General features: G+C 43.3%; 1 pseudogene; it reads right to left on the reverse strand.

Annotated features, from left to right (window-relative positions):
• Window positions 1-278: 278 nt before the first annotated feature.
• On the reverse strand, window positions 279-15007 carry LOC131810933 (bifunctional phosphoribosylaminoimidazole carboxylase/phosphoribosylaminoimidazole succinocarboxamide synthetase-like; annotated as a pseudogene).
• Window positions 15008-52295: the final 37288 nt, after the last annotated feature.

Below are 52295 nucleotides of genomic sequence, written 5' to 3' on the forward strand. Positions count from 1 at the left end.
ATATACCCAGAATTGTGCTTCATTTGGCTTTGGCTGAAGTAAGGAGAGAAAAAGGCCAAAGGCAGAGGAAGGGCTCTGTCAGAACAAGACGCTCGTTAGAACCCTGAAAATCTCCCTGGATCCGTTCTCAGACCTGCCTGGCTCACCCTGGACGGTTCCAGTAAGGAGGGAGGCCCTGGGTGGAATTACCTTAGGCTTCCCAGGATCCTTGCTGTGGATGCTGAGCTGAGAGCAGGGACATTCCCCTGGGCCACACACAGTGGTAGGGTGACAGGACATCAGCGCTGAGGACTGGGGAGGTCTGTGAGAGCAGAGGACCACTGCGACCGCAAGCTGGCTGCAGGAAAGGCAGGAGGTCTAGTGCAGCGAGGGTTGAGTGAATCTGGGTGTTGGTGAGCCTGAAAGCACCCCCAGAGCAGAAAAGTCCAGATCATCATCTCCACGAGCGGCCCAATGCTGGCAGAGCTGTCACATTTCCCTTCAATATCAAGGCGTCTGTAGGGGATCAGCCAGAGGAAAGGGAAGATATCTGAGAACTGAGCACCTTTATCTAAGAGATACCGGACCCTTCCTGAGGGTTCATGTACATTATCAGACTGGATTTCGCTTTAAACCAGTTTGGACATGTAGCTAAAATTTTTTAAATCCTAAAAATTGTGAGAAGCCAGATTACTTGTGACCGGAAGGAAGATGCACATTTCCCTACGTGCGGGTTCAAGTTTGCAGTCCCCATAAAATATATACACCCAGGCAAGAACATAAAGGACTGTGCCCGTATCGATTCTTCTGTTTTCACTCTGAGTTGTGTCTTTATCATCTCAGTTATTTGCTTGGCTCATATCCCCCGCTTCCTGAAGGCAGTGCGGTCTAGCCTCCAGTGGCTAAGGTAATAAGGGGCGCCTGGACTGACAGACAGGCTGAGCAAAGACAGTGCCCTTTGGCACAAAGATTATTTTGTGCTAAGGACAACTGAGACCCACCAAAAAAAGTTCTTTACTGCCCACTCCTAACCGCCTAAAATTAACTATAAATTTCCTCTTTTGAAAAGGTGCTTCTAGACCTGCTCTCAAGAGACAATTCTTAGCACCCTAGAGACTGTGTGTGCCTAATGAGACAAGCCTCATTTACCATATATTTCCTCCCCGTCTCATAACTTGTTCTCCCCCAACCGTTCCAGAGGCCCAAACCCCTTTTCCTTCGTTTAGCCTAAGCTGCTACCTAAACCTCAATCATCTGGCTTTTGCCTTGCGTCTCATTTCTAGGTGAAATTCTTGTGCGTATATACATTATTAATTTTTTTCTGGTTAATCCGTCTTGTATCAGTATGATTTTTGGACCCAGCCAATGAAAAAGGCTTTTCGTCCACGACAGCCCCATCTCTCAGCCTCTGGCAACCACTATTCTACTTTCTGTCTCTACAGATTACTTATTCTGGTCTTTTTGGCTACATGGAACCATATGATATGTGACCTTTTGTCTTTTGTTGTTGTTTTAAAGATTTTATTTGTCAGAGAGACAGACAGAGAGAGAAAGCACAAGCCGAGGGAGAAGCTGGCTCCCCGCTGAGCACGGAGCCCAATGTGGGACTCGATCCCAGCACCCTGGGATCATGACCTGAGCCAAAGGCAGACACTTTTTTTTGACTGGCCTTTTTCACTTAGCATATCTCCAAGGCTCAGCAGGTTGTAGCATGGTTCAGGGCTTCTTTCCTTTGTTTGGCTGAAGAACAGACTGTTGTATGGATGGACCATATTTTGTTCATCTAGCCCTTGATCAGCGGACATTTGTGTGGCTTTTACTTTTTGGCTGTCATGAATAGTGCCACTGTGCGCACTCACATACGAGTTTCTGTGTGGACATATTTAATCCTGGGTATGAATCTGGAAGTGGAGATGCTAGGTCATTTGACTACTTCTCATTTCACTTTTTCAGACCTGCCAAACGGTTTTCCCAGTGGCTGTTCCGTCGCACGGTCTCACTGGTGGTGCGTGAGATTTTCTAATTTCTCCACATCCTTGTCAATATTTGTGGCTGTCCTTCCTTCTCATGACAGCCATCTTCACAGATGTGAGCAATATTTCATTGTATCGCCTATCTTTCTGAAGGCTCCTTATAACCTTCTGGGGAGTGTGCAGACATTTCTCGAAGGTTCTTATATTCTTGGCCTTGCTTCATGATCCTTTTGTTTCTTTTGGGTTAGTAGTTTACTGCTGTGTCCTTCATGACTCCGAAATAGACACCTCTATTTAGACATTTTTGGGAAAGTGACCAATCACATGACGCCGTACAGGAAATAATTTTAAGTGCTTGATGGAGAGCGCTGTTTATCTTGCAAGCCCCAAAGTAAAGTTACCATGGGTCTCTAGGGATTCTCTCACTAGTGGCATGGGGTAACTTTTGTGTCCTGTCACACTCTGTATGACAGATGTGTGACCAAACCCTACTCTGTTAATAACTTTACTTTTTAATTGAACCTTTACCCGTCACGGGTGGAGGGGCAGGGTACATGGCAGTTCTGAGTTAATTACAACTGCCATTATTTTTTATTTGCGGCGCCTGAGCAAAGCAGTAAAACACAAGTTAAGTCACATTTGCAATGGGACCATGACTCAATTAGTGTTTTTGAATAATAGGCCATAGTAATTAAGGTCACGGCCAATGCAGCAATAGCATTATGTGGTAGCATGGCTCTGGCAAAGACTAGTTTGCAACCTGTCTCCAGGGAGGGGGTTGAAGGGAGTCAGAAGGAACCAGGCGGAGATTCTCTCCTCCAGGATTCTTGCCAACTGGGAATGGAGATTCTCGAGGAGATCTTCAGTCATTTTTTTCACACCCGCTTTATCAACTTCCATTACAGGAGCTCAAAATGCAACATGAAACTTGTAGGTCCTACAAGGTAATATTTTCAGTCCAGTTGACAGTGGCTCTGAAAAGCCAGGCTTCAGAGACTGAAGACCGTGGGCAAGCATTAACATGTGCCTGGAGACCAGGGTGTTCCGGGGGAAATTAATAGTGCTCTCAGACTGGCTTTGCGAACCCAAGCCTATAAAATTCTTTCTAGGCCAAGAGTAAATCTGCCCTTCTTCGGGATAAGAAGATTGAGGCACAGCATGGTCCTGTGTCTTGGGTAGGAGTCCTCCAAGAGGGGTCCTGGGTGAGGCATTAGGTTCTTATTTTAGATTTTAGTTGCTTTTACTACCATCTCTAGAGAGGCAGCTACTTATATGATGCCTCTAGCCTGATTTTTTATACTAGTGGTAGAACATCCCTTTATGGCATCTAATCCAAAGGATGAGACATTATAAATGTTCGGATCAAGAAGGGCTACAAGAAATTGGCCCAGACTAATGGTCTGAGAGCTTTTAAAATGGACATCAAGCCATCCTTGAAAGTGAAATCCCTAGACGAGAGACACTAAGTTTGAGAGATGGACCAGCTCATCCTCTTTCTCCCACACACCTGCCTCCTCAACAGTTCTGGTCATCCAGAAGCCCAGTCCTTGTTCACACAGAGAGCAACACAGCTGTTCCCTCAGTATGCTTCTCTGGGCCATTTGGAGATACGTCCTCCCCAATTGGCAGTGACTCTATTTGGAATCACTAGGCCAATGGAAAGGTTTTGTGCCTCCTCAAAATTCATATATTGAAATCCAAACCCCAAAGACGATGGTACTGGAAGGCAGGGCCTTTGGTGGTGCTTAGGTTGTGAGGGTGGAACCTCAGGAATGGGACGAGTGCCCTTGCACAAGAGGCTCCTGAGAGATCGTTCACCCTTTTCACTGTGCGAGGACACAGCAAGATGCTGCCTATGACCAGGAAGGGGGCTCTCACGAGAACCCAACTATACTGGCACCCTGACTTGAGACTTTCCGGCCTCTGGAACTGTGAGAAGTGAATTTCTGTTGCTTATAAGCTGCCTGGACTGTGGTGTTTGGTTATAGAAGCCCGAAGGGACTAGGACAGCCTGATGCTTAATACAAGTGTGTGTGATAGGAATTGAGAGGAAGGTCAGGGAAAGGCGTGATGGAGTGGGATTTGAGTACGGAGAGGGAGCCGAGGAAGTTGGAGATGGTGGCAAGTCCCATTGAAAGATGTTGAGGCATTAAAAAATTCTGAGCAAAAAAGGAACACGCAGGGGCACCTGGGTGGCTCAGTGGGTTTAGCCTCTGCTTCCGGCTCCAGTCATGATCTCAGAGTCCTGGGATCTAGCCACGCATTGGGCTCTCTGCTCAGCAGGGGGCCTGCCCCCACCCCCGCCCCGCCTGCCCCTCTGCCTACCTGTGATCTCTGTCAAATAAATAAATAAATAATCTTAAAAAAAAAAAAGAAAGAAAGAAAAGAGGAACACATGGAGAGTTTGGGAATTAGGGAAGCCCTGGAGGCTACAGAGAAATTTGGAATTGCTCCAGAGAAGGTATGGGTAGACTCGAAATGCCAGAAAGAAGTTGAAAGATGGTCTAGGTTCAGTCAGCTTAGATAAATTTTTTTTTAAAGATTTTTATCTTTAAGTAATCTCCACATCCAATGTGGGCCTTGAACTCACAACCCTGAGTCGGAGAGCAGCACGTTCCACCAGCAGAGCCAGCCAGGCACCTCTTGGCTTAGTTATTTTTAAAGACACGTGCACTTACTTGCACGGTCCCTTCCTTTGTATCTTTCTAGTGTTTAAAAGATGATTGCTCTTTTGACTTTCAGGACTCCTACTTTCTAATTTGATGTTAGAAACCTGTAATTACTGAAAGAAAGGTCACAAGTGTTTTTGCACTGTGGGCTGGAGGGTGGGAGGTTGGAATGAATTTTCATATATTTTTTAGAGACGGAAAGACTCTCCTGCAGAGAGGAGCGGAACATGTCACCACAAAATATGCCGCTTAGACAGGAGGGCTGTTTTGAGCTGAAGGCAACTGAGAAGTAGCTCTAAGGAAAATGTTGGTTTGGGTTTTTTTGTGATAATAAAGCAAAGTTTATTGAGTGATAGTGCAAAGCTCCTGAAGAGGGAGGGGACCCAATAGGGTTACCCTATAATAGTTATTTTTGATCAATGGAGGTTAAGTGGACAAGTGTATTAGTCTGCTCAGGCTGCCATAGTAAGATACTACAATGGGGGGGGGATGGCTTAAACAATAGTAACGAATTGTCTCACAGTTCTAGAGGCTTGAAGTCTAAGACCAAGGTACTTTCAGGGTTGATGTCTGAAGCTCTTCTCGGCTTGCAGATGGCTACCTTTTTACTGTGTCCTCATAGGTTTTTTTTTTTTTCTCTGTGCTTGTATGCTGTGGGGTGAAGGGGAAGAGGGGTATCTGGGATATCTCTTCCTGTAGGGACAGCAGTTCTATAGGATTAGGGCCCCACCCTTAACACCTCATTTAACCTTAATTATTTCCCTGAAGTCCTTATCTCCAAACACAAGCACAATGGAGATTAGGATGTTAATATATGGACTTTAGGGGAAACAATTCAGTCCAAAACAACTCAATTTTAAGGGTTTATCAGCTCTGAGCATCTCAGAACCTGCCTTTGCTTATTCCAGTTTTCGTAATTATTTCTAGTTGGTCCTAACCATTATTTTATAGCCTTTAAATCACCGAAGGACAGAGATGGTTCTTCCCTTGGCGGTTTTTTTTTTTTCTTTCTCTCCTTTTTTCTTTTTTATTTACCTTGGTGGTTCTTTATGTTTTCTGGGAACACAAAATGGTGCGAGAATTCCTCTCCCATCCCTGCTACGAGGGAATGCAGAGCTTAGTTCATGTTCAAGAGTATCACTAAAGAAAAGGCCTCTAAATAGTCTTGACTGGTCATCCTTGTGATGAAGTTCTAGAACCTTGGTGAGGTTCGGTGGGCTGAGGTCTGGAGCCAATGACCAAGAAAGAGTTCTTGAGATATCTTTGGTGCAAAATGGTGGTTTATTACAGCACGGGGACAGGACCTGTGGGCAGGAAGAGCTGCCGCCCTGCGTTGTGAGGGATGGTGGGTTATGTACCTTGCAGCTGGGGGAAGGTGAGGGGAAGGGAGGGTTCAACGGAGTTTTCATATGTTAAGGAGGGCCTAAGAAGTGCCGGGAGGAGCCCTTGCCCTTGTGGCTTGATCAATGTCCTCTTTAGGTCAGCCATTAACATCAAGATAGTTGGGAGATTCTTGGTGGGGTGTTATGATCCTGCTGTCATTTATATTCCCTTCTACCTCAGCCTCCTCCAGTTCCGTTTATGGTCGGGAGGGAGACATTAGGGCTTGAGGAACTGAGAGTTATTTGCCTCTGGAAATTTGTGCTATTGATAAGGTAACCTCCCTGTTTGTAGATCTCTAGGACATCTGTAGAGCAAGGGAGATTCCTGTTCTGCAGGATTGTGATCTCTGCAAGTGAACTCTTTATCGTTTTATGGCAGTCAGGGCTGCCTGAGGGATGCTGCACATATGACCGAGGGGGAGCGGATGGAGAGGGGGGTGCAAGGCTCCAGCTTTTGCTTTGTCTTCCGCCAGCCGCGTGCTCCCTCATCACTTGTGTCTTTTTTGAGCATACACCCCTGACATATCTATTTATTCACTCATTTAAAAATTACATACATATACTATAATCCTGCTATATTATATTGCAAGATACACACAAAACATTTGAAAACAACCATAATAAACATCATTTTGAAGTTGAAAATAAAGAAAAGTTAGTTTGAATAATTGCTTCCTACATTTCCCTCTGGAGATCACTGTCCTCGGTTTAGGGTGTAGTAGGAAAACCGAGGATGAATTTGGAACCACTAATTTTTAGATCCTGGTTCTTCTCTTATCCACTGTGTCTTCTCTTCTGAGTGGCTGAGTTTCAGCAAAAGACTCAGGAGCCCCCAGGTACCTCCAGCAGGCTGAGATTCTTGACAAGCTTTGGTCTGTTTAGGTACTGTAAAGTTTTTTCCGGCGAGATAAACACAACACCAGGCAAAGTGGGTGCAAGGCAAGATTTATTAAAAACACTCTCTGGCGAGGTTTCAGGGTTCAGGAGAAGGCGAGCCAGGAAAGTTGCGCCGGGAGGGGGTGGGCACCCTCGGGCGAGGTTCTGCCACTCTGGAAAGCAGAGTGGCGGAAGTCGTGCCCAAGGCAGGGAGGAGGGGGCTTTTAAGGGGTCTTGGGGAAAGCTCAGGGGTCTTTTGGCAAGTTTCCCTTATTTGGATATCCCGCCTGCTCATCGGGATCCCATTGGTCCACGGGAGCCCGGGGCGGGGGTCTCAGATTCCTGCTTGGGCCTTTGTTCTCCTGTCCGGAGCTCAGGTCTTGTGGCGGGAACTTTCGCCATCTTTAGTAGCCCTTCCTGCCAGCCCAACAGGTACAAATACGTTTATTTTAGTGACGGATATAAAGGATACTGTGCCTTCCAGTAGAAGGAGCCCAGGCAGGGGGAAGAGGGCTGGGAAGTTCTATATTATAGGAAGTTCTATATTTCTATATTACAGGAAGGGGGCCAGCATTTTTAGTTTAGTTTAGCATTTTAGTTTTAGTTTATTTTTAAAGAACTTACTTAGCATTTAAAGCCAAAGCATACCCTTTCATTCTGAAAATTTTGCCAGAGCTCCTTGTCCTCACTGACAGCAAGGACGGCTCAGAAAGGAAAGTTTAATTTTATTTACTTGCAAATGAATCCAGGCCCAAGTGGATTGAAGATGCAAACTCAGTTTGAGGTCTAGTCACTTAGATGTGAATTAAAACACTCTCCCCAGGATAATAGATTTTCACCTCTAAGGAACCCAGGGGGCAGAAGGGAAAAAAGCCTGAGCATCCAGGGCGACGTGTCTATTGTTATGCTAATGTGCCCTGAGCAGGTGTGAGCTGTAGCTCTCAGCTGTGCCTTCCCTTCTATCAAGTTTTGGATGCTTGTGGCTGGATCACAGGGAAGGACCCAGGTAGGTTCTTCCTCTGGATGCTTAAAGACTATTTTTTAAAAAGGATAAAAATCACAACTCTCATACAGATATGAAAATGAACACATGGCTGAAGATGTTCTTTAACTCAAACTGGTGAGGTGTTACAATGGAAAAGTTCAGTGGAAGTTCAATGGAAAAGTTTTTTTTAAAGTACTAATCTATGGAGTACAAGAATGTTAAAATGAATGTGTAGAAGCACCCCAACCCAGCGTTTACATTAGAAGGGAAGTCCATGGAACCTCTAGGGACGAGACTGAATTTGTTTGTTTATAGCCAAGTGTTATTTTGCATTGCTATCAGTCATATGCAGTTCACAGTTGTAAAATAGCCCCGTTGGAGTCATATAACCCAAAAGAATCCTCTAGAATCTAGGCAATGCATAGTGTCCCCTGAAAGCACAAAATACACCCCCCTCCCATCACTCCGCACCCCCAGCTTAACTCCGGGAGCCATCGTGCATGGTGCCCACTGGGGCTGTGTAGCACAGGGGCTGCTGGGCCCACTTTGGGCTCCCAGTGCCCGGTCTCACCTCCTGTGCTGTTCTTTGGTGTCAACTGCTTGCCCCAAGCAGAGCACTCACACAAGGAGACATCCCCCCCATGCCTGACAGGCATAACATTTTTACTTCTCTTAGTTCCCGCTACCTCTGGGATACTTGAAAGAAGAGAGATAGGAGAAGGAGATGATGTCTGTCATTCCTTTTCTGTTTCTCTTGATGACCTGTTCCTCCTCCAGAGCTCCAAGAGGGGCGTGGAGCAAGGAAGACAAGAATCTGGTGCGACGTTGGTGATATTAGCAGTGCTGTTCTCGTTGTAAACAGGTCGAGGCATATATGTTAGGAAAGTGGTTTCATTTTAGTTAATTGATTTTTACTGCAGTTTCTACTGCATACTGGAGACATGAGTGAGGGCAATTTAATCTCTCTGAGCTTTGCTATTTGAAGCTGATAAAATGAAATGGTTGCAATAAAAATTTCAAGGTCACTTCCAGTTCTGAATATTTATGAATGTATTCCTATTGATCAGGTATCCTGGATCATACGTTCAGATATAGCAACTGACATTATTACTTTCATGGCTCTTTTCTTTATTGTTCTCATTGTTGAAAAATATTTTAAACAATTTATTTTATGAAATATTGCATAGGGTTGAACAGCACATTGGGAGAAGCTGAGCAGAAAGCTGAAAAGGGTTCATGTGTACTGTTTTTACATTGAAAAAGAGTGTCCAAATCAAATAGCCTAATACAAAATTGGGAGGATGCTAGCTGTTAGTAGAAGTTTTATCATTTCAACATCGCTGTCTTCTCTGCCCTTTGTCTTCTCCACCCAGTCCCATAAATGTCTACTGCATTAATACTAATGTATTATTTTGGATGTGTTTCCGCCATTTTGTGACCCTCCAGAATGACATCTTAATAGGGTACCTGAGGAGGAGTGTGGAACTGGAGCAGTGTCCTTGCACACAGGCCTTGTGTGACATGCCTTATGAGCCACTGTTTCTGTTACTTTTACTTCCCGAATAAAAGTTATTAAGTAATTAATTTAAAAAAATTTTTAAGATTTTGTTTGTGTAGTTGACAGTGAGAGAGGGAACACAGGAAGGGGGAGTGGGAGGGGGAAAAGCAGCCTTCCTGCCATGCAGGGAGCCTGCGGGGCTCAACCCCAAGACCCTGGGATCATGACCTGAACTGAAGGCAGGCACTTAATGAGTGAGCCACCAGGTGCCCCTAAATTTTTTTTTTTTTAATTCTGAAAACACAGTAGCAGTTACCCTTTTTAAAGGGAAATTTATATTTGTAAAGGAAGTCTCCATTTTTAGGGGTATCTCCCTCTCTGTATCACTGTATCAGGAACAGAAGAATGGCTCTAAATTATAAGAGAATCTTCTTTTTTGGTCAGTGGAGAAAGCATTGATTTAGGTTTGAATAACAAACCTTACCTTTGTTTGCTGTGCTTTACCTAATGACCTCCCCGTAGCTGACGGTCCTCTCCACCATACTTCTCTTCTTTTGTCTTTAGCTGACCATGGTATTTAAGCTTGAGTTGTAAGCCACTGCTTAGAGATACTCATTTTTCTCTGGGTATCTCCTATGTATATATGAATTATACATTATAAAATTTTTCTCTTGCTAATCTGTCTTTTGTTATAGGGGCCAAGCTAAGAACTATGAAAGGTAGAAGTTAAATTGTTTTCCTCCCCTACACATCAACAAGTCCACTAGGTTGTATGTAGCCTTTAAGCAAGTCCAGACTCAAACTAGAGCATTTTCTCATGACAGTGCACTAAGCTGACCTGTTGGCTGAGCGAGGCAAAGGACTCCAGGGTATCAAAGAAAAGACTGTTGTTTGTTCCAACCCCAGCTCTCCTAACACAGGCCACATTTTCTTTATTTCGCTCTTCTGATTCAAATTTAAACACCAAATCTCCTTAGAGCTCCTTAGAATTGGCTGTCTCTGGCCATTAACTCTTCAGCATTTTGTCTGTGTTCAAAATTTCATCTTAAGGGGAACTCTCCAAGACATGATGAGGTTCATTCCTTCAGCAGCTTTTTCTCACCAGTTTTCTGTTTTCCTTAGGAGGAAGGTAGATTCCCTTGTTCTCACGTAATAAAGCATAAGATTTTACCTATTGGTCTTAGAGCGAACCAGAAGCAAATTATAATGAGAAAAATATTTGAGAACTCACCTAAGAATTTTTTTGGGGGAAAAAACTTCTCTGAGAAAAGAGAGTCTATACAACACAAACTGACTTCCTGGAAAGAAAATTGTTAATACTTTCTTCCTCCTCTATTTTTTTTTTTAAGATTTTATTTATTTATTTGACAGATAGAGATCACAAGTAGGCAGAGAGGCAGAGAGAGGGGGAAGCAGGCTCCCTGCTCAGCAGAGAGCCCGATTCGGGGCTCAATCCCAGGACCCTGAGATCATGACCTGAGCCAAAGGCAGAGGCTTTAACCCACTGAGCCACACAGGTGGCCCTTCCTCCTCTATTTTAAGATTAGTGTTTTGACTATAGATTCAGCTCATGCCACAAAGGGCAAGACATGCTTTGGTTTTGTCTAATTCAAGTGTTGTCGGGAACAGAAAATAAAATTAGATACTGAAAAGGCGTCAATATCTTAATGGATGAGAAATGAATAAGTTCTTCTTGTGCAGGTACCATGTCTTATTCATCTTTATGCCCACTAAAACGACAAGCCTAGTCATTTGTACATGGTAAATGATTGATAAAGGTTTACTGAGCTGAATTATTGAAAACAGGAGAGTCTTGGGATTAGATGTGTGCTCTTGATCTTTTGAAACAATTTTCAAGGACAACCTTGAAGCATTTTGGGGAAAGTGTACTCATTCTTATTTTTAACTGTATTCCTGAAGGTTTGTACATGGTTATTTACTCAATGTGGCATAAAATACAAGGACATAGTTCATTTATCTTCTAATTTATTTAAATTAGTCTTAAGGAAAGCTTACTCAGCTTACACCATTATTAATAGATAAGTAATGCATTTGGAAAAGAGACTTAGATATTGGGGCTGGGAGAGCTAGTTCAAACAGGTAGACATCTAACATTTTAGTGAGTATGGAGTACTGCAAATACTTGGCATTAGCAAGTTATAGAGTAAGTTTTAAAGATAACCCTGTCTTGAAGTAGTGGAATGGCCAGATCAGTGATTGGTTGTTTCTATGTCTCCTATCCAGAATAATTTTTCCTTCATTAAAGTTATGGCCAGTGAATCGCTGTGCTTCCTACAAAACTGGAAATAGCAGTGTGGGAGTCACGCTTGAGTGAAGTACATAGCAACATAAGGCAGGTGATGTAGATTGATATACAGTATTTCTCCATTTAGAATTTATTTTAATTGTCTTTAGGAGAGAAAAGAGATGGTTTCTGGAAAAACAAGTAATTGCTCCCGCCACATGTGCTTTGGAAGTGCAGTGATACTCGCTGAGATAGCTCGTGAGCCCATGTTACACTTCAAGGCTGGAGTCCTGGCCCCTAACACAGCCTCAGATGGAAAAGAGGCTGAGATTAAATAAGGCTACAAAAGAGCTGACCATTGAGAATATCACCTTTGTATATAAAATTTAGGTTCTTTAATAACACAGAATGTATGTTAGATCATTCTTGTGATCTATTGTATCTCTATTCCCGGCCTTGATTTTAAACTTAGTATGTATGTAGTTTTCAAAAATGAATCCCAACTTTGTAGCACTATTTCCTTTTCCTTTTTCCAAGACCCTTTTCATTCAGAAGAAAATGGATAAGGCACAGAGAAGCCTACTGTGGACTTGGAGGTGGGAAATACAGGGAAGGGGAAAGGAGTGTGTAGAGAGAGGGAAGATCCTAAAGTAATGTGGGCAAGGAGGAAGTGGGGGTGTACTGCCCAGAGATGGGAAAGCATCATCAGGCGAGAGGTCAAATTCAAAGTGTGGGCCCAGACCACTTGGGTTTTCACATATCCCAGTAAGTCTTGATCCTGGATGCAACCAAGAGTAGAACTGTTCCTTGAGCTTTCCTTCTAGAATTTTTGGGTAAATCCAGATTTCCATCTTATTTGTTGGAATAAGTCTTATGGATCTGTCTTTGGGCAAGACAGATCACTTGGAAGAGTCTGGAGTTATCTATAGCTGAGGTCAATTTAAGTATTTCTGACAGGACAACAGATTTATTTGTTCTCACCTAGATGAGAGAAGGAAAGAAAAATCCCATTTTAATGCAAGATGCATATGTAAAAAGTTGTTCTTGAAGCAGGAGGCAACTCCCAAAGAGAAGCAAAGCCCAGTTTGACCTTTGTGCATCTCTTTTTGATTTTCTCACATTCCTGAAGGATCTTTTGGAAAGAAGGGGGTAATTCTTTAGCTGATTCAGAATCATTAGAGAAAATAATTTTAATAATAGTAATAATAAAAATATAACATTTAACCATTGCTAATATGAGCCAGAGACTGATCTAAGACATTAACTCCTAACTCCTCTACATAAACTTGTACAATTAGAAGGTGTGAATAGAGAAAAAAGGCAAGTAGTTGAGCAGCTCTGTTTTCTTCTTTAATTTGTTTTGCCAGAAATTTGGAAGAATCCTTTTCCAAAAATCTGAGAACTCTTTCTCAGAAGAGGTCCTGGCAAGGTCTAAATGGCACTCCTCTTTATGAACATTATAAAACAAGGTGTTTAATATAATAGCTGATGTAGTGAACCTGCCAAAGTTTTACTAATGTGCCAAAACATTTACCAGCAAGCCCTTAATTACTAATAACACCCCCTCTGGATTCATTCTGAAAGCAACTTACTCTGTCTCTTTCTTGTCCCTGTTTGCTATCTCCATTCTCAGCTAAGTGGAACACGGATTTTCTATCTTCTTGCATTGGAAAGGAAGAAGGATTAAGTAGGGGTGCACCGGAGAGAGATAAGGAGAATGAGAAGACTCCACCAGAGCAAGGGTGGTAGAACTGGAAACTTGGGTCATTTAACTTAAACAGACAAGATTAAGTGATCACATATAGGAAGAGCCTGAGTTGCATTTAAGTTAACTTTGGGGGGGGCTCCGAATATGAGGCTAATTTGTGCATTAGTTTCCTATTACTGCTGTAAAAAATTACCACAAACTTGAAGACTTTAAACAACTCAAATAGGGGTGCCCGGGTGGCTTAGTTGGTTAAGTGTCCAACTGTCTCCTTTTTTTACTCACCAGTAAATTTTATTGTTTTCTTTGGTTGACTTGAAAACTTTTCATCTTGATTTTTTTTCTGAAACTAAACAAGAAATGTATAGTTTTTATTTTAAAAAAATGCGCAAAGCAATGATGTTTTATAAATTGCCTTCTCAGGTGTTTCTTGTCAGCCTGCTTCAAGGAAATCCATGTGTTGAATATCCTTGCTCGCAGTTTAGCCCATACCAAATGGTTGTTTAATACATTTAATACTCAATACATGAGCAGCAAACTGAACTGATCCTTCTGAAGAAAATATGGTTGAACAGCCAAGACCACTGGGTGGTCGAAGAGAAGACCACACATCCTGAGCTCCCCAGGAGTAAGTGGAGGCTGCTGATAACAGCGTATGCAGTGTTACCAGACATCGCTGGTCCTAAACCGTTACTTCTGCCTTCCTTTGCCACAAAAATGCAGTAGGAATGCCATCCCCTTCATCCTCTGCTTTTATCCTCAGAATTTCATGTGGTCCTTTAGAGGCATCTAGATGTTACCCAAAGTCCACATGCAACTCCAAAATTGCCACAAGCTTTCTTGTTTTTTTCCACAGTGACCAAGATCAGAACTTGAGCCCATCGATATTACCATTAACACAGACTTTCTGATTTCAGAAGCAACTCCACTCTTTCTACAGCCCACTCAAAATTTGTCTTCACCATCTGGAGCCCTTCGGGAGTTGCTTCCTTGAAGTCACGATGTGACTGTGTATCTTTCTGTTGGCCTCGATCTCCTGATGGCCAGAATCTTCAGGAATCATTGTCAATAACATCAGCAAGAATAATTTCTTTGGTGGTTACATCAACCTATTTTCCATCATCATATCAATCAGTGTAGAGTTCTGGGGCAACCAGGATTTCTCTGATCTACCAAAAATAACCTGTGTAGTGTGACTTCAGTCTGGCCTATATTGAGTCCAGCAAAGCAAAATTTTGCAGCAATTAGCTGTTCCTCAGACTACTGTGGCTCACCTATTGGTATCATCCTTGAAAAACAGCTCCACTAGGTGGGTAAGACTTACATCCCTCCTGGACATGAGGATTTCTTTTGAGAAAAGACCCAGTTGCTATTCTTCTACAAACCCATTCAATTGGAATCATTTCACACTTAGGTGCAGTGAAAGCTGTCTCCGCACGTTCTCTGTGGAAAGCAGTTTTGATACCTGCTTCCTCTAACAACTGAAAAGTACAGCGGATAGTTTCATTTGAGATTGTAGCCTTTCCTTCCAGGTGATTCTTTCTGGATGCATTTCCTGCTGTAATCTGGTCCTTGGACTGTAGGAGAGCTTCTCCTGGACTATTTGGCAATTCATAGACTTCTTTTGTTTTACTCTCATAGAGGTTTTTTGTTTTTTGTTTTTTAACCAATATTCAGTACCTCAGCTGTCGCCATGATCATGCATGGGCTGGGGGTAGCAGCCTCACTGGGAGGAAAGGCAAGTCAAGACTCTGGAAAAGAGTGGTGAGAGGCTCCAAGGGTCCAACTCTTGATTTCAGCTAGGTCATGATCTCAGGGTTGTGAGATCGAGCCCTGTGTCAGGCTCTGTGCTCAGCACAGTGTCTGCTTAAGATTCTATTCCTCTCCCTCTGCCCCTCAGGCCCCACTCCCCTCCCCCGGCCCCACTCTCACTCTCTCTCTCTCTCAAAGTAAGTAAGTAAGTAAGTAAGTAAGTAAATAAATAAATAACAATAAAAATTAAAACAACTCAGATATATTCTCTCAGAGTCCTGGAGATCAGAAGTCTGAAATGAGTTTTATGAAAGTAAAATCTTGGTGTTGGCAGGGCTAGTTACTTCTGGAGGGTCCAGGGGAGAACACGCTCCTTGCTTCTTCTGTCTTCTGGATGTTGCAAGCATTTCTTAGCTTGAAGCTACATTGCTTGAGGCTACATTACTCCAATCTCTGTTGTCAATCTCACCTCACCTTCTTCCTCCTCCACAGTCAAACTGCTCTGTGTCTCCCTCTTATATGGATTCTTAGTACATTCAGTGCCCATATAAAAGTGTAGATAATGCAGAATAATCTCCTTAAAATCCTTAACTTAATCACATCTGCAGAAACCCTTTTGCCATATATGGTAACATTTGTAGCTTCCAGGGAATAGGATATAGATATCTTTGAGGGTCTGGTTATCATTGTTTGGTTAGCCAAGACTGCCGATGGATCATGGTGTTTGGAGAGCTGCTTTGTGATTGGGAGAGTCTTGAGGTCTTGGAGAAGAGTGGTAGTAATATGTCCTTTCCTTCTGGGGAAGTCTGATTAACCCTGAGTATCAGTTCCCAAGCTTTTTCCTAAATTGACTTAATTTTGTCCTTGGAGTCAACCTGAGCCAAGAGCAACTTCTCTTTTATCATGGTCTGGAGGGCAAATGTTTCCAAAGTACTCTCAGGAAAGAAAAACTTTTCCTCTACCCTCTTAACTTTAGTCATCTGAAGGCCTGCAAATTAACCTGACAAAGAGATTAGCAAGAGGAATAAACAGATTTAATTACATATGTATGCATGGAAGTTCACAGAGAGCGCAGCTCAGGGAGGCAGTCAGAATTTGGGGCTGATACGCCATCTTAACAGAGAATGGGGAGAGACAGAGGGACACTTCTGGAAAAGCAACTGACTTCTTAGTGGGGAATGGATAAGGGGCACTTCCGGAGAAACAAAGGAAGTTTTTGAAAGATAAATGGGCATGTAGGAAAATATCTGGGAGATAGGAGAATGTCGTGGCAATGCCTCTTTGGGTGTGATGCCAGCTTCTACTCTCTAAGAAGAGCAAGAGCCCCTCTGGGGAGGGGATTTATGACAGAAAGTTCTTTTGGGAAGCTCTGCTTTTAGGCAGATAAGGGATTTCAGGAACCCAGATGCCTTTGGCTCAAAACAATTTTTAGACCATGGAGGCTTATTCTGGACCCCTTCAGAGCCTACAGTTGTGCAAGATTTGATCCAACTTGAAGGTCTTCACTCTTGAGTCTTCTGCATATACCAGATATGTGTTCCTTGTTAACACACATTTATGTTACACGGAGAGAATGAACACAATTTTGGGACTAGTGTATCAGCAAGGCTGTTGTTGTTGTTGTTGTTGTTGTTGTTGTTATTGTTTTTGGTTTTGTTTTTAATAAGGAAGATGTATGACAAATTAGGTCCCAGAGGAGGAAAACCAGGGCAGATGCTGCTGCAATGGAAGCTGTAATCCATCCTCTCATCTTAGAGGGAGGTCCTTTGTGGGGAGAATCTGTATCTACCTTGTGGGCATGGGTCTTGCTTCATAGCCTGGATCCTGCTGCTGTCTCCGTCCTCAGGCTGGGTCCGACTTTATGGCCCTGGTCTGGGTCCTCAGTTGCTTCCCACACTTCCCTGCTTGGCTTGTACATCTGATCCCTGCTCCTTGAACACTCTCTAGGAGCTTTTGGGTTGACTCATTCTACTGTCTAAAAGTGTAGAGCCTTAGTTACATAGTCCTCATGTTTAAACCTTAAAAATATAATCTTAAGAAGTCTTCTGTCTTCCTTTAAATATCAGAGTCCGCAAAAAGCCGTCCATGAAAGGGGTTGGTGGGGAGGGATGGCTGAGTCCCAGGCTCATCATTCACTGGCACATTAGTTATCTGGGCCCTACAAATGAGCCAGGGTGTCCTTCAGACAGGGAACGGGATGTTTGTGGGTGCCCCCCAAGAGAGCATGAACTTTGAGGCAGGGAAATGATAGAGTCACATGGAAAGAATCCGGGTAAAGGCACTTCTGTGTTCAGGGCCATAGTGGCACCATAAGTGAAGACTGGCTTCTTCATGCTGCCAGGCCTACACCACGGCTTTCTCTGGCCACATTCTAAATTGCAGGCTATACCTGCTGCCTCTTTTACTTTATTGTTCTGCTGTTGAAAGCTGGCTTTTGTTACTACCACTTTACTGTGATGTCAACTCATCAGCTCTCAAATAGACCCTCTCTCTGTTATTTTATGCCTCCTTAAAAGCACAGGATACCAGTCATTTCCCCCTCCTTTGAGATTGCCAATTTTTACAGGTTGTGTCCCTCCAAAAAGTATGTGAAATCTTGACCCCTACTATCTGTGAAGGGGACCTTATTTCAAAATAGGGTCTTTGCAGAGGTAATCAGGTTGAAATGAGATCATTAGGTTGGGCACTAATCCAATATGACCAGTGTCCCTATGAGACAAGAGACAGAAACACCCAGGGACCAGGCCCCATGATGATGGAGGCAGAGGTAGGGGTGCTGCAGAGGTGAGCTGAGAAGTGCCATAGGTTGCTGGTCACGTCCAGAAGGAAGAGGCAAGAAAAGATTCCCTCCTACAGGCTTCAGAGAGAGCATGGCCCTGCTGAGCCCTTGGTTTTGGACTTCTAGCCGTCAGAATTGTGAAACAATTAATTTCTGTTGTGTGAAGCCATTCAGTTTATGACATTTTGTTCCTAGAAAATAAACACACTTATGTTTAAAATATTATAATCCTGTGGGGCCCTGGCTCTCTGTCTCATCTCTGGCAATTTCTCTCCCCTCTTCTGGCTTCTCTTCCTCCTCTGGGTGCCTGATGCTCAGTGTTGACCAGGATTTCATACTTCAGTTTTAATTCTCTATTTGTATATCTGGCTCTCTTACTCATTTCTAAGCTCCAGCCCTCACTTCAACACAAGGGAAATGAATGTCAAAATGTAACTTCTAATCATGTCTAACATTTTTACTTTCTGTGGAACATATTCAACCTGGATGTCCCGCTGCCTTCTTGAATTCATTATTTCTAAACTTAAACTAATTTTCAATGACCTCCTCCCCAGCCCCAGTCCCTTTTCATCCCCTTGCCTTCCTCATCTGTCCCTAGCTCAGTGCCCACCCCAACCCTGGCATAGTCATCTGTTATCTGGAATCCTGGATAGTCCTGCTTCGAGTCTTCTCACGCTTAACCAGTTGCCAGATGGAGGAAGAGAACTTTTAACAATTCTCATCCATGGAGTAGGTACCCACGAAAATCTGTGTAACAAACCATACCAAACCACCTTTGTTTACCATACTTTTACTTGTCAACTTCCCACAACTTGCTTCCCCAACCCAAAAGCTCCAAACCCCTTTTCCTTTGTTTAGCCTAAGATGGTATATAACCCTCCATCAACTGGCTGCCTATAGGAGTCTCATTTCTTTGTGAAATCCCCAAGCATACACATGTAATTAAATGGTTTTTTTCTGTTCTCTTATTAATCTGTCTTTTATCAGTTTGATTCAAGGGCTTCAGCCAATGAACCTAAGATGGGTAGAGGGAAAAAGAGTTTTTCCCCTCCCCCACAAAGGCTCCGAAAGCTGCTCGCTTCTTCAATCTCTCCCTGTCTTAGACACCAGACTGCCTGCAAGTGACTGGGAGCCAAAGTGTGGCCGTGATGGCCTGGCTGTAGCTGCCCAGCATGAGCAGGGAGACAGGCATTGTGTCCACTGGGAGGCCGGAGCTCTCCCACCCAGATCGCGGGGAGGGACTGGGAAAGCACAGGTAGCTCACATCTGCAGCCAGCCAGCCGGGGAGGGGCGGGGGTGTGTGGGGTGTGGGTGGGTGGGATTGGGGAGGTGGGAGGGGTTGGGGGGTGGAGGTGGGGTGTAAGGTGGTAATCCTTGAGGGGACCAGCTCACAGATCATCCCTCCCAAGGCCAGAGGCAGTTTGACAAACTGGAGGTTTTGGGTGGCCTATCTGTTCTTTGGGGGCAAGCCCAAGAAGTCAAATCAGGGCCTCAGGCCCTTTGCAGGGCTGCTTCCTTCGCAACTCTGGTCATAGGTACTCAATGCCCGATTTAAAAATCTGATGATACCACATTAAAAATGTTGCAATTATCTTCTTTTGATAGTTATTAGTGGCTTAAATTGGGGTGACTCAGATTAGTCTATCACAGAGTTGATAAAAAGGTTTTCTTGGTCCCTGTTTTGGAAATGAAAATGGGTATCCTCTAAATGAATCTTAGGGGAGTCTAATGGATGACCTTGTTAATGTCAGCTGGATGGGTTTGTAGGAAGCCCCAGCCACTGACCTATGTTCTTTGCTAAGGCAAATAACATGCAACATTGCCATTGCTTTCTTTGTTTATGTCAGGACGTTTCAGGTTCATTAGATGACCCACCCCAGGTGAAGAAAGAGGTAGACATTAGATGGGTGTGCTTCTGGCCACAGGGAAGTTTCCCAAGCTTTCTTTTTGATTTGGATTGGGAAGACTATGTTTCTGAGCCTGGGCATAAACCCCACTTGTCAAATGAAAGCACAAATAGGCAAACAGATAGGCACTTTTTTTTTTTTTTTAAGTTACAAATGAAACAATAAGAAGGCTAGAAGCAATCAAATTTCAGTAATATTTTCAATAAATTAATGGCCTGTGTTTGTGGCAGCAGACACTTGGAAAAGATTGAGCTGACAGATGGGCGCAAATAAAGCCACAGGAAAACTGGGAAAGATGATAAATATTATCTGCAGGCCATTTACATCCCCTTTGTTAATTAGCCATTCTGCTCCTTTTACAATAGGTAAGCTTCTTTATTATTATTATTTTTTACTCTGAAATTCTTTCATTTATATTGTTTTCTTTCAAATTTTCTCATCTTTCCCTCCTGTGTTGTTTTTTTTCCTACCCCAAATCTGCTTCAAATTTCAATCCTATTTTCTCTCCCACTTTTCCTGCAGTGAGGTTTTTGCAGGGGAGAAAGCAAGGACATTTCCTTTACCTCCTGTCATCTCCCTAACAATTTTCTTGCTATTAATGTCTAACAACTTCCCAGCTCCAGGGAATACAAATTCCTTCCCTTTTCTATAAATTGTTGTGTGCTGTTCTCACTGCCCATCACTAAAAATACAACACAGCATTATTGATCTCGCTTTCCCTCTCTCTTGCCCCCTTAGCAGAATTTTGCAAATGAATTGGTTCTGCCCCGTATCTCTTAATGGTTTGTATATTCCGATGTCCGGTTTGGCACCCTGGCAGGGTCATTTAGTTGAAAGAACGTTGTCTTTGGAAACAGCCAGTCCTCAGTTCCTATTCTTATTGCTCGTATTCTGGTTTTGTCTCTTATTAACCAGATGACCTTGGGTAAGTTCTTCAGGCTCTCTGAGCCAGTGTCTTCATCCCAGTGATTCCTACGATCTGATTTGTTGATGAGTCTCGAGGAGATGTGGTCCATATATCACCCAGCACCTCCCTTCACTTCTCTGATAGCAGGATGCCAGAGGGATATGGCCAGTCAAGTGATATCCTTGCTCTTCCTTTTTATTTACAGCTCCCAGGGGGCCATGGAGAGGACAACGGGATGACGCTGGGCTCCCCATTCTGTAGGGCAGTTCAAGAGTGGTGCAAGGGCAAAGAGCTATAATAAAACTCCCTGAAAAATTATCTATTTTGAGTAATTCAGATCTTAGCCAATTGCCATCTCCTCAGAGAAGCCTTCTCCGAGCATATGATCAGAAGTAATTCCCCTGGTCATTCTCTAATCATTATCCTGCTTTATTATCATCATTGCAACACTCACCACTGTCTGAAATTACTTACTAATTTGTGTGTTTCCTCATTTATGTTTTGTCTGTTTCCTCCACTGAAATGTAAACTCTATGACAGCTGGAAAGCTACTTACCTTATTTTCTGTTACAGCCTCATTTTTTTGATCAGTGTTTGACAAAACTAGGCCCCCAATGAGTGTTTGTTCCATGAAGATCTCTCTAACATTGGAAATTTCCCCAGACTCCGTCAATGAATGAATACAGCAAAAGATTTCGTTTCTGGCTAGGGTTAACTAATCTTAACCGGTTCATATCTGTGTCTGCAGGTGTAGTGGGTATGGTGGGGCAGATTTCTTTATTAGACTCTAACTGCATCCTAGTTCAGCATAGTGATCTACCCACCAGTTACCTAACTCCTCAAGAAGAAACAGATAGCAGTTAAAAAGTTTTGTTTCGTTCATGAAGCAATCCTTGCTCCACAACCGATCATTCATTCCTCTCTTTTAAAACACTTTCTTAGCTTGTCTTCTAGAATACTATTCTCTCTCGACTCATCACCTCCCTCACCAGCACCCCATTTCAGTATCCATGGTTGGTTCTTCTTCATCTCCCCAATCTTGAATGTCTTTATATCCATCAGAATTCACTCTGTAATGTAGTGAAAAGAAGGGCCATCTGTACCCCAATGTTTATAACAGCAATGGCCACGGTCGCCAAACTGTGGAAAGAACCAAGATGCCCTTCAACAGACGAATGGATAAGGAAGATGTGGTCCATATACACTATGGAGTATTATGACTCCATCAGAAAGGATGAATACCCAACTTTTGTAGCAACATGCACAGGACTGGAATAGATTATGCTGAGTGAAATAAGTCAAGCAGAGAAAGTCAATTATCATATGGTTTCACCTATTTGTGGAGCATAACAAATAACATGGAGGACATGGGGAGATGGAGAGGAGAAGGGAGTTGAGGGAAATTGGAAGGGGAGGTGAGAGACTCATGAAAGACTGTGGACTCTGAGAAACAACCTGAGGGTTTTGAAGGAGTGGGGGGTGGGAGGTTGGGGGAACAAGGTGATGGGTATTAGGGAGGGCACAGATTGCACGGAGCACTGGGTGTGGTGCAAAAACAATGAATACTGTTAACTGAAAAGAAATAAAAAAGAAAAAGAATTCACTCTGTAGGTGATTCATCTAGTCTTGTGACATCAGACACACTCCTATTTTGACAGCCTTCACCTTTTTTTCTTTAGCCTAGACCTTTGAATTCCATATACACATCTTCAACTGCCCTGTGCTATCTCTACTTGGATGTTGAGGTTGATTGCATTAATACCCATAGCCTTTGCCCATGAAACTTTACATTTTCTTTCACTAAAGAGGCAAGGTTTACCTTTCCTGCCAACCCTGCTAAACCTGTGCTTAGCCATGTTACTTGCTTTGCCAATAGATGAGGCAGAATTCATGGCATGCAACTTCTATGCCTGCTCCTCAAGAGTATGTATGTGTTTTTACTTATTGTCTCTTGTGCTTCTGCTATTGCTATGTGAAGTATAAGACGGGCCTAGACTCTGTGGTCTCAGAGGCTGTAGGGGAGGAAAAAAATTTTCTTCTACTTTTCCATGTTCTTTTGGCTGATCTATTGATGAAATTGACATACAACAGATTAAGGTAGAAAAACAAATTTAATTAGCTATGGAAGCCTCAGAAGAGATATGAAACCCAAGAACAAGTTGGGAAATTCAGGCTTGTATGTCTGGCTAAAGCAGATCCCCAGTATACTGGTCATTTGTTTGTTTGTTTGTTTGTTTATTTATTTTGTGAGTGTCTATTCAAATTTTGTGCTGTTTATAAAATTGGGTGTTTTGAATTACTATAAGGATTTTGAGTTTTACTTTGAATGATAAGGAAGACTTGTAAAGATTTTGAGCAGTTGACAGAAATGATCAATCTTATTTTTGAGTTGTAAGAGTCCTTTACATGTTCTAGGTACAAGTACTTTGTTATATATATGCATTGTGTATGTTTTCTCCTGTCCTGTGTCTTGCCATTTTGATTTCTGAACAGCAAAAGATTTTAATTTTAATGACATCCAATTTATCTTTTTTCATTGTTTTTTCTTTTCTGGATTGTGCATTTCATGTGCTATGAGCTATTTAGCTTAGAGGTGGCTTGGGATTCAGCACTATCTAACTGATACAGAACCCTAATAGGTATCTCAAAGTGAATGTGTCTAAAACTGAAATCCTGATTCTCACCCTTTCTTGATCTTGCTCCTCAGACATTGTCCTCATCTTAGAAAATGTGATCTGTTCTTCCAGTTATCAGGCAAGAAAACTTTATTCTTCTCTTCCTGTTATACTACACATGCAACCATTAGCAAATCCTACTGGAATTCTTTTAAAAATATATCCAGAATCTAACCATATCTCACCATCTCTACCACTGGGCCAATTGGCTATGATTTGTGCCCTGGTTTTTGCAATAGTCTCCTAAGTGGCATCCCTGCTCCTTCTTTGTCTCATTGCAATTTATTCTCAACACAGAAGCCAGAGTGATATTTAAAAAATTTTAAGATTGATCATGTCTGTCAACTGCTCAAAATCTTTACAAGGCTTCCGTATCATTCAAAGTAAAACTCAAAATCCTTATAGTAATTCAAAACACCCAACACAGTCTTTCCCTCCACCTCTACTCTCCCTGAAAACATCCATGCCCACTCTTCCAGCTGTAATACTGTTTCTACTGTTCCTGGCCTTCTTGCTATTCCTTTAACACTCTAAGCAAACCCCTGCCTCAAAGCATTTGCATCTGTTGTCCCATATACCAGTAATACATTCTTCCCACATACTTGTGCCCATAAATTTCTTCATTTTCCTCAGCTCTCTACTTAAATGTCTTTTCAGCTCCTGGCATCATGTACCTTACTATTTTTCCCCCATAGCCCTTCCAACCACCTAAGTTTTATATATTTGGTTGATATTTGTTTGTTTGTTTGTTTGTTTTCACTGCTTTTCCCTCTACCTTGGCAAACCTTTATAATATAAATTATATAAGGGCAGGAATGTTATTTTGTTACTGTTGGATCCTCAGGGCCTGAAAATGATAGGCAATTCAAGAATTTAGTGATAAAATATTAATCAGTGTATCACAAACTTCTTAATTTAAGAATTTACAGATTATATTGTAGGGGGACCTGGGTGGCACAGTCAGTTAAATGTCTGACTCTTAACTTTGGCTCAGGTCATGATCTTAGGGTCACCAGATCAAGCCCCTCATTGGCTCTGCACTCAGTGTGGAGTCTGTTTGTCCTTCTTCCTCTGCTCCTCCCTGACTCTCTCTCTCTCTCTTTCTCAAATAAATAAATAAATCTTAAATTTAAAAAATTGTAATTTTAGAAAAATTTTGAATATTTTCTACACTTGTATTTACAATGTTGCTTTTCTAAAATAGTCTTACTGCTCACCGATGGAAGGCACCAGGCAAATGTTGGGTTAGGAATCAGCCATTCCAATTGTGTTTGGGGGGATTTGAAATAATTATATGAAAAATGCTTTTAAGTAAGTTTTTTAAAGTAGAATAAAAAAATGGTATATGTCATAGTAATAATGGAAGAAATAGGCATTAAAAAAAGGAGGAGAAAAAGTACACCACAACTTCTGAAAGTATATTTCTTAGTAGTGGAATAATAAATTGTAAGTGTCTTTTAAACTAAGCTAGTCTATTTCTACTTCTAGTGGAACTCTATCTTTGCTTTTCCGTTTAAGAAAGAAAAATATGTTTTTTTTCAAACCATGGAAGCCCCCTAACACCTAGATTGTTGGTTCTGATGCCCTCCGTTGAGAATGACTGTCATTTGTTCATTTGCTGTCCCCTGCAAACTGAATCCAGAGAGAGGGACTTCACTCTCTCAGCTGGGCAGCAGAGACTAAAACAAACACAGACTTCTTTTCCACCCTAAATCCACACCCCCTCTCAGAGGTATAGGAGGAAGGTGCTACTGGTGAACATGGATTCTGAGTGAGCTTTAGTCTCTGGAGAGTGTGAGCGCTGCAGCTCCTGCTTTGGGAACACGATATGAGATGAAACCCTCCTTCCATCTTCTGAATATGTTCACAGGCCACCCTGAGCTTCTCTGCAATATCCCTTTTCCACTACCTTTTGTTCCCCCCAGCCCCTAGGGAGAAGCAGCTCTGGTGAGCTTATACAGTTGAAAACATGAATATTAAAAAAATACCAATAAAAATCTTAATTCATTTGTATGTCTTTATTGGAGAAGTGTCTGTTCCTATCTTCTGCCCATTTTTTGATATGATTGTCTGTTTTGTGTGTGTTGAGTTTGAGGAGTTCATTATAGATCCTGGATATCAACCTTTTGTCTGTACTGTCATTTGCAAATATCTTCTCCCATTCCGTGGGTTGCCTCTTTGTTTTCTTGACTGTTTCCTTGGCTGTGTAGAAGCTTTTGATTTTGATGAAGTCCCAAAAGTTCATCTTCGCTTTTGTTTCCTTTGCCTTTGGAGACATATCTTGAAAGAAGTTGCTGTGGCTGATATCGAAGAGATTACTGCCTATGTTCTCCTCTAGGATTCTGATGGATTCCTGTCTCACATTGAGGTATTTTATCCATTTTGAGTTTATCTTTGTGTACGGTGTAAGAGAATGGTGGAGTTTCATTCTTCTACATATAGATGCCCAGTTTTCCCAGCACCATTTATTGAAGAGACTGTCTTTTTTCCACTGTATATTTTTTCCTGTTTTGTCGAAGATTATTTGACCATAGAGTTGAGGGTCCATATCTGGGCTCTTTACTCTGTTCCACTGGTCTATGTGTCTGTTTTTATGCCAGTACCATGCTGTCTTGGTGATCACAGCTTTATAGTAAAGCTTGAAATCAGGTAACGTGATGCCCCCCATTTTATTTTTATTTTTCAACATTTCCTTAGCGATTCAGGGTCTCTTCTGATTCCATACAAATTTTAGGATTATTTGCTCCAGCTCTTTGAAGAATACTGGTGGAATTTTGATTGGAATAGCATTAAAAGTATAGATTGCTCTAGGCAGTATAGACATTTTAACAATGTTTATTCTTCCAATCAAAGAGCATGGAATGGTCTTCCATCTTTTTGTGTCTTCTTCAATTTCTTTCATGAGTGTTCTGTAGTTCCTCGAGTATAGATCCTTTACCTCTTTGGTTAGGTTTATTCCCAAGTATCTTATGGTTCTTGGTGCTATAGTAAATGGAATCAATTCTCTAATTTTCCTTTCTGTATTTTCATTATTAGTGTATAAGAAAGCCACTGATTTTTGTACATTGACTTTGTATCCTGCCACGTTGCTAAATTGTTGTATGAGTTCTAGTAGTTTGGGGGTGGAGTCTTTTGGGTTTTCCATATAAAGAATCATATCATCTGCAAAGAGAGAGAGTTTGACTTCTTCATTACCAATTTGGATACCTTTTATTTCCCTTTGTTGTCTGATTGCTGTTGCTAGGACTTCTAATACTATGTTGAACAAGAGTGGTGAGAGTGAGCATCCTTGTGTTCCTGATCTCAACGGGAAGGACGCAAGCTTTTTCCCATTGAGGATGATATTTGCAGACACTTCTCCAATGAAGACATACAAATGGCTATCAGACACATGAAAAAATGTTCATCATCACTAGCCATCAGGGAGATTCAAATTAAAACTACATTTTGATATCACCTTACACCAGTTAGAATGGCCAAAATTAGCAAGACAGGAAACAACATGTGTTGGAGGGGATGTGGAGAAAGGGGAACCCTCTTACACTGTTGGTGGGAATGCAAGTTGGTGCAGCCTCTTTGGAGAACAGTGTGGAGATTCCTCAAGAAATTAAAAACAGAACTTCCCTATGACCCTGTCATTGCACTCCTAGGTATTTACCCCAAAGATACAGATGTAGTGAAAAGAAGGGCCATCTGTACCCCAATGTTTATAACAGCAATGGCCACGGTCGCCAAACTGTGGAAAGAACCAAGATGCCCTTCAACAGACGAATGGATAAGGAAGATGTGGTCCATATACACAATGGAGTATTATGCCTCCATCAGAAAGGACGAATACCCAACTTTTGTAGCAACATGGACGGGACTGGAATAGATTATGCTGAGTGAAATAAGTCAAGCAGAGAGAGTCAATTATCATATGGTTTCACTTATTTGTGGAGCATAACAAATAGCATGGAGGACATGGGGAGTTAGAGAGGAGAAGGGAGTTGGGGGAAATTGGAAGGGGAGGTGAACCATGAGAGACTATGGACTCTGAAAAACAGTCTGAGGGTTTTGAAGGGGCGGGGGTGGGAGGTTGGGGTACCAGGTGGTGGGTATTATAGAGGGCATGGATTGCATGGAGCACTGGGTGTGGTGCAAAAATAATGACTACTGTTATGCTGAAAATAAAAAATAAATTTAAAAAAAACTTAATTCACATATGAAGGTAAAAACATACGTCAGTCCCATCAAATGTTTAAAAAAATTGTCAAGACTCATGTAATTTCAAAGCAGATGGGCAGAATGAATATTGCAAAGCTTGTTTACACTTTTATAACATGGCTTGCCACTTTAGGTGACAAACAGAAATACCAACCTGGCTTTGTAGCATCCTCTAAACCCTGCTGTTTTTTTATGCGCAACGAAACTCCTACACATGAGTTGTTTTTGTTTTGTTTTGTTTGACTATTATGTTATTATTTTAGCACTCACTTTTATTATCATGTAAAATATTTTTCCAACCCATAACAATGTCATTTAAGTATTCATAAAATAGCGACGAAAGTGCTCATACTGAAAAATGTGCCCCCAAAATCAATAGCTTTTGAAGGGAAGTTATATGTGATAAGATGCCGAGAAGAAGGGGAAGCAACAGCAATGAAACATGGCGCAGTTAACGTGGGAGATGACATTCTGAAATATTAGATGTAACGTCGGGAGCAGGAAAAGTGGGTTTAAAGCCAAAATATGTTACAACTTGTAAATGTGCTCTGAGAATACATCTGTCTTATTTTATATTTATTCCTTTGAGAAAATCATTCTTGAATTATGCAGGTTCGAATTACACAAGGTCTTCTGAGATGCATCCTTTGTATGAAATGAGACCTCCCTGTACTTTTATAGCCAGAAATAATCCAACTTTAAAAAAAAGTCAGTGCTGCTTGCCACTAAAATAAACAAGTTCCAAGTTGTCTTTTTAATAGGAAAACTACATTTTTAGATTATATAATCCATCAGTTTGAATTGCTTAGAAAATCCCCCATGTGCAAATATGTGAGAAGGAAATGTTTTTTTTTGGTGATAAGAATCAGGTAGTTAATATTTCCAAAGCATTTTGTTCAGACATATGAAGGACTAAATTAATTTCCTTGACGTGTTTAGGAGAATGCACAGTTATTAATCTAATTCAGCTTCCTGTTAGCGCAAAATTCACTGGAATAGTGCAGTGGAATGGTCAGCTGTCGAGATGATTTATGCCATTTATTATTTTTTAAAGGAGGATGTTTTGCATTTTTTTTTTATTTCCATGTGATAACCTCAGCAGAATGAAATCCCATTTCTAGGTTCCACAATGCCATGAAAACAGGTTCGGGTTTTCAAGTTCAGCCCTGTGATTTGTGTGTATAGTTTCAATTTGTGATGTGTCAGCCAATGAACAGCTGATTTAATAACAGTTAAGAACCCCTACTACCCAGGAACGACTGAAGGGATGTTTCTTTGGATCAATAGTATTGCTTGCTTTTACCATGGAAATAAATCATTTTGCCATGTGGTTACCAAAATGTGAGGGTTTTTGGATCAATGACACAAAGCGATGTCGTCTTTGGAGAGACTAGGAGGTCTTAGTCCATCAATCAGATCAACTTTAATTAAATCTCATTTAATGGACTATTGCCTAATGAAAAGAACACTTAAAAGGAAGTCATAGTTGAAGCACCCGGGGCTTTTCTCTTCCCACAAATGGTAAACCCTCTAAAAGGAAGGCAACATTGTACTGGAGCTGGTGTGCAGATGAGTTTCTGAGAGCGGCTCCCTTTCTGAGGTTCCTGCTCCATCCTTCCCCTCTTGATACAGAAAAAAAAGAAGCTGCGGGCTGTAGCAGGGAACTGAATTGATCTTTAATTAGATTTTCAATGTTTAAAAATAGAGATCATCAAGAAACTTTTCCCCTTTCCTTATGCTCTTTTACATAACCACATCTTTTAAAAAATGGTGGTAAAATATGCAAATGGTATATGCCATTTTAAAGCCTGTCATTTAGTGGCATTGATTCTATTCCCAGTTGTTGTACAGCTATGGATGGTACCTGTTTTCTAAGCTTTTTCATCATCCCAAACAGAACCTCTGTGCCCATGAACATTAAAGCCCTCTTCTCTCTTCTCCTGGCCCCTGGTAACTCGAATCAACTCTCTGTCCCCTGATTTTGCCTATTGTATCTATTTTATTTAAGTGAAATCACACAATATTTGTCCTCTTGTGACCAGCTTATTTCACTGGGCATAAGGTATTTTAGTTCACCCGTGTTGTAATGTCTCGGGGTTTCCTTCCTTTCTAGGCTGAAGAGTGTTCCATCCTATGTCTATACCACATTTGGGTTATTTATGCATCTGTTGATGGGCATCTGGGTTCGCGGCAGCTCATGGCTCTTCACACAATTGTAACTTGACAGATATTTCACTCTTGGTCTGGAATGTACTTCCTTCCTCTTTTATCTGTTCAACTTCAGCTTGAACTTTGCCTCTTAAGAGAAGCCTTGTACTACTCTGGGCAAAGGTAGAAGGTAGACCCTGCCCCACTCAAGTGCTTGTAGGCCTTTATAAACCTCCATTTTGATGGGGTTTACAATGCCTTATAATTATATTGAAAAGTCCATCTTTCCCAGTGCATGGAGAGCTCATCAAAGCACTGGGTGTCCTGCTGTCCTTTGGCTTTGCCACCTTGCACAACAGGGAGTAGATGTTCATTAGGGCGTGTTCCTTATACAGGAAGCATCCTCCTCGCAAATGGCAAATACAGACCAGTGACCCATTCTGTCCCTCTTCCCTGTCATTCTCAGTGCTGACCACACCATGAGCTTTTTTGGTGGCGGGGAGGGAGGTTCACTGTGACAGACTTCTGGGGTTTTCAGAATTCAGAAGGAGAATATCTAAGGCGAATTTATAAAAAGGGAAAGAACAAGAGGGGATGTTGAAACTCCCAAGTACGGTGGTGGGAAGATGAATCTTGAAGACTTGAAGCCCCTAGAGGGGCAAGTGTCAGACCCAGACATGGATGGGACAAAGGGAACATGGTGGGGGCAGTCAGCTGTCCCGCTGTCCCGCTCACCTCTCACAGTGTATGCTCAGTGGGAGGCGGCTGCCCAGCTGGGTCTGCATAGCCTGGCTCTCTTTGTTTCCAGATGGGACCCCAGAACTAGTTGTCACCGGTGGAATAGGAGTGGCAGTGATCTGCGTCGCTTCCACACAGGCACCGGCATCTTCTCTCTCTCTCTGTGTGTCTCTCTCTGTTACTCTTGCCTGGAACCAGAAACCCTGCTGTCTAGGGGATGACGGGTCCTGGCCAGAGAGAGCCCGAGTCTCTCATCAGTGCATGTGGATGGCTGCCTGCTGGAGCCCCAGGCCAGCTGAACGTCAGTGAGAAGTGAACCTTTTTTGTACTGAGCTGAGGTTTCAGGGTTTACGTGTTACAGAAGGGAGTATTACCATAACTGCAGAGAAACTGTGAAAAACAAGTCCAAGCAAGCCACTGGCAGCAGGCAGTCCAAAAAGTACAGTCTTCCCCCAAACAAAGAGGCAGCATGCGATGAGTCACCCTGCAATGAGCTTCCCCTTCCCCCTTTGGCAGGGGACTTGGCGCCTAGCCTTCCACTGTCAGCTGTCTCAGAGACTCGAGGCTGCAGAGAGTCACCCAGCCCCATGCAGAGGGCACTTCCCTGGAGTGGGCAGACCTGTGAAGGTGATGCGATAATCTCTCTCTAGAATAGGTGCCGTTATATGACAGACGTGATAGGATATCTCGCTGTTGCTGACTGGAAGGGAATTGGAAGTCATGGAGATGGCCCTTGGTTGGCCTGGAAGAAAGCAAATGTATACACTGTGAACCACCTGTGGGGTTGCATGGCAAGGGTCTGAGGATGGCCTCTAGGACCTGAGAGCTGTGTCTGGCTGACGGCTAGCAAGTGAACTTGATCTTGGTCATACAGTTGCAAGGAAATGAATTCTGCTGTCAACCCGAATGAGCTTAGGGAACCACCAAGCCCCAGAGAAGAACGTCAGCGCTGGCTATTGCCCTGATTTCAGCCCGGTGAGACCCTAAGCCAAGGATTCAGTCAGGTTATTTCTGGATTCCTGATCTACGGAAACTGAGATGATAAATTTGTGATGTTTTAAGTTGATGAGTTTGTGGTAATTTCTGACACACCAGTATGAAACCCAAGATCATGCCCTTTCTCCAGCTGCCCAATAGCTAATGACTGCTCTGATCTCTATGAGACTATAAAGCCTGGCTGTCTTGGCCCAAGTTAGAATAATTCTAAAGGGATAATTGGCTCCAGATGTTCCCATAAGATTAGCTGGGGCTCTGATTGGGCCAGCTGAGAGGTTCTGACCCCCCCCCCCAATTCCAGCATTTGAGGGGTTCCCCCCATACTAACAAGTAATGCTCTGACACCAACTGGGTATCCTACAATTTCACTTAATTCTGACACCATCTACTGGGAGATTGCATCAGATTCCACAGGTTAAGGGCTCAGTTCTACAAGTCTTTCTCCCCACCCTCTCCTTCAGATGCCAGTCACAAGTCCAAGTTCTTACCTATGCTTCTGATCAATGGACTATAAACCAGATGTTCCCATACCCCACCTCGGGTTTGATTAATTCACTAAAGCAGCTCACAGAACTCTGGAAACCCATTTACTCATCAGATCACCAGTTTATTATAAAAAGGATATAACTCAGGAATAGCCAGATAGAAGAGTTGCCGAGGGCAGGTATGGGGAAAGGGAGTGAAAATTCCATCCTCTCTCTGAACACATCACTCTCTGACACCTTCCTGTATTTTCCAACATGGGAGCTTTCTGAACCTGTCCTTTTAGGTTGTTATAGAAGCTTCATTACAAAAGTCTGATTGATTCAACCTTCAGCCCCTCTTACCTCCCCAGAAATGAGGGGGTGGGGCTGAAAGTTTCAACCCTCCCTTCACAGTCTGGTTCCCCTGGCAACCAGTCCCCATCCCTAGGTGGTCCTAAAGTCACCTCATTAACATAACAAAAGACATCTTTATTGCTTTCATCACTCGGGAAATTCCAAGGGTTTTAGGAGCTCTGTGCTAGAAACAGGAACAAAGTCCAGATAAATATTTATCACAGTTTGTATCACACCTCCACTTGTCCCTCTGCCCAATCCTCCTTCTCCAGCTTCCCCATAGACACCAACAGTGAGAGCCCTCTCTTATAAACCACCTGCATGCAAATCTCCATGTTAGAGTTTGCTTCTTGCGAAACCGGGCAATGACCCACAGTGGTATGACAGTAGAGTTAGGAGCTGATGTGGCCCAGAGGGCACAAAGAAGACTTCCTGAGGTCACAGTGTAAGGGTCTATTTAGCCAGAGTGATTCCATCTCGGTTGAAGAGCCACTTTGTTGTTTACACAGCAAAACTTAAACTGACCCTGCCCCCGCCCAAGGGACTTACTTAAACGCAAGTCGGAAACCAGTCCCAGGTAACAAAGCCCAAATTCAAGGGTGGGTCAGGTGAGGTGGAGATAATGGCCAAATGCAGGGATGAGTCGGGCCGGTGGAGACATCCAATCAGTGGGGTGCGCATACTGTCTCCCTAGCTACTAAGGAGTGTGGGCCCTGCCTTTTGGGCGCCTTTGGGCACCAATTCTGACCAAGGTGATAGGCTAGTTCAAACAGCTACTATGGGGTGAATTGTAATTCAATTGGCCACCCGTGTGTGACCTAGCATGACTGTGCAGCTTTCTCTGTGTGTTACAATCTCATTGGCCACCTGTGTGTGGCCAGGCTCAATCACATGGCCTTTGCTCTATAAAAGTTAGTCTGTGAGGCTGGGAGGGGTCGCCCTCTCTGTAAGAGGCGGCCCCGGATGGTCAGTTTGATTCTCGATACTGGCGGGAAATAAATCTTTGCTTGACTTTCGCTTTGTATCAGTCTCGCTCCTTTGATCACGGATCCTAACAGCAGTACTTGAACAAAGCTCTGAAGAATATTAGGATTATCTAGGCAAAGAGGAAAGTGAAGAGCATTAGAGACAGATGGAAGAGCATGTGAGAAGACCTAGAGGCAAAAAAGAAGCATGGGGCCAATTAGAGATTCCCTGGGTAAGCCAGCCTCTGCTCAGGACAAGGAAAATACTTCTGTGAGACTTAAGGCTTCGTGGGAACAATTCAGTCTGATGGCCTCCTCCTTATGTGTAGAATTTGGCAGCATTGCAGGGAATGAAAAGTATGGGCTGGAAGGGGTGAGTCTACTTGCAGAATCGGGAAAGATAAAGGGCTTGGTCCAGCCAAAGGGGAGACATGGGGGAGAAGGATGGGAGGGACTGGGTGGCCGGCTCAGCCTGAGTAGGCCTGCTAGACCATGCTACGGACATAGGACTTGAGCCTGTACCTCATGATAATGGTGAGTGATTGGAATAATTTTGGGGTCATGGAAGAAATGGTCAAGAATTCCTGAGATATCTCTGGTGCCAAAAAAAAAAAAAAAAGTGGTTTTATTAAAGCACGGGGGCAGGACACGGGGGCAGGACCCGTGGGCAGAAAGAGTTGCACTGGAATCGTGAGGAGTGACTGATTATATACTTTAAAGTTGGGAAGGGGTCAGGGGATAAGGTATGTCTCTGAGGAATTTGGAAGCAAGGCTTCCAGGACGTGGAGGGCTAGGTGCTATTAAGATACCATCATCTACTACTTTCTAGTAAAACATTGGTCATGAGACCCTTCAGATGTATATCAGTGGGTCATCCATTGGGAGGATGATTGCTAACATATATCTTGGGAGATGGGTAAAGATAAATGGACGTTTCCAAAGGGATTTTTTTTTTTTTTTAACATTAAAGTAGACTTATAGGATCCTGGAGGTTTGGGCAATGTCAAGCTAATGTTGCCTTCTACCCCTAGCAAAAGTATTCACACTGAGACAGCTGAGCTCCTGGAGGAAGATCACTCTATCTCCAGTACTTGTCATTGAGCTGCAAGTTGTAAGGAAATTTAATTTTTTTTCCTGTGTTTCTTTTGCCTTTGTTCTTCACATCAAGTAGTATCAATTTATTCACGTTTACTCAAGTATATTAGTCACTAACACTGAGGTAATCCAGACCTACAGGCTGGGCATTTTGAACAAATGAAGTAATTTTTTCACAGTCCTGGGGCCGTAATTCTAAGATCAAGGTGTTGGAGGATTGGTGTCTTCTGAGGTTTCTCCCTGTGTCTTCACATGGTCTTCTGTGTGTCTGCGTCCTACTCTTTTCTTCTTGTGAGGACACCAGTTATATTTGATTAGGGCCCATCCAATGACCTTATTTTTACTTAATTACCACTTTAAAGTCTTCATTTCCAGTCAACATTTGAGGTGTTGGGGATTAAGACTTCAAAATACGAATTTTGGAAGGACATAATTCAGCCCATAATACCAGGAGTGTAGACTTTTAGATTGTTGCAATCTTGAAAATACAAATCATGTGGGGTTTGGGGGATGGATTTGATATATATTTCAGAATTATTTCTGTCTTCAACTCACATCTTTCATCTGCTCCTGCAAAGGTAGGGCACGGGCTGAGCAGAGCATTGAGCTCATAGGGCACTGTCAGGAGGCAGACATTAGGGGACAGCATACTGAGTGAGAGAGGATGGGGGGAAAAGTCTGGCTCGATTAGCTTTTGTGCAAGGTACTGACCCAGGTAAGAAGTGGAGCATCAAGTCAAGTATGTTCTCCGCTCACCTATCCTTCCTTTAAGCATCCCTTATATCCTCGTCCTATATTGGACTGTAGAAATGTCTATCACAGCCCCAAGACATTCACTGAACATGAGGAACATTCATAGAATAGAACATTAATTGAATACTTACATCTTGGAAAATGTAAACTTTGGGAAACACACATAGTATGTAATTTTGTAAAGTTCAAATTTTGTAGGTTCGCAGAGAACCCAGCCAAAATCTCAACAATTTTATTATAAGAATAAATCAAATTTTATGTAGAAGGACAGTAAATGGCCAGACCTCAGTTTTGCTGTGACCCTGGAAACAGTGCTTTATATAAAGCCGACTGTTGTAGAAGGCACGGTCAATCTTAAATGACTTGGTGGTTACATTCTTATTCCAAAGAAATTACAGATCAGGCTAAGAATATATAATACATGTAAAGCTACAACATCTATAAACCTTTAGTATAATCATATAAGTAGTAAAATTATATTAGGGGTCATAAAATGGACAGAAATGTACTCTGTATATTGATTATAAAATAGACCCAAATATGTTATAGAATATATGTATGTTTTATTAAAAGTATAACTTTACCATAAATTTGACTCACTTCTGGTATGCCAACTGTACTAAACATATAATTAACATTAAATTTGTTTAGCTTTTAATTCTGAGGTGGCTTCAAGTTATGCTTTAAATCACCTTTTTCTCAAAATCTCTCAATAACACTGTTCAGGGCAGGTGGGACACTCATTATTTTCCCCACAGAGATGCCTCTTTGCAGTTAACCAAGGAGGTATTATTCCCAGGGTTACTCTCAAAGTTGGACTCTCTTCACTGGAGCATTTTTAAGCATTTAATGATGGTTTCTGTGTGAATTTTGATTTTGAGATCAGCTATCCATTGAGCCCATTCCTCTTTTCTCTCTTCGTTGCCTTTCTGTCTAACTTCCGACATCAAGTTTCATCCAAGTTGAATGCCCCCAACCATACCCACTTCTATTTCTGGAGCCTCCTTTCAATGTGTGTCTCATGGAGTGGGGGGTGAGGTGCAGGGGGTCCTCCTCCTGCCATGAAGCCTGAGGTTGGGAGAGCTCCCCCCACTGCCCTTTGACGGCCAGTCTGAGGACAGAACTCAGCCTCAGGGTGACCTCAACCTTGGTCCCACTCTGCTTAACTGCTGGACATGATTGGTCTCCCATGGAAAGAGGCAGGTCCTGTTTTCCCTTACAAGTTTTGCACCTGGCCCAGAGGAGCTACTTACTCACATCCTTCATGGAACGAATGGATTCTTCCTTCTGGGGTCTACAACCAGGAGATCAATTTCCTTAGTTACCAGATCCGGAGAGGTTTTAGAGTGGTGAGGTCCAAGCAAGGAGTTCGTAGATTTGAATTCCACGGACCGTTCCATGGATTCATTAGGTTGCTTTGGAGTTGGGTCTTGGGCTCTATCACCCTTGCAAAATTCATCAGAGTTGGAATTATAGAGAACAGGATACATTTATTAATTTACACCGTGCCATTAGTGCAGCTGGCTGCACATGGCATTCTCTTTTTGGGTATTTCCCAGGTAGCTAAATTCATATCAGAACACCGCTGGGTGAATATATAATTAGACTCCAAAGGGAGCTGTATGTCCCTAAGGGGTATTTCTAACAAGCTGTGGTAGCTTAACAGAAATACCTTTTTTCTCTCTGGGGAGAAAGAATGTTTCTGCTCAGCAGTTGTCTGAGAGAAGATAGTGCAGCTGCTGAAGCTTGATCTGGGGGCTTACAGTTTTTATGTTACATGTGTTTAATTTTTTCAATGCCCTGCCCTCCCTAAATTTAGAAAGACTATGCTGCTCACAGAAGTATCAGATAATGGTTATTTTTGCCTGAGTATGAATTCAAATCTATACATTATCTTTCTAAGGTGTTCAAAGCTCACCTAAAAATTTGGACCCCAAAGGGTTGCTTCCTGTTGAAGGAAACTTAAGGGTCCGTGAGCACAGGAGTCGGGGGGAGTGTTTTTTGGTCAGAGGGCAATTCGTAACTGTCACCTCATGTGAGCACACTCCTAGTCTGTCTGTAAATAAGATGCTGTTTCTGCTTCCAAGATCCAGAACTGTCTGAATGGAATTGCATAACTGTTGGGTGGGTGTTCTAGAAGACTCTCTGACACTGATCCTCAGCTATGTTTTTCTAACTTTAACGAGGACAGTTGCTCAGCTGTCTGAGCGGTGTTCTGATCTGATCTGATCTGAGTCTTCAGATTCTTAATTAAGTACATTTCCACGCCAGAGCTCTTCCCTTTCCCTAGAAAATTCATCTGCCAAGTACCTATACGGGTCTCTCACTCCCTTCAAACCTATGCTCAGCATCTCCTCAGAGAGGCTTTCCCTCACCATCCATCTAAAATGGTGGCCCATCACTCTATGTCCTTATCCTGCTTTCCCTTATTCAGGGCGTTTATAATGGCTTGCCAGTACGGTATTTAGTGATTTATTATCTATCTCTCTTGTGTGTTAGTTTCTCTCTTTTTTTTTTTCGTAAGATTTTATTTATTTTTTGAGAGAGAGGGCATGAGTGAGAAAGAGAGCACAACCAATGGGGAGGAGCAGAGGGATAAGCAGATGTCCCACTGAGCAGGGAGCCAGATGTGGGGCTCAGTCCCAAGACCCTGGGATCATGACTTGAGCTGAAGGCAGACACTTACCTAACTGAGCCACCCAGGTGCCCCATGTTAGCTTCTCAAGCGCAGGGGCTTAGCCTGGCACAGAGTAAGTTCTCAGCAAACATTTGTTAAGCAAGTGGATGAATTAGTGGGTGTCTTAATCCCAGGCTCAGAGATTATTTCTCGTGCATAATTTTGTCAGCTGGGCCCATTCTTTCCTTTGTCATTCCTTCCTCTTTCCCCCTTATTTTTCTTCCTAAAGTAAGCTTTTACTGGGCCATGGAAACCCTCTAGTGGGAAAGGTTCCTTCTAGAATAATTTTCTGCAGACCAATACTGTTCTCCATGAATTCTCGCCATCTTCTTTCCCAAACGGTGTCTTTCCTGCGAGTACATTCTCCATATTTTAGGACCTGCAGCTCTCGTTTTATTGATTACGCCATCACTCTTCCCATCTGGCTTGAGGATGACAATCGTGAATAGACTGAGATCATGGAGACAGGAGGTAGTGACTTTAGACTCTTGGAGCCCTAGTATCTGTCACGCCAAAAGCATTTCATAAATATCTGTTGAGTAAGTGGATGTGAATGATGACAGGACACTGAATTAGAAGGCATCTAGGTAGAGCACTTGAAGGGGTAGAAAACAAGGAAAAGTCAAATGCCTCGCAAACTAGTTTTTAAAATGTTATAGATACGATTCATTTTCTTTCCTTAATGCAAGATCCTTTTTCCATTGATCTTATTTAGACAGAAAAATAAATGAGAACAAATGTACCAAATCATTGTTTTATATCTGATCATTAATTATCATTTATCCAAAATACAAGTGTGTAATTTAGTTTCAGGATTACTGTCATGATAGCAAATAATAACTTCACTTTCTCTCCAAGTTTATTAATTTTAAAATGACTGCTGTACATTTATATGTTAAACATTTTTTTAAGATACCTAGTGGGAACCTTAACTCTTTCTCACCCTGTGTTGTAGTTCACAGGTTACAGTCCCTGGATAGAACCATGATTCCCAGTTTCTTATGTAGTCTCTCACTTGATTGTGACACAAACATATAGTTAGCTTTTCTTTTTCTTTTTTTCTTAAAGATTTTATTTATTTATTTGACAGAGAGAGAGATCACAAGTAGACAGAGAGGCAGGCAGAGAGAGAGGCAGAAGCAGGCTCCCCACCAAGCAGAGAGCCCAATGTGGGGCTCGATCCCAGGACCCTGAGATCATGACCTGAGCTGAAGGCAGAGGCTTAACCCACTGAGCCACCCAGGTGCTCCTATAGTTAGCTTTTCTTAAAAGAAAATATAAATGGTATCATACAATACTCATTGTTCTTCACCTTTATATTTTTATTTAACATAGAATTTCAAGATTATTCCATTTTACTACATGGAGAGCTGCCTCCTTTTTTTTGTAATTTTATTTATTTATTTGACTGACAGAGATCACAAGTAGGCGGAGAGGCAGGCAGAGAAAGAAGAGGAAGCAGGCTCCCCTCTGAGCATAAAGCCCGATGCGGGGCTTGATCCCCAAACCCTGAGATTATGACATGAGCCGAAGGCAGAGGCTTAATCCACTGAGCCGCCCAGGCACCCCTCCTTTTTTTTTTTTTTTTTTTTTTAATCATATTTTCTGCATCATGATAATTTAATCCTTTCTCCACTGGTATGTATTTGTTTCCAATTATTGCAATCACAAATAACATCATTTTATACATGGGTAACTATAGCTGTTGGATAAAGTTCTAAAAGGGGAATAGTTGCGGCGAAGGGGGAGTACATTTGTAGTTTTGACAGATAATGCCAAATTGTCTTTCTTGAAAGTTGAACTGTTTCTACTCTGACTTGTAATCCTGGTTTTCAGTGATAAGTCTCATTATTGGTATGGGTGTTGCTAATTTGTTTCTATCTTCAACAGTGTGGGTTTTTTTTTCCTTTTTTATTTTATTTTATTTTATTTATTTATCAGAGAGAGAGAGGGGGAGAGAGTGAGCACAGGCAGACAAAGGCAGAGGGAGAAGCAGGCTCCCTGCCGAGCAAGGAGCCCGATGTGGGACTCAATCCCAGGACGCTGGGATCATGACCTGAGCCGAAGGCAGCTGCTTAACCAACTGAGCCACCCAGGCGTCCCTCCTTTTTTTTTTTTTTTTTTAATATTTTATTTATTTGTCAGAGAGAATGAGAGAGGGAGAGCACACAAGCAGGCACCAGGCAGGCAGAGGCAGGCAGAGAAGCAGGCTCCCTGCCAAGCAAGGAGCCCATGCGGAACTCGATCCCAAGACCCTGGGATCGTGGCCCAAGCTGAAGGCAGCAGCTTAACCTACTGAGCCACCCAGGCATTCCCAACAGTGTGTTTTTTTTTTTTTTTTTTTTTTTTTTTTTTTTTTTTTAAATTTTATTTATTTATCAGAGAGAGAGAGGGGAAGAGAGAGAGCACAGGATGACAGAATGGCAGGCAGAGGCAGAGGGAGAAGCAGGCTCCCCGCTGAGCAAAGAGCCCGATGTGGGACTCGATCCCAGGACGCTGGGATCATGACCTGAGCTGAAGGCAGCTGCTTTACCAACTGAGCCACCCAGGTGTCCCCCCAACAGTGTGTTTTTAAACTCTTTGATAACTTATCAGTCTTTGAGGTGAGAAAACACCCTCACTGCCATTTTAATTTGCATTTCCCTCTCTCTGAGGGAGACTGAACATCTCCCCAAAGGTTTAAGATTCATTTGTATTGGGGCGCCTGGGTGTTTTAGTCAGTTAAGCAGCTGACTCTTGATTTTGGCTCAGGTCATGATCTCAGGGTCCTGAGATCGACCCCTGCTTTGGGCTCTGTCTCAGCAGGGGGTCTGCTTGAGGATTCTTTCTTCCCCTCTCCCTCTGCCCCTTCCCCTTCTCTCTCTCTAAAATAAATAAATAATTTTTAAAAAGATTCATTTGTATTTCTTTTCTTGGGAACTTTTTGCCTTTTTCCCTTCCCCATTTCCTCATTAGGTTCTTTTTCTAGTCATTGCTCATTTGTTGGAGCTTTTTATATATTAAAATAGCTAGTGGAAAAGTTATTATTGCTGATGGTAGTTGACTAGGGTTAAGGCCACTGGAAAAAACTGCATCAAATGAAACGTTAAGCAATTGAAATTCAATGTTATGTTGCCGTTTCTAAAAATGAAGATAGATTTGGAAAGGTACTTACAATAATATTTAGATTCCCCAAGCAGTAATTGGCAATTATGCTTATCTCCAGGGTCTGCATGTGCCATTCACAGCTATTGAAAGCTTGAGATCTTAGATGATTTGGTTCTAAGGAGGAGGAGGAGACTAAGGGCAAGAGAAATTGCTCCTCTGGCTGCAACTAACAGGAGGCCAGGCTCAGACCGACTTGCACAATTAAAACAAAACAAAACAAAACAAAAAAACTGTATTGGTGCACTTAAAAGGAAGTCCAGAGTCAGTGCTGGTTTGGGGCCTGACTGATCCATGAGCAACATTAGGGCTCAGATTCTCTCCCACCAAAGGGTGGTGGCCAGTATGGATCCAGGGCTGTCTGTCACCTGTTCTCCTCCAACAGCAGAGAGGGAATACTAATTCTGTAATGCCTCTCAGAAGCAGGAGGATAAACCATACTGGAAGTTTACAACAAACTTCTTACAGCTCATTGGTCCTGACCAAAGTCACAGAATCCCTTCTGAGCCAATCGTTGCAAGAGGGACATCTCCCCCTCAAACCAGTCAGGACTACCTCTGAAACAGGGGGGTCAGGTCAGCCTCTAGTGAAGTCAGTGGGCTGATGGAGAGGGGCTGGGTACCCAGGTAAAAGCAGAAGTCCCTGCTATGTGTAATACCATGTAAAATAGCATTACTAAAGGTCTTCATTAATTTAGATGGCAGGAAAAGTAAAATAGATTCACTTGAAATCTGTATCAGTCAGGGTTCTCCAGAGAAAAAGAACCAATAGTATATACAAACGTGTACAAACCCCCCCCCCCCCCTGCCCACGCACACACATCTCCCAAGAACTATTTTGAAAGATTGGCTCTATTATGGGGCCTGGCAAGTCTGAAATCTGTAAGGCAGACCAGCATGCTGGAGACACAATTTTAGTTTGAAAGCTAATTGCCTTTCTTAAACAATTCAGGAATTGGGGAACATCCCTTCTAGCAAGAAGAGGGGAAGCTCCCAAGGCGATACAGCCTTGAGGCAGAATTCCTCCAGTTGGTTCTTAAGACCTTCCGCTGATCGGAGAAGCCCGCCCACATTACCAAGAGTAACCCCCTTTACCCAAAGTCAACAGATTGACTATCTTAAATCACATCTATAAAATACTTTCACAGCCGCATCTAGACTAGTGTTTGCCCAAGCAGCTGGGTACCATAGCCACATAAAACTGACACATAAAACTAACCATCACATAATCTTTATTCTGCAATCTTAGTTTCCTTAATGTTTCTAGTTTCAGATGTCCTTGGAGTGGGTGGTGTTGGTGTGATTTCAGAAACACAAACCTATGGAGAGTGTGACCACTACAGAAACCGGATGAGTCATTGTGTTTCCTACTAGCCCATAACACCCAGAGAGATGTCTCCAGAAAGAGATGGACTCGGCCCAATATTACACTGTAATTCAGATTAATCCCCAGTGTTCTGCTGTGGGGAGGGAACTGGTCTTTGGTTTCCACATAAACACCAAGGCCATCTAGGATCCCAATCCTGCGACTGTGCCAAACATTGGGACCCAGGCTCAGCCGATAAAGGGGGGAAAGTTAGGGTTTAACCATGGGCTCTACCTGAGTCAGGCTCTGGCTGATGAACCACATACTTCCTCATTAGGTTCTTTTTCTAGATGTGTTGGCCCTCCCCTAGTCTGTCGGTAGCCGTCAATATATACAGTATGTTTAAGGCATGTGTCTTGACAAATACTCTGGAGCAAGGTATGGGATTTTAGCTCGAGCATCTCTCAGACTACTTTCAATCTATTTCGGATGTTAGTATGTAGTTATTAGGTTGTTTAAAAATTTTTCATAAGCTGGCATTTTTCTTTCCCTTATGAGAAGGGGTAATTTTGGTGTGGTGGTCATTCTTGTTTTTACATGCTGTCATAGCTCTCATTCATCTCAAAAGTTTGGGAAGTTTAGGTTTATTCTACTGCAGAAGTCACCCATCCCAGCGGCTAACCCCAAATCATGCAATTACTTAACTCTAAGGAGACAAAACCATGCAAAACAGTCCTTTATTAATTCTAATGGAAGTTTGTTTGTTTATTTGTTTGTTTTAGGTTGATTGATTTATCTAAGAGAGCGGGAGGGAGCTGGTGGTGGGAGGGGCAGAGGGAGAGAAGCAGACTCTGCCCTGAGCCCAGAGCAGAGAGCCAGGAGCCCAGAGCCAATGGGGTTGGGGCGTGGGCGTGTGTGTGTGTGTGTGTGTGTGTGTGTGTGTGTGTGTGTTGATTTCCATGCCCCTGAGCCCTGAGATCATGACTAAGAGTCCAAGGCTCAACAGACTGAGCCACCCAGGCATCCCTGTAAGGGAAGTTTTGAGCAAGAAAGATTCCTAATTGGCTGTCAGTGTTTCCTTCCACCTTATCTTAAAACCTCCTTTCTAGTTCCCTGGAGACAAATAACACAGGGTGGCAGTGAGGGGTATGTTTACATCTCGCCACAGGGTGTGGCAAGAACAAAGGAACTTTGGGCAACAGCCAAGTTAGTGCAATTTAGGAATTCTTGCCTGGTACTGAGCCCCCCTGATTAGTTTCCTTTCTTAACTATTAATTGTCAAAATAAATGAAAAGTAACTGTTTTCCCTTTCTGGTCACGTGTCAGATTTGGAAGCCCCTTTCCTCTCCTATAAGTCTCCTTAGCATCACACTGTAACAGCTGCCCCGTCTACTTCATTCAGCTGTTGTAAAGACAAAATGTCCCTGAGAAGGGACAGCATGCTGCTATGCCAATTGGTTACCCCTTTATTTTAAGCCTCGGATGGGGGAGACCTCTCTGCCAGGGCTAGAGAAACTATTTCCAGCTCCTTATGAATCTGTTTCTTTCTTTCCTATAGACAGTCTTCCCTTTACTGCTTCCTGAGGATTTTCTAGGGATTCTTGTCCTTCGAGTGTACATTGTTTTTGAACATCGGTCCTGGTTCGTTGAAAACAGATAAAATGTTGGAAGCCGGGCGTGCCTGTGACCCTGTCTTCTAGGCTCCCCAGCCTTGGCGCAGTGTTTCTAGGCTGCACGTGTTGGAGACGCAACCCCTGGTCTTTGTCGCTGGCGGGCCTGGGCATTCGCTGCAAAGAAACCGCGTTCGTTGCAAAGAAACCAGCAGAGGAGGAGAGGCGCCCTCCAGTGTCCAAAAAGAAGACTGCCCGCGGAGAGGGCCCCGCCCCGGGTGAGCGGAGGAAAGGATGTTCTCTCTGCAGATCCCTTGCCCACCGCAGTAAACAAAGAGAACCCAGCCTTCAGCGCCTGTTGCTTTGCCACCCTGAATTAATCTTTCCCGGAGAAAAGAATGATGGACCCTCAGAAAAAAAAAAGAAGAGCTGAGGATTTTTTTTTTTCTCTGCTAGCTTTTGTCCACTGCCTCCTCTCCCCGCTTAACCTTCTTCCAGCCTCCTGGCTGAGCCGAACCACCTCCGCCTCTCCTCCCCACCTCCACCGTTGGGCCATCTTGTCCATAAGGTTCTTATTTCATTCTGCCTCCCAGTGAAATAAGTGGTTCCGTTGTCTGGCTTTTTCACCAGACTATTTCCTCGAGGATGTGGGTCACATCCTGGTTATGCCCGTATCCCACCTCGCATTTTCCATACAGTGTGTGCTGAAAGTCTGTTCTTAGTGCGCTGAATGGCAAAAGGGAATTCCTTGGTCATCTGGGAAGCGTTCTGTATAACCGGCTGGTTGCAATTTAGGCTTGTCGTTATAAGCCAGAAGCAGCAGGCTGCTTCCACACATTGGTTCTACCAACTCCTTCGGTTGTCTTCGGTTTTACAAAAATGTCCTGCCTCACATGGTTTCATTAGAAAGACACATTTTGTCTTTAAAACAGCTTAATGAATTAGATGGGGGTAGCTGTCACTATCCTTATTGTTTAAACAAGGAAAGTGTTCAGAAAGTGCGAGTGGTTTGCTCAAGGTTGCCTGGACGGTCAGTCACGGCCTGCAACCTGTTCTTCTTGCCTTTTTGCCCAGACCTCTGACATTCTCATCGAGTCGCCTTTCAGGACTCACGCTATCTGGGCAAGTAAATGACCTCTGCGTACTTTTCCTAGGTCTTCAGTGAGTTGGGGTAATTGGGCACCCATCAATCCGGGTGCCGTCCCCAGCTGGCTGGTGACTGACTGAGCATATGACATCTAGCAAGTCATTAACCTGTACCTACATCTCAGTTCCTTCATCCGGAAAATAAAGATGACAATAGATGCCGGCTGCCTCGAATGGTGTGAAGATTAACGAGATGATGCAGGGAAGCGCCCTGAGCTCCTGGGATGAAAGGCTCAGCAGAAGCACAAAGTCTAATTATAACTTCTTAACAGTTTCAAAGGAGCCTCTGGGAAGGCTAGCTCTTGCTTCTAAATCTGGACTGTAAGCCCGTCCGGGATGCACGCTTCTCTCTCTCTGGCAGTCGAGGCCATCTCCTGTTTCTGCTGGTCTTGACAGCTCTGCTCTGAGGGTGGTGCTCAGTAGACGCTGAGATCTCATCAACAATAGAAGTTAGAGACCCTGAGGAGGGCCCATCCCCATCCCCCAGGCTCACAGGAAGGAGCAGGGGCGACCTCTTTGGATAGGCTTCCGGGGTGGGGGGGCATCTTTTCATTTTCCGGAATCAGGGCACAGTCCCTAATCTAAGGACATGAATGTCACATAGATCACCAAGAACGTAAGTAATCTGCTGGGACCTTCCAGAAAAGAATTTCCCTCCCCCTCCCTGGTAAGGGGAAGGTACAGAAGAGAACCTGACCTAGCCCTGTCTTCGGCTTCCTGCCTTTGAATGCAGAGTGAGATTTGCTCCTTGGAGCTTCTGTTGCCATTTTGTGACCTGCGAACTGCAGTCATCTTGGCCCTGACACCACTGAGTCACCAAGGTGACACGGAGTTCTTCTTTGTGAGGAAAATTAATTTTTGCTTAGGCCGCCATTAATATACTTTTCTGTTACTTAGAGACAGATACTCCAACGGATCTGTAGCCATGTCCACCATCGTGGGGGACAAGTCCAGGGTGTAGTTGTGGATCTCTGACCAGAGCTTTCCTGTGGGAGTCTTGGAACACTGGATGTTACACAGAAACACTTCAGCTTTGCTCATTTCTACCTTACTTGTACTTCTTTCTGGTCACTCCTTCCCCCTGGTACTTGTCAATCTATCCTGCATGTAGGAATAAAATCCAGGCTAGTACCAGCTTCCAAACAACGGAGAAGTGAGCCTTGTCTTTGCTCTCCCCATGTATGTATGTATGTATGTATGTATTATTATTATTATTATTATTATTATGGTTTTAAAGAAAGAGAGTGAGGGGGATGAGAGGGGCAGAGGGAGAGGGAGAAAGAGAGTCTTAATTAAGCAGGCTCCACGCACAGCTTGGAGCTGGATGCGGGGCTGGATCTCACGACCCCGAGATCATGACCTGAGCCAAAATCAAGAGTTGGATGCTTCAGGGACTGTACCACCCAGGTGCCACTGCTCAGCTTTCTCTGCCAGATACCCAGAGCCTTCGATGTCTCTGGCTCTCTGCTCTGCTTCTTACCCCCACCACTGCGTCTCCTGGGGCCAGCACCCCCTCCCTCATGCAAAGTCCCTTCTCTCAAGTCCTATTTTTTCAGAGCCATCACAGGTGTTGGTTCAATGTGTCCCCTTCATGGGTGGCCCTGGCATTTCCACATAGCAGAGAACATTCTGGGCATAGTTATGAAGGAGCCAGCTAGGATTTGGCACCTTCCCACTGCCCTTTTGTGTTCTCGTCCGTCCTCTAGTCATACACATTTTCAAGGATTTACTGTCTTCTTGCTGTTCCACGGGGTACCCTTCTTAATTCTAAAGGACTCTTTGTCTTATTTCCGGAATGGAGAGAACAATGTTTTGTCTGATCAGAGATCAAGGATTCTATCGTCTACTCTCTGAGTCCTCTCTGGCTGTGTATTCTGTGCCTACCCTGTCACCATCAGAGCCCCTTCTTCCCCTGGCTCTACAGAAATTATCATCATCTCAGTGCCTTGATCAATGCTGCAGTGGGGTAAGATGTCTTCATAAAGAGCATTTAGCTCACTCAGATTTTTTGCCTCTTCAGAGAGGATCTGGAGGTGGAGGGGGATGCTAAGAAGTTTGAGACCCTTTCTGGAACCCAGAGTAGACCGTCAGCTACTCCACCTTCGTGACTGGTCTGGTCCTGAGGTGGGTACAGAAACATCTGCAATGTAACTCTTTCCATTGATTTTCCCATTTCAGACCTTCAGGGGTTTAGGGCACCAAGAATTTGCTAAGGCCTTTAACATTTAATGACTAGCAGCGAAAAGGAAAGAAGAAGATGAACTTGTCATAGAACTTTGAAAGCAAATACAGATTTCCCAGCCACCTCTGGGGAAGGAGGCCATTTTCCTGATACTTAATGGAATGATAAAGCAGCTGAGCTAATTAAAACATCACCAAAATGCCACAAATTAGGAAGATTAACGGTGAAAGGGAGGCTTTAAGGACCTTTTGTTTGCCTGTAAGGGATATGGTTTCAAATGATAAAGTTGACTAGAGATTCTCCCAGGCATTAAGTGGTTTGGGGGAAGACCTTCAGTTGGCTTTCTCTACGTGTGAAACAGAAATCTGTGTGTTGGGGGCATTTTTATATGGTGAAACTCAGTCCTCACGAGATTGAAATGTGCTGGTTCTTAAGGCAATTAGGACTCCTTCCCAGCCAGAATGAGAACATTGGCTTTGCCTTATGCTTGGAAAGAAAGTCGAGTGTGCATGGAAGCCAGCAAATCTCTTACCTGTGCGCCAACTCATTAAGACAAATAACAAATGAATAAACAGAAATTCTGCTGGGGATGAGGTATGCGTACACAGTCATGGACGTCAGGGCTGTATGCACACAGAATCCCAGTTTTTCAGATTAACTTTTACTTTTGCCTCTTAAATCTTAGATTTCTTGTTCTGCCCTCAGTGATTAATGATGGTCTGTTACTTCAAGCCTGGCTCTGGTGATTGGCTCTTCCTTTGCTTGACTTGATATAATCATTGATGAAAATGGCATTAATGGACCATGGAATAGTTGGCTCTATGTATGGATGGACTGATTTAAATTGGCTACCAGAGTGACCCAGTTTATTGTTTGGTAATTGGCCATGACGTGAGCCAACACCAATAGACAGTAATTCAATTGTCCTAAATCACTATTTAGTATGAGATGAGAGGTACGATAAGGAGTAATACCCTGTGTGTGTTCTGTAATTTTCTAAACAAATATTTTGGAGAGCCAGGTGTTGTCCTAGGTTCTCGGAAGGTCTTGGAGGAGGGAGTAAAGGGTGAACAAGACATTGCTTGGGGGGGTTTATTTGGTGAAAGAAGGCTTCATGCTCTATTTTATTCTACTCAGGAAGAGGCCTGGAAAACATCAAGGTTTAAAATACAGGTATGTGCAGGACCGCTGGGTAAAGACTCCTCATAAAATGGCAAACCGACTGAGGAAGGGAAGAAAGTACAGCTAAAGTCTGTGTTCTTTCTCCAGGGCTGCTGTGAGGGGGTGGCAGAGAACATCAGGAATTTATCTGTTGGCAGTGCTGGCAGCCAGAAGTCTAAAATCACCGTATGGCAGGATCGATTCCTTTGTGGGGGTTCGAAGGGAGTATCTGTTCTTGGTTGTCCTCTAACATCTGGTGGTTGCTAGTAACCCTCTGTGTTCCCTACATTGTCACATGGCTACATCGCCTCTGAGCCTGTCCATCTCCTTTAACCTTGAAAATGTGTACTGTATTGCTAATTTAGAGGAGAAACGGTAGGCAGCGAATTGGTCAATGAAATCCATTCTTACTTGCAGAAAAAGAAACAACAGGAAATATGCCTCACCTTCTTGATAAGGCCTCAGAGGCCATCATGCTGGCTGTAGCGGGTATACAGTTGTTCCGTTTTTCCTCCTAAGAGAAGTTAACAATTTTTGTTGTATTAGTCAGGGTAGGCTAACTTCTGTTGCACTGATAAGTAAGTCCAAAATCTCAGGGGCTTAATACCGCAAAAGCTGATGTCTTTCTCTTGGGACAACTCTCATTTCGACCTCTCGCTACAAGCCAGCAGAAGGACCCTACTTAAAACAGCCACTCAAGGACCTAAGTAGTTAGAGGCTCCAGCAGGGCGTAGACTTTAAAAATCACTATAGCAGGGGCAGGGAGTGTGGCAAATCCTACATTGGCTATTAGGGCTCCTGCTTCTGTCTCATTAGCTCAGTGCAGTCCCATGGCCAGGTCTAACTCTGAAAGGTAGGGGAGTGCAGACCTACTGTGTGCCTGCACAGAGGAGAACAGGAGGATATGTGAATCACCCTAACGTCTTCCACATCGAGATGCAACTTTCTTTCTTTAGCTCTGTGTCATTACACATTGGCATCACCATTCCTTTCATTCTGGAGAGAGAGAATATACACTCCCCACCCCCAGCCCAGCCCCCGCAGTATGGAACTTTGACCAAAGAACTGAGTACGTTGCTGAGCAAACTTTTAGGGCACAGTGGTGGGAAATAATGCCATTTGTAACAAAGACTTAAAAACAGAGGGCAAAGGATATATAGTCATTCCCTTGAATGGTCTTATGATTACTATTCAATAATTTAGGCTCCCAAGTGTGCTGGTTAATAGAGAAGATATAAAAATAACCTATCTACTTAAGCTTGCTATTTGTCTCGTTTATTCATTTAGGCCTTATTAGAAAACTTGGCCAAGGAGGGTCAAGTAATACAGTTAATGTGACCCTTGTTTAGAAGGTCAAGTTTCTCCTGCGTTGGCGTTTCTGAGCCCAGTCTACGTTTGGTTAGTGGGAGCCTGTAGGGACCTCGTCTGTCCTGTTGAGTCCCTATTACTGTGACTTGAAATTCCTTTTTGTGGGTTTTTTTTTCCTTCTTTGAGATAAAACGGGAAAGTCCCATCATTTTCTTTTCCCTTAACAGTGTTTAGACAGGAGGGCCACAGACCAATTAAGGTGAGGCTAAACGATCACCCCTAATCAAGTTCTTTTTTAATTGAGCCTCAAGTTTACCAGTGAACTCTAACAGTGAGGAGGGCATGGGAATGAAATGAGAAGAAACAAGCACTCACTTCCATTTCAAGAAAAAAGCTGTCTTTTTCGCCCCCCAAGAAGGGATTATACTACAGCCATTTGCACTTGTGCTATTGTATGTCTGCAACAAATAATAGCTTCGAATAATGAGCAGATTCCACAGTAGGGGACTCTGCTACAGAGACGCTCTCGATAATTGTATACTTAATAATTAGAAATATGAGCAGGACTTGACCTTCCAAGTTGGATGTATTATTATTCACTTTACCTGTTCACTGTCACAGTGGGTGCTGTCACAGAGACTGTGACTAAAAACCCTGATCAAGACTTCCCTGCCAAGGCCCATAAATAATCTGTTTGCCCAATGTGCCTGAGGTGTACATGGCATATGCTTAGATCCATGTGGGAGTCTGGATGGGGTAAGTGGCTTTGAGTTTGCAGAGAATTTGTACCCAGTTTGTAGATACGGGACACACTGTAAATGTGGCAGCCTGCCAGTGTCCTCCGGAAACAGCCTCCTGCTCCTGATTATGTAAGGTCCCTGGTAATGAAGTCCTATCCAATGATATCTTTTATTTTTAAAAAATTCTACATCTGTAGTGAAATCATGGTTTTGGGAAAGAACACAAGACTGGAACTTCGAAAGCCTGATTACTCAGTAGTTTCTCAGATGACTCATGGCAACTGTCCTCGCCTGGCTTCGCCGCCCACCATGAAGGCCAGCCTTCAATCCTCCAGGCTTCAGGTGTATAAGGGCTATCAATAATTAGCGGTTAAGCATGTGTGCAGAGCTCATTAGTGTGTTCTAATTCCCAGAGGAGCCAAGGGCATCAGCGTGCAAGGTGAGTGTGTCATACACGACTTTATCTCCTTTTCTGATGTGAGGTCTGCTCTTTGCTTATATTTCAATGTGTGGGAAATACTTTGCATGAAAACACCAGGTGCAGTATCTGCGTTCCAGTCCGTGCTCAGCAGCTGGCAGTTTCCTTCCCCCTTCTCTTTCCCAAACTCCCCAGCTCGGCAGCAGTGACATCAGTCGGTCTGGAGCATGCTGTTGAGGACCTGTGTCCCCTCATGGGTGTAAGTAATATTCATCCTCAGGGAATGTCCCTCCTTTAAGAATCTCATCTTGTTGGAACACCTGGGTGGTTCAGTCAGTTGTCTGCCTTTGGCTTGATCCTGGGGTCCTGGGATCGAGTCCCGTATTGGGCTCCTTGCTTGGTGGGGAGCCTGCTTCTTCCTCTGCCTGCTGTTCTCCCTGCTTGTGCCCTCTTTCTCTCTCTCTCTCTCTAAAAAATAAATAAATTTAGAATCTTTGAAGAAAAAAAAATATTAAAAAGAAAAAGAATCTCATCTTGCACTGACCATAGATTGTCCAAGAGTCAAAGTCCCAAGAAGTCATTTGCAAAGGTAGACATTGAGGTTGGTGAGGCTAATCATGGGGGCAAATAGCAGGCCTGAGAGTCAGGGCCCCTCACGAGGCTCTTGAGGAATAGTAGTTAGGACGAGTGACTGTCACTAGGTATAGGCCGGGCAGGGAAACACAGAGGACTGTACCAGCTTCCTGGGGTGCCCAGGGGATATTCAGTGGGAGTGACAGAAGGAAACCAGGCGGCCTGTTCTTTGAAGGTGAATTTTTTCCCTTTGCAATGCAAGCTCTTTACCTACAGAGTGAAGCCAAGGGGGACCTCCCTGGTGTGGTGCCCATGTTCCACACTGCGGCAGAGCATGGAACACCACTCAGAACGTTGTCCGTTTACTGTGGAGCATGAGGACCAGCGGGCACTCAGGGCTGTTTTCAGCAGCAGCACGCCTGTCTCCATTCTCCCTTCATTCTCTGTAACCTCGCTGCACTGCCCACGTCAGCCAGGTCATATGAATGAAAGTGTCTCTTCTCAGCCATCTGGTGATTCCTTCTTCCCTGCCCCCTGCCTGGAGCTGTGAGAGCTGCTCACACGCTGCCAAGTCAGCCAGAGAGGGCTGCCGCCGCCCGCGGCCTGCCAGACAGCGGGCTTCCTCAGAGGCCTTCTCTGTCCCCTCAGAACGTGTGCAGTGGCTGGGTTGAAATTTAAAAAAAAAAAACAAACACCAAAAACCCCACAAGGCAGACACACTAGTTAGTTAATTAACACGTAAGCGGCTGTGTATATGTGTTGGAGATCCAGCCCAACTTACAGGAGCATGTAAAGGAGGCTTACTTATTTTTATGCTAAAATAGTTTTCCTAAAATGTACTGCGTAAGGTTCGTATTCGTTTTCCAGGGAAGCTATGACTAATTACTACAAACTGGGTTGTTTACAACGATAGGAGCTTATTTTCTCAGTTCTGGAGGCTAGAAGTGTGAAACCCAGGTGTGGGCAGGGTTGGTTCCTTC

The sequence above is a fragment of the Mustela lutreola genome, chromosome 11 (genome assembly GCF_030435805.1).
Source record: "Mustela lutreola isolate mMusLut2 chromosome 11, mMusLut2.pri, whole genome shotgun sequence".
Classification (NCBI taxonomy): domain Eukaryota; kingdom Metazoa; phylum Chordata; class Mammalia; order Carnivora; family Mustelidae; genus Mustela; species Mustela lutreola.